We start from the raw sequence: 54,304 nt of genomic DNA, 5'->3' as shown, positions 1-54,304 counted from the left end.
TGAGGAAGTGGTTGAATAAAGCCTATCCGAAATGTTCTCATATGTGTTGAATGTAGCAGCAGGTGGATGTGAAGGTTTTAAGTTCTGGGACAAAGAGTCTGTCCCACACATGTTAGGTCTAGCCACTGACGAAGAAGGTCTTCTTTTACGTTTTTAAATAATAATGTTCTGAATTTATGCTGTGTACTATTTGTCTTTCCTTATGTGAAGGTTTGAAGTTCCTGGGTGGCTGGTAGTCAACCGAGTACAAGTTAGGTGTAGCTGGAGGACTGAAGGTTTTTGTTATCGTTATTGCCTATTAATAAAAGTGTTTGTATTGTATTTTAGTGAGTGACACCCTAGTGGGTGTCAAAGGGGGAATCCTAAATTTCTCAAAATTTCTTGTACTGAAATGTTCACACCCAGAGGGTGTGAAAAGGGGATTGTTGGGTTATATTTTCTTAAACTAGTTGTGGTGCATAGCTTATGAATACTAATGCTAAACATAAGAGGTTTATATTGTATTAACATAGATTGAGCAACATATAATAGAAATGACTAACTGGAGGGTTGCTGGCTAGTAGGAGTGTAGGCTGAGTAGACTCGTGACCCACACACACAATGCCTGGTTGTGGGGCCGCTCAAGGACAGGTGTACAGGGAGGGGCTGATAGAATGGAAGATAGCTGTAGCACAAAAGCAGAAACTGTCCTAACTGTAGCATAAAAACAGGCACTGTCCTTGGGTGTCTGACTCTCGGTACACACATGAAGATAAGCTAGAAGACAACTAGCTTGGCAACAAAGATGCGTCTAGAGGCTGGGACCAGCCTGCACGCCAGCGATAGGATGAGTAAGTTTAAACCACGCTCATCCTCCCTCTGACAGGCCAGCAGTGAGTGGAAACTATCTCTGTCAGAGTATTTAATGAAAAGCAAAGGATGTGTCACTCAGTTCTCTGTTTGCCCTGCGAGGTGTTACAGTGAACCCGTAATATACCGAAGATTGCATTACCATTTATTCTGCTTGACTAATTCTATTAATAAACAGCTGAAAATATATTCAGTAGCCTAGTGTTAAATTCTGTTCTGATACCAGATTCGGTTGACGCAACCTAACACTGCGCAGCATTCACAATTCTATGCCTACGAACAAAGACTTGGATGCATCGAATGAACCTAGCAGCCATTTAGAAACAACAAGAGTCCAAGAAAAGTGTTATTTCTTAATTTTAAAAAGAATGCTGGCTATTTAAATCAGCCACACCTTGAAAAAGAGAACATGGACATGCGTTTTGTTTAGGTTGTATACCTTTTTCTGAAAACACATATGTTTAACCATGATTAGAAAATGTTTAACCTCTATGGGCTAGGTGGAGCATCACGTTACACTTGCAGCCTGTGGCGCGATTTTCAAAACCTTAAAAATCCTATTACTTCAATTTCTCAAACATATGACTATTTTACAGCTATTTAAAGACAAGACTCTCGTTAATCTAACCACACTGTCCGATTTCAAAAAGGCTTTACAACGAAAGCAAAACATTAGATTATGTCAGCAGAGTACCAAGCCAGAAATAATCAGACACCCATTTTTCAAGCCAGCATATAATGTCACCAAAACCCAGAAGACAGCTAAATGCAGCACTCACCTTTGATGATCTTCATCAGATGACAACCCTAGGACATTATGTTATACAATACATGCATGTTTTGTTCAATCAAGTTCATATTTATATCAAAAACCAGCTTTTACATTAGCATGTGGCGTTCAGAACTAGCATACCCCAAGAAACTTCCGGGAAATCGCTAACATTTTACTAAATTACTCACGATAAATGTTCACAAAAAGCATAACAATTATTTTAAGAATTATAGATACAGACCTCTCTATGCACTCGATATGTCCGATTTTAAAATAGCTTTTTGGTGAAAGCACATTTTGCAATATTCTAAGTACATAGCCCAGGCATCACGGGCTCGCTATTTAGACACCCGGCAAGTTTAGCACTCACCATAATCATATTTACTATTATAAAAAGTTTGATTACCTTTGTTGTCTTCGTCAGAATGCAACCCAGGACTGCTACTTCAATAACAAATGTTGGTTTGGTCCAAAATAATCCATCGTTATATCCGAATAGCGGCGTTTTGTTATATCGTTCCAGACACTATCCGAAATGGTAAAGAAGTATCGCGCATGGCGCAATTCGTGACAATAAAATTCTAAATATTCCATTACCGTACTTCGAAGCATGTCAACCGCTGTTTAAAATCGAATTTTTATGCCATTTTTCTCGTAGAAAGCGATAATATTCCGACATACCATGAGTATTTACTCTGTGATTGATACCTGGTATATACCATGAAAGTATTTACTCTGTGCGATAAGTATACCTGGTATATACCGAGGTATTTACTCTGTAATTGAAGAAATATCTGCCAGGTGCAGCAATTGTGCACATGTTAGGTCTTCATGGACAGACTACACATAAATGCCTCTGTGAATCTATACCTGGTGTACCGTGTACCACTCTGTAACAAATGCTAGAAAAGTCTTCGTCTTCGCGTCATCGAAAGGTCCATAGACCCCGTCTCTCTTCCTGACAGAGGGCGCTGGGTGAGTCTGGTCTCTCCTGATGGACCTGGGCTTCTTTAACAAAAACAAGCCTTCAGTCTCTAGTCTAATCTGAGACTAAAGATGATGATGTCGTGTCCACTGATAGCAGGTCAGAGAGCAACATATAGTTAATAAAACATGCCAAGAGATTTGTGTCTGTCCCCACAGTTCTCCCCGGTGTCCCCACAGTGCGTTGTTGAAAAATCCTAAATACTTTAGTTCCGTGGTTTCCAAGCGCACTCAATTTATTATATCTTTTAATTTAAAATACAACACTAGCAACTGCTGGCAAGTTAGTGATAAAAATATTATAAAGCAGCAATTGAAGGGTTTCATTCCAAGCTTCCTCACCTGTCATAATAGTGTGTGCGTGGGTGGCAGAAGAAGTCAGTGAGCAAGAGAAACCAGAATTGGTTAGTCTGGAAGTATTTTAATAAAAGAAAAAAACCTCCAAGCAATGCGTACATACTGGGTAACATAATCTTACCACGTCTGTATACATACGCATGTAGCAGCTAACATAACAAAACAATCTCCCGACAAGGACATGAGGGAAAACAGAGGGTTAAAGCCACATGTAAGTAATGGGATTGAAACAGGTGTGTGAGGAAGGCAAGACAAGACCAATGGGAAAATGATAAATCAATGCTTGAAGGGGTGGCGATCACGACACCCCCGAAAGAGGGGAAGAGCTTGGATGAAGTGCGTGACAATATATCAATTTTTCAGAAATGTTTGTAAATTAACCTTTATTGTTTAAAAAATTTTTAAAAGGTATGAATGGGTTTGGTGTTCTGTCACTCTCTCTCTCTCTCTCTCTCTCTCTCCCTCTACCCTCTTTCTCTCTCCCTCCTCTCTCCCTCTTTCTCTCCCTCTCTCCTCTCTCAACCACACACCTGCTGTCTCGATCCTCCCCAATTCTGGCTACTGAAAAAAACCAACTGACATTTGGGGTCTAGAGTGCTGACCTGATGACCCTCTATAACCACATTGATTATTATTTGACCCTGCCCTTACCCAACAATGTGGTTGTAAAAGGAAGAACAATTATAGCTAAATTAAAATAAGTAAAAAAGTAACACAATAAAATAACAATAATGAGGCAACGGACCAGTACTTTGGAGTCAATTGCGGGGGTGCCAGGTAGTTGTGGTAATAATGAGATTTATAAGGAGTACAGTATTACTGAGTCAATGTTGCTTTCGGGTGGTTGCAGTTGGGTGAGGGGTGTGTCGCAGTGTGGTAGGGGTAAAAGTGACTGGGCAACCAGGTTTGAGATTACATGTCCTCATCCAGGGAGTGACCCCACACACACACACACACACACACACACACACACACACACACACACACACACACACACACACACACACACACACACACACACATTCCCACACACACAGGAAGGGAATGTTGTGTTTTGTTATATTGTTTTAGGACTACCAAGTGGACAAAAAGGATTAGCCTATAGATTATGAAAAACAAGCAATAAATGGTAAAATGTGAAGAGAAGTATTTACTAAGACAGTGTTTGTTTAACTCACTGACCATGACCTATAGGTTCTTCTTACCTTTGATCAGTAAGAAAAGTCTCCCTCTCTAAGGAGTAACAGGTATACCCATAGACTGGTCTGCACTCCTTCATGGACACACAGCTGGGGAACCCAGAGAGGGAGGCTGGTCTCTCTGCTTGATTGGTCTTCCCAACACAACTGAGAGACAAACATTACATCTCTCTCATCTACTCTGAGCTCAGATGAAACATGAAAGAGTTTTCACATTCCAACAACGCTGTATATCACTTTTCAGAAACGTTTAAATGATGGTTTTATTTCAGAGAGATAAAGTATCATGTTTTTTCAAAATGCTATATATCCAGTAATAATATATATCTGCCTCACTCTCAAAAATCAGTATTAGTACTGCTAGGTTTTCACAGTAATAATATATATCTGTCTCATCTCAGAAAATCAGTAGTACTGCTACTGGGTTTTATACAGTAACTAATATATCTCACTTTCCTCAAAATCGGTGGTACTTTGCTGGGTTTTTATACAGTAATAAATATATCTACCTCACTCTCAGAGAAATCAGTAGCAGTACTGCTGGGTTTTATACGGTAATAATATATATCTACACTTGCTCTCAGAGAAATCGAGTAGTGCTGCTTTGGGTTTTTATACAGTAATAATCATATATCTGCCTCACTCTCTCCAAGAAATCAGTAGTACTGCTAGGTTTTCACAGTAATAATATATATCTGTCTCGCTCTCAGAGAAATCAGTAGTACTGCTAGGGTTTATACGGTAATAAATATATCATCTCACTCTCCAGAGAAATCAGTAGTGCTGCTTTGAGGTTTTAGTAATAATATCTCACTCTCCAGAGAAATCTGTGGTACTGCTAGGTTTTATACAGTAATAATATATATCTGTCTCACTCCTCAAGAAATCAGAGTACTGCTAGGTTTTATACTCTGGTAATAATATATCGCCTCACTCTCAAAAATCAGTAGTACTGCTAGGTTTTATACAGTAACCAATATACATCTGCCTCACTCTCAGAGAAAGTCGGTAGTACTAGCTTGGGGTTTACACAAATAATATATATCCTGTCTCACTCCAAGAAATCAGCATTAGTGCTGCTAGGTTTTACCAGTAAATAATATATATCTCTGTCTCATCTCAGAAGAAATCAGTACTACTGGGTAGCTGAGAAATAAAGTCTTCATTTTTTTCTTGTTAATTCCTTAGATCAGTCTCTGTGCTCCCCACCATCCACGCTTCCAATTTCTGGATTTCACATAGTCGCTGGGGTCACCCAGTTCAAACCACATTTTAAAAATATAAAACTAATGTGGCTTGTTTGTCAAGTGTTCTGCCTTGCAATAATATATATAACAAAATAACAAAACCAAAGAAAGCAGAAATGCCAAGACGGGTTTTGATTGTCCAGATATAATCAAAAAATGTATTTTGGTACACATATTTGTATTTACTAACCAGCAATATTATTACCTAAAATATGGTTTCTAAGCGTATTCTAGCTACAACCTAGGGTTAAGGGTTGGGGTTAAGGACAAAAATAGGTTGTGCGATGGGGTTAGAGTTTCTGTATAGCACTTTGTAGGCATCTGCTGATGCTAAAAGAGCTTTATAAATACATTTGATGGATTTAGGGTTTTTCGGGCTAAAAAACTGTGGGTTTATAAGCTCTCTTGCTCACTGCCTGGCCTTGTGATTGGGTACCACATAAATCGTGCAGTGACACATGCTGGGCTCTTCCCACTGAGCTGTAACTGCATCGAATCTACAAATCAATGAGCTAGACCTATTCAGTTTGGTTTGCAACAATGCGCAGCATTCGCTCAATCAATCCTACTGAAACAAAGATTTCGATGCTATCTAAGTACCCAGCAGACATTCAGAAACAATAGGTCACCAAAAAAAGTGTTTTTCTTAGTTAAGAAAATAATGTTTTCTGTCTGTTTTAAGAAATCAGTAAAATCTTGAAAAAAGAGGCAGGACATGTGTTTTGTTTGGGTTGTCACTATTTTTCTGAAAAACAAGTGTGGTTAAACATGACCAGAAAATGTTTAACATTTCATCAGTATGTGCCCAGCCATCACTAGCAACTGTGGGTCACCACACTGCTTTTACAGGTGAAGTGAGCACAAGTAGCTATAATAATGTAACTAATATAGTAATAACAAAGACAAATACTTGTTAATGCAGGCAGGTCTCATTGATAACAATAGAGAAGCTGACTCAATGATCTGGGAATAGAACATTCAGAAGGTGAGAGTTGGTGCCATGTGTCAATAGAACTAATAAGAGCTGGCAGGGTGGAAAAGTGCCCTAAAAATAAGGCCTGGTTTTTAGTTTACTTCATAACTCAGGGACATAAGGTAATATTATGAAACTGGGGCTCCATGGTGGATGCAATTATAACTAGTTTTTTTATCAGAAAGAAGCATTGTTTTAAAAATGGAGTATGTCCAGCCTACTTGAAGGCCTACCGTAAAATAATATTCAAGGGTGCGGTCCTTGGACACAGAGGGGTTAACACTAAAGCTACTGTCCATCTGTGAAGAGGGGAGAACCGGACAGAGGTAGCCAGCATCCTTCAACGAGAGGGAGAAGCCCTCTTCGGGGAATTAACAGGTGGAAGAAACAACCGGGGGAGCTCCGTGGTCCACAAGAAATACAGACAGCCAGTGGTGATGTAGTGGTATAGGATAACTAGGATGCTGCTGGGGGCAGTAGCTAGCTAGCCTTGCCTAGCTGTACCAGACTAGCTAGGATAACTAGGATGCTGCTGTGTAGAGTATGGCTACCTAGCTTACCTAGCTGTGCTGACTAGCTAGGATAACTGGGATGCTGCTTGGTGGGAGTAGCTGGCTAGCTTACCTAGCTGTGTGCCGACCTTAGCTGGGATAACTGGGGATGCTGCTGGTGAGTGTAGCTGGCTCAGCTCACCTGGCTGTGCCGGCCTCCAGCCAGGATAACTTCAGGATGCTGCTGGTGGAGTAGTAGCCTAGCTTACCTAGCTGTGCCCGCCAGCTGGGATAACTTGGGATGCTGCTGGTGAAGGGAGCTGGCTAGCTTCTAGGTGTTGCTGGCTAGCTTGCTAGCTAGCAGGGTTCATCTTTCCCCTCGTTCGAGGATGATGATGAATCCGGTGAACACAAATTGAAACAAGTATGGCTTGGGTGAAAAGGATCTGGCTACACTCATACTGCCCCTGACTATTAAGCAAAAGCAAATTGAACACTAAACTTCGGCGTCTCAACTCTATAGTGAACTCCATCATTTTTCCTGAAGATCACCTCAGCCCACTCTCGCGCTTAACCGGACAATATGCTTGGCGCCCACCATGCGGGGGACTCGGATGACGGGGAAGTTCCAGAACCCGGACTTGAGCAGTGCATCACAATAAACTAAGCCCAGTATTTACAGTGGGTTCATTAGTAATGGTAATTTTGTCATATATAGTTGCTTTTAACAGCGGTGAGAAATTTGGTAAAAAATATATGCGTACCAACATATAAGTCAATAATTAAGAGTCAGGCAAAGTGGTGGTGTCTATGTGAAAAATTCTATCTATGTCTTTCGTTGCAACGAGTAGTCAGGTCGTGCCACGGAACCCCTACGGTTACCTCAGTGGACCACGGATTGAGAGCTCGCTAATTTAGCAGGTGCTCTTATCCAGAGCGATTTACAAGAAGTGCATTCATTTTCTTGGGGCTAAGGGGCAGTATTCGGAAGTTTGGATGAATGGGGTGCCCAAAGTAAACATATGCATTACTCAGGCCCAGAAGCTAGGATATGCACGTAGGTGGTGGGTTTGCATAGAAAAACACTCTAAAGTTTCCAAAGCTGTTATAAAATAATGTGTCTGTGAGTATAACAGAACTCCCATATAGCTAGGTGAAAAACCTAAGAAAAATCCATCCAGGAAGTGGGATGTTTTGAAGTTTGTAATTTCTATTGAATGTCTGCCATACAGTATTCGATGGCTGTCGGGCTCAGATTGCACTTCCTATAGCTTCCACTAGATGTCAACAGTCTTTAGAAATTGTTTTTGAGGCTTGTGTATTCTGAAAAATGGGTGAGTAAGACCACTTTCAATCAGTGGTCTGTCTAATATCCTATACTTTGTTTGGTGCGCGCGACCAATGGCGTGCCGGTGTTTTTCCCTTTCTATTGAAAGCGGTATTGTCGGGTTTTAATTTGATTATTTGAGACTAAAAAAACAACCTGAGTTGATTATTAACATCGTTTTGACATGTTTCTACAAACTTTACTGATACTATTTGGATTTTTTTCTGTCTGCCTGTTGTGACCGCTGATTTGAGCCAATAGATTGCTGAACAAAATGCGCCCAACAAAACGGAGGTTTTTTGGACATAAAGAGGGACTTTATCGAAAAAAACAAACATTTACTATGTAACTCAGAGTCTTGTGAGTGCTTAAAGATCATCAAAGTATGCTTGATTAATTCTATAGCTATTTCTGATTTAGTGACTCCCTCTGCTTAAGCTTGAAAATGTTTTGTATGCTTATGTGTGCCCAATGTGCGCTGTCACTCAGATAATCGCATGGTATGCTTTTCCGTAAACGCCTTTTTGAAATCTGACAGAGCGGCTGGATTAACAAGAAGGTCATCTTTAAAGATGTTCATAACACTTGAATATTTTGTGAATGTTTATGATGAGTATTTTTTTGTATTTTTGAATTTGGCGCTCTTCAATTTCACCGGATGTTGTCGCGGATGGGGACGCTGGCGTCAATCCTACCCCTTACAAGTTTTTTTAAGAAAGCTAGGTGAAATGAGAGATGCCATCTTCAAAATAACTAGTGAGACAACCACATATCACAGTCAAATATACACATGATACCAACATTCCATTCCTGCTAATCAATATAGCGTTTTTGCTTAAAAAACACATTTCATCACATCTAAAAATCTAGAACAGTTGCACATATAATGTACCCATAAGCAAATCATTTCTGATAAAAAAACAAATGTGAAAAAAATAAACAACATTTTAGAAGTTAACTCTTTTTTAATTCCTTTAAAAATTATAATCTCACCTCTTAGCTTTGGTGTCATGCTCCCCAGAGAGACTCATTTCAGAGGCAAGGCCTCCTCCTCTCTCTCCCCCAGAGAGACTCATTTTTAGAGGCAGGGGCCTCCTCCTCTCTCTCCCAGAGAGACTCATTTTAGAGAACTGACCCCTAAACAGAGATCCAACATGTTGGTTGTGGTTAACACAGTAATTATTGAATGTCAATGTTATCATTTTATTAATTATTTCTTATAAAATATTTACTAACAGACATATCGAAACAGTCAGGTGATTTAATGCAATCACATTAACATGTAGTTGTGAAATGTCATCTCCATGGTAACTGTCAATAATAATAATAAGTCACTGTTTGTTAAGGTTGTTATAGATAGTACAGCAACAATAATAATAATAATAATAATAATAAGTCACTGTTTGATAAGGTAGTTTGACAGTACAACAACACAAGGGGGGGCCATGTCTCACACTTATTTGTATTAATTAAAAGTAGGCTATTTATTGTCTTTCAGTCTGTTGTTTTCTAAATGTCTCTGAGAATGTAGACAGAAGGGCTAAAACGGACATGAAAGATCTGAGGGGGAAATCATTGATCCATTCATAAAGTTTATTTGCAACAAGAGGTGTTATATTATGTAAAGTAGACTAGGTTATAATGTATAGTAGTGGGTTTTAGTGATATGTAGATGTTATATTATGTAAAGTAGACTAGGTTATAATGTATAGTAGTTGGTTATTAGTGATGTAGATGTTATATTATGTAAAGTAGACTAGTCTAAACCTGTTCAGATCAGTTCACATAATATTATAGTCCTACCAGTAGCAGGACAGAGAATGTACTGTATATAACCTACATATCATAGATGACCAGTCTAAACCTGTTCAGATCAACATAATGTTATAGTCCTACCAGTAGCAGGACAGAGAATGTACTGTATATAACCTACATATCATAGATGACCAGTCTAAACCTGTTCAGATCAACATAATGTTATAGTCCTACCAGTAGCAGGACAGAGAATGTACTGTATATAACCTACATAACATAGATGACCAGTCTAAACCTGTTCAGATCAGTTCACATAATGTTATAGTCCTACCAGTAGCAAGTCAGAGAATGTACTGTATATAACCTACATATCATAGATGACCAGTCTAAACCTGTTCAGATCAACATAATGTTATAGTCCTACCAGTAGCAGGACAGAGAATGTACTGTATATAACCTACATATCATAGATGACCAGTCTAAACCTGTTCAGATCAACATAATGTTATAGTCCTACCAGTAGCTGGACAGAGAATGTACTTTATTTAACCTACATATCATAGATGACCAGTCTAAACCTGTTCAGATCAACATAATGTTATAGTCCTACCAGTAGCAGGACAGAGAATGTACTTTATTTAACCCATATCATAGATGACCAGGTCTAAACCTGTTTCGATCAGTTCACAGAGACCATCAGGTTTGTCAGCATGATAAGTGATCATAAGCTCAAACCTACTTGACTATTGAATGTCTGACGTCAACCTAACCTTATAATAGTTTGTAGGTTGCCTAGACCTCCGAGAGTTTGTCCATCTTTCCTACGTATCAATGATGACCAGCGCTCTTTATATTCTTATGGATGAGGCCTGACTCTCGTGTGAAGCTAAATGAAGCTGGCTAGCTTTAGAAAACCAGTATATCTAGCTTGCATCATAATGTACCCCTCAGGCTATGTTCAGGTTTCAGCATCAGGCAGGTATAAACATGCCGAGTAGTAGCCTACAGCCTGGGTTGTATTCGTTAGTTTACTCCACAGCCAACCGTTTTAAAATGTTGCATAAAACATAAACAGTTCACTCTAAACGCTGTACAATGTGACCTAAACGATTTCTGTTGCTCAAACGTTTTGCTAGCAGTTGGCACTAATGAATACACACAACCTAAAATATCATGAACTATATGAATACACATAACAATATCATGAACTATATGAATACACATAACAATAACAACAACAAAACAATCCACTAGGTGGAGACATTGACCACAGTAGCCCTCACCCCTGAGGACCAACCTGTATAGTCTACCACACCCTCTCTCATTAGCACCACCAGCTGAAGGGAGACACTAGGCCCTCCATGGAATGACTTTGACACCCTTGCCCCTAAATGAACTTGTCCATTGCTTTTTTGTGATTATTCTGATGAAGGGCCGTTCTAGGCCAAAGCGTTAATCTTTTAACTCTGCTTAAATAAAACAAACATTTTGTGGTGTGAGAGCGTAGCGCCTTTTTCCATGATGATTTGTAGACCAACGTGCGCAATAATTGCATTTTCTGTTGGGTAAGCATTAGAATAAGCCTCCTCTATATTTGCAGCCGTAGGTGATCATTTTTCTCTAGTAGCTGATCCATCATCAGTATTGTGGAATAATTATAATGTTAAGGAAAGTTCTGAATGGAGAAAACTGATCTGAGAGCAGCGCTCCCTTTCTTTCCATCCTATCAGTATTGATACATGCTCCAACAACGTAACTGTTTTGGTAAACACATGTTACATCTTCGGACGTTGTAGGAAAGATGCATCTTAAAACACTCATAAGCTAAATTCCATCACGAAAAGGAAACCGTCCCCAGAGACACTTGCAGTACAGTTGCCATACCTTAATTTGAGCGTCCTGTGTTGCCGGAATTTTCCTGTCAGACTTGATTTGCCCTAATGAAAAATGTATCAACCCCTACAAAAATGTCAAATTAAGATATGGCATCTGTAAGTGCATCTTAAGGTAGCTAGGTGAGACAAACACATATCAGAGTCAAATAATCAGGATCCGAACGTTCCATTCCAGCTAAACAATTGATATATGGAAAGTATTCAGACCCCTTGACTATTTCCACATGTTGTTGTTACAGCCTTATTCTAAAATGGATTACATTGCTGTTGTTTTTCCTCATCAATCTAAACACAATACCACATAATGACATCACAATACCACATAATGACATCACAATACCACATAATGACAAAGCTGGGTAGAGACAACCACATAACACCGGAACCAGAGGGAGACCTGAGTTGAGAACGTTCTCTATCATGCAGATAAGGGACATGTGTGAGTGTGGTTTAATATTTCTGTACAGAAGGCTCGCCTTACTTACTAGTGTTTTGCTTTCCCCCCTCTCTGCTGCCACGCTGGACTGTGGGCTGGGCTCAACCAATGGATGACGACAACAGATTACTTCAATGTACCACGATGTACGACTGGCCCATGACTACCAACGCTGCCGTTTTAGAATATTCTTCGCAGCACAGACATTATCTGACTAACTGAAATGGTCCACACACACAGGCAGTGTGGTGAAGGAGGCGCAACACACCTCTTCAACCTCAGGAGGCTGAAAAAAATGGCTTGTCACCTAAAACCCCTGACAAACTTTTTAGGTGACGATTGAGAGCATCCTGTCGGGCTGTATCATCGCCTGGTAGCGGCAACTGCACCACCCACAACCGCAGGGCTCTCCAGAGGGTGGTGCGGTCTTACACATGCATCACGGGGCAAACTACCTGCCCTCCAGGACACCTACAACACCCGATGTCACGGGAAGGCCAGATCATCAAGGACAATAACCACCCGAGCCACTGCCTGTTCACCCCGCTATCATCCAGAAGGCAAGGTCAGTACAGGTGCATCAAAGCTGGGACCAAGAGACTGGAAAAACAGCTTCTATCTCAAGGCCATCAGACTGTTAAACAGCCATCACTAACATTGAGAGGTGGCTGCCTACATACTGACTTGAAATCATTGGCCACTTTAATAAATGGAACACTAGTCACTTTAATAATGCCACTTTAATAATGTTTACATGTCTTGCATTACTCATCTCATATGTATATATTGTATCCTACACTATCTATCGATCTTAGCCGCTCTGACATTGCTCATCCACATATTTATATATTCTTAATTCCATTCCTTTACTAGATTTGTGTGTATTAGGTATTGTTGTGGAATTGTTAGATATTACGTTTTAGATACAGCTGCACTGTCTAGAAGCACAAGAATTTCGCTTAACTCGCAATAACATCTACTAACCATGTGTATGTGACAAATAACATTTGATTTGATTTGATTTATATCTGGGACTAAGTTTGTTTATGTGTTGGTCTTATGCTATGTGTTCGTAACCTCTAGCTCAGATGATCGAGCTATAAACCCTTAAAGTAACTGTCAGTGGGTCCAGATTTATATGAAATATGACCTAAAAATGTCTTACAATATGAGTGAAGTAGTTTTCCTTCTAGAAAATGGTAATTAAGTATGTTGAATGGGAATGGTGTGGGCGTACCCCAACAACAGAATGCGGTGGGCATATACCAATCATTACAAATATTCTCATTAATAGACCGCTGATTGTCAGCTCTGCAAAGAGACAACATGACATGATGTTCTATGAGGAAATAGCAACGTTTTTAAACGGTCGAATTGAGATACAAGTTTGAGGTGGGGTTTTTGAAGTATTTTTCTCCATTTTATGCTATGGTCACAAATTACGAGTGAAGGACGTGTCAACAACATTATGTGGGTTGAGTTAAGAGAATATAAACTTTTAAAGGTTAGATTTTTAAAACCTTGTCTGTTTTGTGGCCTGGGATTTGTAGAACATGTGTTAACATTTTGAACACAAACACGCTATTTGTATCAATGCCAGGAGTATTTACTCTGTAATTAGGTACCTGGTATATACCAGGAGTATTTACTCTGTGATTAGGTACCTGGTATATACCATGAGTATTTACTCTGTAATTAGGTACCTGGTATATACCAGGAGTATTTACTCTGTGTTTAGATACCTGGTATATACTATGAGTATTTACTCTGTAATTAGGTACCTGGTATATACCAGGAGTGTTTACTCTGTCATTAGATACCTGGTATATACTATGAGTATTTACTCTGTGATTAGATAGCTGGTATATACCAGGAGTATTTACTCTGTGATTAGATACCTGGTATATACTATGAGTATTTACTCTGTGATTGAAGAAATGTCTCCCTTGGTGCATGTAATTGGCGGTATCATAGAGTGGAGTCTTCATGGACAGACTGCTGTCGCTCTGTGAATACATACCTGGTATGTACCATGAGTACTACTTACCCTGTAAATGCAAAAAATGTCTCTATCTTTGAAATCATCCTTGAGGTCCATAGACCCGTCACTCTTCATGGACAGAGAGCTGGGTGAGTCTGGTCTCTCCTGATGGACTGGGCTTCAACACAACAGAAACAGACCTTCAGTCTCTAGTCTAATCTAGACTAAAGATGATGATGTCGTGTCACTGATACCAGGTCAGAGACAACATATATAGTTAATAAAACATGCAAAGAGATTTATGTTTGTTCCCACAGTGCCCCACAGTGTCTACACAGTGCCCCCACAGTGTCCCACAGCGTCCACACAGTGCCCCCCACAGTGTCCACACAGCGCCCACACATTGTCCACACAGCGCACACACATTGTACCCACAGTGTCCACACAGCGCCCCCCAGTGTCCACACAGCGCCCCCACATTGTCCCCACATTGTCCCCAGAGTGCCCCACATTGTCCCCACAGGAGGCTGGTCTCTCCTGCTTGATTTGACTTCAACACAACAGAGACAAACATTACATCTCTCATCTACTCTGAGCTCGATGGGAAACATAAGAAGAGTTTCATTCTCAAAATGCTATATTTCACTTTTCTTAAATGTTGGTAAATTAGCTTTTATTGTTTAAAGAAATGATGAAAGAGATTGGTGTGTTTTTTCCTATCTAATCATGGCATGTGGTTGTTCAATAACAGACATGTATTTGTTTAAAGTCTATCACTTGATGGTTTCATTTCAGAGGGACAAATTACCATGTTTTTTGCTAAATGCTATACATCTGCCTCACTCTCAAATGTGACCGAACGCAAAAAAGTAAATAAAAACAATATGGGGATGAGGTAGGTTGATTGGAAGGGCTATTTACAAATGGGCTGTGTACAGCTGCAGCGATCGTCAGCTGCTCAGATAACTGATGCTTAAAGTTAGGTGAGGGAGATGTCTCCAACTTCAGCGATTTTGCAATTAGTTCCAGTCATTGGCAGCAGAGAACTGGAAGGAAAAGACGGCCAGTGAGCTGAGATAGTGGAGCCTAGCAAAGATTTATAGATGACGTGGAGCCAGTGAGTCTGGGCGACGAATATGTAGCGGGGCCAGCCACGGAGCATGCAGGTCGCAGTGGTGGGTGGTATATTGGGTGTGGTGACAAAACGGATTGCACTGTGATAGACTGCATCCACTTTGCTGAGTAGAGTGTTGGAGGCTATTTTGTAAATGACATCGCCGAAGTCGAGGATCGGTAGGACAGTCAGGTTTACGAGGGCATGTTTGGCAGCGTGAGTGACGGAGGCTTTGTTGTGAAATAGGAAGCCAATTCTAGATTTAATTTTGGATTGGAGATGCTTGAAATATGAGGTCTGGAAGGAGGTTTACAGTCTAGCCAGACACCTATTTGTAGTTGTCCACATATTCTAAGTCAGAACCATCCAGAGTAGTGATGCTAGCGGGCAGGCGGGTGCAGGCCGATCGGTTGAATGCATTTAGTTTAAGAGCATTCGGTGGCCACGGAAGGAGTGTTGTATGGCATTGAAGCTCGTTTGGAGGTTTGTTAACCTCTTAAATCTAGACGTTCCGCTAGCGAACACCTGCTCAATATCCAATGATAGGCGTGGCGCGAATTACAAATTCCTAAAAAATACAAAAACTTCAATTTTTTCAAACATATGACTATTTCACAGCATTTTAAAGACAAAGAGTCTCCTTTATCTAACCACAATGTCCGATTTCAAAAAAAGCTTTGCAGCGAAAGCAAAACATTAGATTATGTCAGCAGAGTACCAAGCCATACCCATTTTTCAAGCTAGCATATAATGTCACATAAACCCAAACACAGCTAAATGCAGCACTAACCTTTGATGATCTTCATCAGATGACACACCTAGGACATTATGTTTATACAATACATGCATGTTTTGTTCAATCAAGTTCATATTTATATCAAAAAAACAGCTTTTACATTAGCTGTGACGTTCAGAACTAGCATACCCCCCGCAAACTTCCGGGGAATTTGCTAACAATTTACTAAAATTACTACGATAAACGTTCACGCATAACAATTATTTTAAGAATTATAGATACAGAACCCTCTATGCACTCGATATATCCCGATTTTTAAAATAGCTTTTTGTGAAAGCACATTTTGCAATATTCTAAGTACATAGCCCAGCCATCACGGGCTAGCTATTTAGACACCGGCAAGTTTAGCACTCACCAATATCAGATTTACTATTATAAAAGTTTGATTACCTTTTGTTGTCTTCGTCAGAATGCACTCCCAGGACTGCTACTTCAATAACAAATGTTGGTTTGGTCCAAAATAATCCATCGTTATATCCGAATAGCGGCGTTTTGTTCGATGCGTCCCAGACACTATCCGAAATGGTAAATCAGGTCGTCGCATGGCGCAACGTGACAAAAAATTCTAAATATTCCATTACCGTACTTGAAGCATGTCAACCGCTGTTTAAAATCAATTTTTTTATGCAATTTATCTCGTAAAAGCGATAATATTCCGACCGGGAATCTCCTTTTCGGCAAACAGAGGAAAATCACAAAGACGGGGCGGAGGCACGCGCCTAAGCCCACAGTCTTGATCGGCCACTTGAGAAAGGCGATAATGTGTTTCAGCCTGGGGCTGGGATGACGACATTCAGGTTTTCCCGGGCTCTGACGCGCCCATGGAAGACGTAGGAAGTGTCCGTTAGCAGAGATCGCTTTGTAAAAGATAGAGATGGTAAAGAATTTCAAGAAATGGTCAGACAGGCCACTTCCTGTAAAGGAATCTCTCGGGTTTTGACCTGCCATTTGAGTTCTGTTTACTCACAGACACCATTCAAACAGTTTTAGAAACTTTGGAGTGTTTTCTATCCAAAGCCAATAATTATATGCATATTCTAGTTACTGGGCAGGAGTAGTAACCAGATTAAATCGGGTTGTTTTTTATCCAGCCGTGGAAAATACTCTGCCCCCTAGCCATAACAGGTTAACACAGTGTCCAGAGAAGGGCCAGATGTAAACAGAATGCTGTCGTCTGCGTAGAGGTGGATCAGGGAATCACCCGCAGCAAGAGCTACATCGTTGATATATACAGAGAAAAGAGTCGGCCCAAGAATTGAACCCTGTGGTACCCCCATAGAGACTGCCGAGGTCGGAAACAGGCCCTCCGATTTGATGCACTGTACTCTATCTGAGAAGTAGTTGGTGAACCAGGCGTAGGCAGTCATTTGAGGAACCAAGGCTGTTGAGTCTGCCGATAAGAATACGGTGATTGACAGAGACGAATGCCTTGGCCAGGTCGATGAAGACGGCTGCACAGTACTGTCTTTTATCGATGGCGGTTATGATATCATTTAGTACCTTGAGCGTGGCTGAGGTGCACCCGTGACCAGCTCAGAAACCGGATTGCATAGCAGAAGGTGCGGTGGGATTAAATGGTCGGTAATCTGTTTGTTGACTTGGCTTTGAAGACCTTAGAAAGGCAGGGCACAGCAGAGAAGGTACGGTGGTGTATATCATACACCACAGTTGAGAACAATGGGAAAGTCATTCTGCTTTGAATGCTGAAAACTTGTAACCCCACTTTTGAGAAAATGGCCATTAAATGCTTTGGTACCTACTGGAGAGCTCTTCTTTGTCTACAGGGTTGTTACTTTGGCAGTTAATGTCACCCATCTAAATAAATCGTTTTTATATATAATTAACCAAATATCCAATGGTGTAGAGTGACGTGAATTACAAATACCTCAAAAATGCAAAAACTTCAATTTTTCAAACATATTACTATTTTACACCATTTTAACCTTTTTAGGGCTAGGGGGCAGTATTTACCGGCCGGAAAAAAAACTACGATTTAATCTGGTTATTACTACTGCCCAGAAACTAGAATATGCATATAATTGTTGGCTTTTTGGATAGAAAACACCTAAAAAGTTTCTAAAACTGTTTGAATGGTGTCTGTGAGTATAACAGAACTCATATGGCAGGCAAAAAACCTGAGAAGATTCCAAACAGGAAGTACCCTCTCTGACCATTCCTTGGGCTTCTTGGCTCTGTTTAAAGAAAATTTAGGATCTTTGCTGTAACGTGACATTCTACGGCTCCATAGGTCTCGAACCCGGGAAAAGCTGAACGATGTAATTCCAGCCGCTGGCTGAAAAACTTTAGCGCGTTTGGTGGTGGTCGATCAGAGGGCCATCAGACTGAGGCTCGTGCACAAGGGGATCCCATGCTTACTTTCTCTCTTTGAACGTAAACACGCTGGTCAGAATATTATCACTTTTTTACGAAAATTGCATAAAAATTGATTTTTAAACAGCGGTTGACATGTGGGTACGGTAATGGAATATTTAGATTTTTTTGTCACGAACGCGTCGTCAGGCATTTCTTTACCATTCGGATAGTGTCTTGACGAACAAAACAGAGGATATTTGAACATAACTATGGATTATTGAACCAAACCAACATTTGTTATTGAAGTAGAAGTCCTGGGAGTGCATTCTGACGAAGAACAGCAAAGTAATAACATTTTCTTATAGTAAATCTGACTTTGGTGAGTGCTAAACTTGGTAGGTGTGTAAATAGCTAGCCCTGTGATGCCGGGCTATTACGTAGAATATTGCAAATGTGTTTTCACCGAAGCTATTTTAAAATCGGACATAGCGAGTGCATAGAGGAGTTCTGTATCTATAATTCTTAAAATAATTGTTATATTTTTTTGTGAACGTTTATCGTGAGTAATTTAGTAAATTCACCGGAAGTTTGCGGGGGTATGCTAGTTCTGAGCGTCACATGCTAATGTAAAAAGCTGTTTTTGATATAAATATGAACTTGATTGACAAAAACATGCATGTATTGTAATAACATAATGTCCTAGGTGTGTCATCTGATGAAGATCATCAAAGGTTAGTGCTGCATTTAGCTGTGGTTTGGGTTTATGTGACATTATATGATAGCTTGAATGGGTGTCTGATTATTTCTGGCTGGGTTCTGCTGACATAATCTAATGTTTTGCTTTCGTTGTAAAGCCTTTTGAAATCGGACAGTGTGGTTAGATTAACGAGAGTCTTGTCTTTAAAATGGTGTAAAATAGTCATATGTTTGAGAAATTGAAGTAATAGCATTTCTAAGGTATTTGAAAAACGCTACAGGATTCCACTGGCTGTTACGTAGGTGGGACGATTTCGTCCCACTAGGCCCTAGAGAAGTTAAAGACAAGACTCTCTTTTTATCTAACCACACGGTCCCATTTCAAAAAGGCCTTATAACGAAAGCAAAACATTAGATTATGTCAGGAGAGTACCCAGCCAGAAATAATCACACACCCATTTTCAAGCTAGCATATAATGTCACAAAAACCAAAACCACAGCTAAATGCAGCACTAACCTTTGATGATCTTCATCAGATGACACTCTAGGACATTATGTTATACAATACATGCATGTTTTGTTCAATCAAGTTCATATTTATATCAAAAACAGCTTTTACATTAGCATGTGACGTTCAGAACTAGCATACCCACGAAAACTTCCGGTGTTTACTAAATTACTCACGATAAACGTTGGACAAAAAACACAGACAATTATTTAAAGAATTATAGATACAGAACTCCTTTATGCAATCGCGGTGTCAGATTTTAAATAGCTTTTCGGTGAAAGCACATTTTGCAATATTCTGAGTAGATAGCCTGAGCCATCATGGCTAGCTATTTTGACACCCACCAAGTTTGGCACTCACCAAACTCAGATTTACTATAATAAAATTGGATTACCTTTGCTGTTCTTCGTCAGAATGCACTCCCAGGACTTCTACTTCAACAACCAATGTTGATTTGGTTCAAAAATAATCCATAGTTATATCCAAATAGCTCAGTTTTGTTCGATGCGTTCAAGTCACTATCCGAAGGGTGGTGTGTTTCGTGACAAAAAAATTCAAAATATTCCATTACCGTGCTTCGAACATGTCAAAGCGCTGTTTAAAATCAATTTTATGCGATTTTTCTCGTAAATAGCGATAATATTCCAAACCGGAGACATTTTATCCGTTCAAACACTGAAAGTAAAACATGGAGTCGTCACATGCACGCCGCACACCAGTGCCATTGTCCTCAGAAGGACCACTCACCAAAACCCCTGCTGTTTTCGCCCAGAGACTGCAGAGCTATCATTCAACGTTCTGGCGCCTTCCTAGAGCCAATGGAAGCCTTAGAAAATCTCAACGTTACAGCAGAGATCCTGTATTTTCGATAAAGAGGCTATAGAAGGACAAGAAATGGTCAGACAGGGCACTTCCCATATTGAATCTTCTCAGGTTTTGGCCTGCCATATGAGTTCTGTTATACTCACAGACACCATTCAAACAGTTTTAGAAACTTTAGGGTGTTTTCTATCCAAATCTACTAATGATATGCATATTCTAGTTTCTGGGAAAGAGTAATAACCAGATTAAATCGGGTACGTTTTTATCCGGCCGTGAAAATACTGCCCCCTTTCCCTAAAATGAACTAGAAAATGTTATATCTTGCAATTCTGAGTTATTACTACTTTAGTAAGGAATTAAAATTATTTAGTAGTACTGCAGTTGCTACATAATTCCAATAGATGGCAGCATAAGACCACAAATGATATTTCAGAAGATTAGTTTAGTTTTCTCCCTGGATACACCACCACTCCCCCTCACAGGAAAACTCCTGTGTGGCTTCTTTCTGTCCCTTTTCACACTGCTAACGCAAGAGAAAGGACTGAAAAAGCATTTAACAGATTACTGTGAAGTAAAATAATGATGATTCATGTTTATTATTACCTGTTTTTATGCTCATGTTTTGAGGGAAAAAGGAAACCGCACACTGCTCTTGATAGTATCACTGATCTTTATCCGTTCACATCGAAAGGGGTTGGAAGAAAACATATAAGTGCTACCAAATATAACAATATGTATTTCATAAATAGTCAAATAAAGTGTATAAATAAGAGATATTAAATACGTCTGTAAAATCACAATGAGGACATAACTTGCTCGGTAGGTCTATCATTAATCATTGGGTACATCTACAAAGAAACATCAGAGTAATCTTAAATAGGGGCATGTTTTGAAATTGTACTTCATCACTATTTCGATTACCAATAAGCCTGAACATTAATTCAGTCACCTCTGGTTGAGAAAAACTTATTTTCCCAGCACATTCATTGTCAAATTCATCAACCAGCATCGACCCACTCTGCCTTCTCACACAAGTAGTCAACTCAGCCCCCACTAAAAGCTGGTGTCGTCACTCTGCCTTCTCCAGGGGGCATGTTGAGGTAAATTAACTAACCAGGAGGGTTGCATGCTGTAATTTATTGGCGGGCTGGAAGACGCACTCTTGTCTTTTCTATATCGTGGCCGTTTAGTCCCAATATGAGATATGAATTTTATTGAATTTTATTTAACCTTTATTTAACAAGGAAGGGGCTCATTGAGATTTATAATCTCCTTTTTCAAGAGCGTCCTGGCCAAGATATCCAGCACCAAGTCATTACAAAAATTACAGACAAACAACATGAAAAACTACAAGTAATCTAGTAAAAACCATAGAATTCACAAGAGTATAACAAAATCAAAACAGCATATTAAAAACATTGACAGGTCAGGGAATCAGTCTCAAGATCATTCATCAGTGATTTAAAAAATACCAATCGGGACAAGTTACAGTTTAAAAGTATTTTGTAAGGCGTTCCAAGACGATGGCGCAGAGAACATAAAAGCCCTTTTACCAAATTCAGTTTGGAATTAAGAAAATGTTTTATAATGCATGTATACTAAAGTTGAGGTAGTGACTATTGATAATTTACCAGGGTTCAATACCTGCTATAGTCACTATTTATGTTGCTCTCCCAAAAACAACACAGGCCTAATACGAGATATATAGCTAACTAAAGTAATGACTGACCATTTTAGAAAATCATGGGACATATAGTCTGTGGTTGCATGCTATGTTATGTCAATCATATTGCTGCTTGTAGCCTATAACTGATGCTTTGTGGTCTTATGCTGCCATCTATTGGAAATATTTAGCAATTAAAAGTTATTAATTCACTGACAGACATTTGTGAGGCAGCTGAGAAATAAAGTGTATTTTTCTCATTAATTCGTTAGATCAGTCTCAAACCTGCCCCACCTATCCTACACCAATTCCTGGACTTTCACATAGAGGTTACTAGGTCACCCAGTTCAAACCACATTTGGAAAATAAAACTAATGTGTCTTGTTTATCTAGTGTTCTGCCTTGAAACAATAAATATAATAAAATAACAAAACAAAAAAGCAAAATGTTTAGACAGGTTTTGATTAACAAAATAATCAACATGCTATTTAGTGCTATAATGGTATTCACTAACATAATATTATTACTAAAATAGTTTCTAAAAGGGTTCTAGGCCCTACCCTGGAATTAGGGGTTAAGGATTAGGCTAAAACAGGTCATATGTAGGGTTAGGGGTTAAGGCAAAAATAGGTCATATGTAGGGTTAGGGGTTAAGGCTAAAATAGGTTCTACCTAGGACTAGGGTTAAGGATAAAATCAGTTATACGTAGGGTTAGAGTTTCTGTATAGCACTTTGTGACATCTGCTGATGTAAAAGGGCTTTATAAATACATTTGAGTGAATGTTAGGTTCAGGGTTTTTTAAGGTAAAAATCAGTGTGGGTTTATATCTCTCTTACTCCTCCCTGTGGCCTTCTGTGGGTTCTACATAACTCATTCACGACAGCTGCTATACTCATAATCTGAGGTAGCAAACTGCGTCAGATCTACAAATCAATGAGCTAGACCTGTCCATTTGGTTTGCAAATCAGTGAACCTGCGCTTCATTCGCTCAAACTGATGCCTACGAACGAAGATTTCGATCAAATTACCCAGCAGCCATTTAGGGACAACGAGTCGTCAAAAGAAAGTGTTATTTCTTAATTAGAAAATGTCTTCTGTCTGTTTAAATCAGCTACATCTTGAAAAAAGAGGACAGGGACGTGTTTGTTTAAGTTCTAAACCTTTTCTGAAAACACATATGGTTAACCATGACCAGAAAATGTTTAACATTTAGTACTGTCGGTCACCAAAACATAAACCCAGACGAATAGTGACATCGCTCAAAAAAGTAGCTGTAATACTGTTAATAAGTTACCTGAGGTCATCGTTCAATTTAATGCCGAGAAGTCTCATTGATAACAATAGAAAAGCAGAACAGAAGGTGAGTTGGTGCCACGGTGCTCAATAGAACTAATAGGAGCTGGCAGGGTGAAAATTCACCTGAAATAAGGCCTGTTCTTTAGCAATTACCTCAAAACTAGAGACATAAGGTAATGTTACGAAACTGGTCTCCATGGCGGATGCAATTAAGTACTTTTTATCAACAACAAAAAACATTGTTAAAAATGTAATGTGTCCAGCCTACTGAGGAGCCCCGAAAATAATATTCAAAAGTGTGGTCCTTGGACACAGAGGGTTTAAACACTAAAGTTACCGTCCATCTAGTGAGGAGAGGAGAACCGGACAGAGGTAGCCAGCATCCGTCAACAAGAGAGGGAGAAGCCCTCCACGGATTTAAGAGTTAACAGCAGGTGTCTTGATAATACTATAGAATAATGCAGTGAGTCAGTGGTTGCTGCTCCACATGTAAATGCTTTGTAGTAGTTAAAAATAATGTTTTGATATTTCATATGATAAATCCATAAATAATATATGTCTTGTGCTTTTGGCAATGATTTATGTATAATACTTATGTATAACAAGTGATAACATGTATGTCTCCAAAGCGTTTTGTCTTCATTTTGGCAGGTTCATTTATGCTAATTTCTCAAGATTAACTCAGGTTTTCGTCCAGCGGCTAAGGAGTTGGAGCTGTGGCAGGAGTTGGACCTGTGGTCGAAAGGTGGCTGGTTTATACCCCGGGCCGGGCGCTGGAAAAAACGGGAGGAATTGATCTGACCACTGGAGGGCTGCTGGGTTCACATCCTCAAAACATTCACCTTTCGTTGATCAGAACTCTAGAGGTTCTTCGCCCAAAAATATATATCACTTTTAGTGATTCCATATATTAACCTGTTAGGGCTAGGGGGCAGTATTGACACAGCCGGATATAAACCGTACCCAATTTAATCTGGTTACTACTCCTGCCCAGTAACTAGAATATGCATATAATTATTGGCTTTGGATAGAAAACACCCTAAAGTTTCTAAAACTGTTTGAATGGTGTCTGTGAGTATAACAGAACTCATATGGCAGGCCAAAACCTGAAAAGATTTCATGCAGGAAGTGGCCTGTCTGAGAAGTAGTGTTTCATCTTGGCTCTTTTATTGAAGACTGAGGATCTGTGCAATAACGTGACACTTCCTACGGCTCCCATAGGCTCTCAGAGCCCGGGAAAAGCTGAACGATATCGAGGCAGGCTCTAGCTGAAACATCGTTATCGCTTTTGGCAAGTGGCCACCAGAGTACTATGGCTTAGGCGCGTGCCCGAGTCAACGGAATGCTTTCTTTTCTTTTGTCTGTTTACCTAAACGCAGATTCCCGGTCGGAATATTATTGCTTTTTTATGAGAAAAATGGCATAAAATTGGATTTTAAACAGCGGTTGACATGCTTCGAAGTACGGTAATGGAATATTTCAAAAAAAATTGTCCGAATTGCGCCATGCTCGCCACCCTTATTTACCCTTTCGGATAGTGTCTTGAACGCATACGAACAAAACGCCGCTGTTTGGATATAACGATGGATTATTTTGGACCAAACCAACATTTGTTATTGAAGTAGAAGTCCTGGGAGTGCATTCTGACGAAGACAGCAAAGGTAATAACATTTTCTTATAGTAAATCTGACTTTGATGAGTGCTAAACTTGCTGGGTGTCTAAATAGCTAGCCCTGTGATGCCGGGCTATCTACTGAGAATATTGCAAAATGTGCTTTCACCGAAAAGCTATTTTAAAATCGGACATATCGAGTGCATAGAGGAGTTCTGTATCTATAATTCTTAAAATAATTGTTATGCTTTTTTGTGAACGTTTATCGTGAGTAATTTAGTAAATTCACCGGCAGTGTTCGGTGGGAATGCATGTATAAACCCAAACATGCATGTATTGTATAACATAATGTCCTAGGGTTGTCATCTGATGAAGATCATCAAAGGTTAGTGCTACATTTAGCTGTGGTTTGGGTTTATGTGACATTATATGCTAGCTTGAAAAATGGGTGCCTGATTATTTCTGGCTGGGTACTCTGCTGACATAATCTAATGTTTTGCTTTCGTTGTAAAGCCTTTTTGAAATCGGACAGTGTGGTTAGATTAACGAGAGTCTTATCTTTAAAATGGTGTAAAATAGTCATATTTTGGAAAAATTTAAGGTTTTGCATTTCTAAGGTATTTGAATAACGCGCCACGGGATTACACTGGCTGTTGAGTAGGTGGGACGCAAGCGTCCCACCTAGCCCATAGAGGTTAAGGAAGTGATAGAAGCCTTTTCGCTTCTACAAGGAACCTTCTTTTCTAAGAGCGTAAAACAAACACATTTTTTCTTTTGATTATTTAATTATCTACATCATGTTATTTCAAGTTCTCCCTTTGGAGCACAACATCACGTTGTTAAAAAACAATCCTAAATTGGGCGTGGCTATAAATTAGGCAAATTGAAGGCATCTAGGGCGTAATATGTGTTCGATGAAAACGTTGTAGAAAACATTATTGGCAAGGGACTTGATGCCTACTATGCCAAAAGCTATTTAGAGTTGTTAAACAGGTGTGAAGTGTGTTGATATAACGGTAAATTGTCAAAATTCTGCTTGTGACAACAATCAGAATTGTTTAAAAAATATGCATGCCATTATATTAGGCGATAATTAAGAGTAGACAAAGTGGTCGTGTCATGTGAAAATTCTATCAAATGTCTTACATTGCAACGAGTACAGTCAGGAACCCCTGCAGTACCTCCACAGACCCCGGATTGAGAACCCCTGATTTAGCAGATGCTCTTATCCAAGGAGATTTACAGTAAGTGCATTTATCTTAAGATAGCTATTTATTTTGGAAATAAACGTAATAAATTATTCATAAAATTGTTATCTCACCTCTTAGCTTTGGTGTCATGTCCCCCAGAGAGAAGCATTTTAAAGGAAGGGCCCCCCTCCTCTCTCTCCCCAGAGAGACTCATTTTAGAGGCAGGGTCCTCCTCTTCTCTCTCCCCAGAGAGACTCATTTTAGAGCACTGACCCCTAAACAGAGATCCAGGATGTTGGTTGTGGTTAACACAGTAACAACTATTTATTGAAGGTCAATTGTTCTATTAATTATCTCTTAGAAATAAAACATTAACTAACAGACACATCCAAACAGTCAGGTGATTTAATGCATCACATGAATATGTAGTTGTGATTGCTATTTTTCACATTTTCTCCATGTAGTGGAGATGTTATGTTGATGTTACATAATGTTATATTATGTAAAGTAGGCTAGGTTATAATGTATAGTAGTGGGTTGTTAGTGATATGTAGATGTTATATTATATTAGTGATATGTAGGTGTTATATTATGTAAAGTAGACTAGGTTATAATGTATAGTAGTGGGTTGTTAGTGATATGTAGATGTTATATTATGTAAAGTAGACTAGGTTATAATGTATAGTAGTGGGTTGTTAGTGATATGTAGATGTTATATTATGTAAAGTAGACTAGGTTATAATGTATAGTAGTGGGTTGTTAGTGATATGTAGATGTTATATTATGTAAAGTAGACTAGGTTATAATGTATAATAGAGGTGTGTTAGTGATATGTAGATGTTATATTATGTAAAGTAGACTAGGTTATAATGTATAGTAGTGGGTTGTTAGTGATATGTAGATGTTATATTATGTAAAGTAGGCTAGGTTATAATGTATAGTAGTGGGTTGTTAGTGATATGTAGATGTTATATTATGTAAAGTAGACTAGGTTATAATGTATAGTAGTGGGTTGTTAGTGATATGTAGATGTTATATTATGTAAAGTAGACTAGGTTATAATGTATAGTAGTGGGTTGTTAGTGATATGTAGATGGTATATTATGTAAAGTAGACTAGGTTATAATGTATAGTAGTGGGTTGTTAGTGATATGTAGATGTTATATTATGTAAAGTAGACTAGGTTATAATGTATAGTAGTGGGTTGTTAGTGATATGTAGATGTTATATAACATAAAGTAGACTAGGTTATAATGTATAGTGATCTAAATGTTTAGAGGTCTAAACCTCGACTCTGGCTCCCGAGTGGCACAGTGGTCTAAGACACTGCATCTCAGTGCAAGAGATGTCACTGTAGTCCCTGGATTGAATCCAGGCAGCATTACATCTGACTGTGGTTGGGAGTCCCATAGGGCAGCTCACAATTGGAACAGCGTCGTCCAGGTTTGGTTGGGCTAGGCGGTCTTTGTGAATAAGAATTTGTTCTTAACTGACTTGCCCAGTCAAATATATCAGAGATGACCAGTCTAAACCGGTTCAGATCAGTTCAACATAATGTTATAGTCCTACCAGTAGCAGGACAGAGAATGTACTGTATATAACCTACATATCATAGATGACCAGTCTAAACCTTTTCAGATCAACATAATGTTATAGTCCTACCAGTAGCAGGACAGAGAATGTACTGTATATAACCTACATATCATAGATGACCAGTCTAAACCTGTTCAGATCAACATAATGTTATAGTCCTACCAGTAGCAGGACAGAGAATGTACTGTATATAACCTACATATCATAGATGACCAGTCTAAACCTGTTCAGATCAACATAATGTTATAGTCCTACCAGTAGCAGGACAGAGAATGTACTGTATATAACCTTCATATCATAGATGACCAGTCTAAACCTGTTCAGATCAACATAATGTTATAGTCCTACCAGTAGCAGGACAGAGAATGTACTGTATATAACCTACATATCATAGATGACCAGTCTAAACCTGTTCACATCAACATAATGTTATAGTCCTACCAGTAGCAGGACAGAGAATGTACTGTATATAACCTACATATCATAGATGACCAGCCTAAACCTGTTCAGATCAACATAATGTTATAGTCCTACCAGTAGCAGGACAGAGAATGTACTGTATATAACCTTCATATCATAGATGACCAGTCTAAACCTGTTCAGATCAACATAATGTTATAGTCCTACCAGTAGCAGGACAGAGAATGTACTGTATATAACCTACATATCATAGATGACCAGTCTAAACCTGTTCAGATCAACATAATGTTATAGTCCTACCAGTAGCAGGACAGAGAATGTACTGTATATAACCTACATATCATAGATGACCAGAAAGTTACTTTCGTTTGCTCTACTCATTTACATATCAGGTTCTTCCTGTTCTCTCTCCCTCCCTCTCTCTTAACAGCTCCTTCAAGTGTCTGGAACTTTTGGAGGGATGTGAAACCATTCTTCCACGAGAAATTCCATAATTTGCTGTTTTGTTGATGGTAAGTTTTCAATTGTGTTGAGACTCTGACCTGTCCAATGAGCCACACTGATTAAAGAATCCTACAGTACCAAAACACCCTCTCACTCTCTCTCTCACACACACACAGACACACACACACACACACACACACACACGCGCAGTGCAGTAATTATAATCCCAGTCTACTGTACACTCCCATCCTCTGCCTCTCTCCATCACTTTCTCTGTCACTTTCTCCATCACTTTCTCCATCACTTTCTCTGTGTTGTCTGTTGCTGTCTCTGTTGGTGAGGGCTAGGCCTACTACAATGCAATATCCAAAACATGACAACACAACTACATAACACCATTAAATACAGTTGATTACTACAATACAACATTCACAACATGACAACACAACTACATAACACCATTAAATACAGTTGAGGATTACTACAATACAACATTCACAACACAACTACATAACACCATTAAATACAGTTGGTTACTACAATACAACATTCACATGACAACACAACTACATACACCATTAAATACAGTTGAACTACAATACAATGCCACGTCATTGCTTTGGAGAAGTTAAAAATAATGTTTTATATTTCTATATGATCAATCCATTAATAATATATGTCTTGTGCTTTTGGCAATGATTTATGTATAATACTTATATGTAACAAGTGATACCATGTATGTCTCTAAAACATTTTGTCTTCATTTTGGCAGATTAACTCATGCTTATTTCAGAAAATTAACTCAGGTTTTCACCCAGCGGCTAAGGAGTTGGAGCTGTGGCAGGAGTTGGACCTGTGGTTGAAAGGTGGCTGGTTTATATCCCGGGCCGGGCGCTGGAAAAACGGGAGGAATTGATCTGACCCCTGGAGGGCTGCTGGGTTCACGTCCTCAAAACATTAACCTTTCGTTGATCAGAACTCTAGAGGTTCTTCTTCACTGAACCCAAAAATATATATCACTTTTAGTGGTTCCATATATTAAGGAAGTGATAGAAGCCTTTTTGGTTCAATAAGGAACCTTCTTTTCTAAGAGTGTATAATAAACACGTTTTTCTTTTGATTATTTAATTATCTACATCATGTTATTTCAAGTTCTCCCTTTGGAGCGCAACATCACGTTGTTAAAAAATAATCCTAAATTGGACATGGCTATAAATTAGGCAATTGAAGGCATTAAGGGCATAATATGTGTTTGATGAAAATGAACATTGTATGCAACGTTGTAGGCAACATTATTGGCAAGGGACTTGATGCCTACTATGCCAAAGATATTTAGAGTTGTTAAACGGGTGTGAAGAGTGTGTTGATATAACGGTAATATTGTCAGAATTCTGCTTGTGAAAAAGATCACAATTGGTTAAAAAAATATGCATTCCATTATATTAGTCAATAATTAAGAGTAGACAAAGTGGTCGTGTCATGTGGAAATTCTATCAAATGTCTTACATTGCAACGAGTACAGTCAGGGTGCCGTGGAACCCCTGCAGTACCTCCACAGACCCCGGATTGAGAACCCCTGATTTAGCAGATGCTCTTATCCAGAGAGAATTACAGTAACTGCATTCATCTTAAGATAGCTATTTATTTTGGAAATAAACATAATAAATTCTTCATAAAATTGTCATCTTACCTCTTAGCTTTGGTGTCATGTCCCTCAGAGAGACGCTTTTAGAGGCAGGGCCCCCCCTCCTCTCTCTCCTCAGAGAGATTCATTTTACAGCACTGACCCCTAAACAGAGATCCAGCATGTTGGTTGTGGTTAACACAAGGTGACAACTAAACAGAGATCCAACATGTTGGTTGTGGTTAACACAGTGACAACTAAACAGAGATCCAACATGTTGGTTGTGGTTAACACAGTGACAACTAAACAGAGATCCAGCATGTTGGTTGTGGTTAACACAGTGACAACTAAACAGAGATCCAATTGTGCATGTTGGTTGTGGTTAACACAGTGACAACTAAACAGAGATCCAACATGTTGGTTGTGGTTAACACAGTAACAACTAAACAGAGATCCAGCATGTTGGTTGTGGTTAACACAGTAACAACTAATTATTTAATGTCAATTGTTATCATTTATTCATTATCTCTTTGCGAAATAAAACATTTACTAACAGACATAGAAACAGTCAGGTGATTTAATGCATCACATGAACATGTAGTTGTGACATTTCATCTCCATGGTAACTGTCAATAATAATAATAAGTCACTGTTTGTTAAGGTAGTTATAGACAGTACAGCAACAATAATAATAATAATAATAATAAGTCACTGTTTGTTAAGGTAGTTATAGACAGTACAGCAACAACAATAATAAAAATAATAATAATAATAAGTTACTGTTTGTTAAGGTAGTTATAGACAGTACAGCAACAATAATAATAATAATAATTAAGTTAATAATAATAATAATAATAATAATAAGTTACTCTTTGTTAAGGTAGTTATAGACAGTACAGCAATAACAATAATAACAATAATAATAATAATAATAATAATAAGTCACTGTTAAGGTAGTTATAGACAGTACAGCAACAATAATATTACTATTAATAATAATAATAAGTCACTGTTTGTTAAGGTAGTTATAGACAGTACAGCAACAATAATATTACTATTAATAATAATAATAAGTCACTGTTTGTTAAGGTAGTTATAGACAGTACAACAACACAAGGCCAAATCTCAAAATTATTTTTTATTCATTAAAAGTAGGCTATTTATTGTCTTTCAATCTGTTATTTTCTAAATGTACCTGAGAATATAGACTGAAGGCCGAAAATGTATGACCAGTCTAAACCTGTTCAGATCAGTTCACATAACGTTATAGTCCTACCAGTAGCAGGACAGAAAATGTACTGTATATAACCTTGGCTCTGTCATATCCTCACATGGTCTCTCCTATCATTGCTATGCAGACGACACACAATTAATCTTCTCCTTTCCCCCTTCTGATAACCAGGCGGCGAATCGCATCTCTGCATGTCTGTCAGACATATCAGTGTGGATGACGGATCACCACCTCAAGCTGAACCTCGGCAAGACGGAGCTGCTCTTCCTCCCGGGGAAAGGACTGCCCGTTCCATGATCTCGCCATCACGGTTGACAACTCCCTTGTGTCCTCCTCCCAGAGTGCTAAGAACCTTGGCGTGATCCTGGACAACACCCTGTCGTTCTCCACCAACATCAAGGCGGTGACCCGATCCTGTAGGTTCATGCTCTACAACATTCGCAGAGTACGACCCTGCCTCACACAGGAAGCGGCGCAGGTCCTAATCCAGGCACTTGTCATCTCCCGTCTGGATTACTGCAACTCGCTGTTGGCTGGGCTCCCTGCCTGTGCCATTAAACCCCTACAACTCATCCAGAACGCCGCAGCCCGTCTGGTGTTCAACCTTCCCAAGTTCTCTCACGTCACCCCGCTCCTCCGCTCTCTCCACTGGCTTCCAGTTGAAGCTCGCATCCGCTACAAGACCATGGTGATTGCCTACGGAGCTGTGAAGGGAACGGCACCTCCATACCTTCAGGCTCTGATCAGGCCCTACACCCAAACAAGGGCACTGCGTTCATCCACCTCTGGCCTGCTGGCCCCCCTACCTCTGAGGAAGCAGTGAGAATGTACTGTATATAACCTACATATCATAGATGACCAGTCTAAACCTGTTCAGATCAACATAATGTTATAGTCCTACCAGTAGCAGGACAGAGAATGTACTGTATATAACCTACATATCATAGATGACCAGTCTAAACCTGTTCAGATCAACATAATGTTATAGTCCTACCAGTAGCAGGACAGAGAATGTACTGTATATAACCTACATATCATAGATGACCAGTCTAAACCTGTTCAGATCAATATAATGTTATAGTCCTACCAGTAGCAGGACAGAGAATGTACTGTATATAACCTACATATCATAGATGACCAGACTAAACCTGTTCAGATCAGTTCACATAATGTTATAGTCCTACCAGTAGCAGGACAGAGAATGTACTGTATATAACCTACCTATCATAGATGACCAGCCTAAACCTGTTCAGATCAACATAACGTTATAGTCCTACCAGTAGCAGGACAGAGAATGTACTGTATATAACCTTCATATCATAGATGACCAGTCTAAACCTGTTCAGATCAACATAATGTTATAGTCCTACCAGTAGCAGGACAGAGAATGTACTGTATATAACCTACATATCATAGATGACCAGTCTAAACCTGTTCAGATCAACATAATGTTATAGTCCTACCAGTAGCAGGACAGAGAATGTACTGTATATAACCTACATATCATAGATGACCAGTTTAAACCTGTTCAGATCAACATAATGTTATAGTCCTACCAGTAGCTGGACAGAGAATGTACTGTATATAACCTACAAATCATAGATGACCAGCCTAAATCTGTTCAGATCAGTTCACATAATGTTATAGTCCTACCATTAGCAAGTCAGAGAATGTACTGTATATAACCTACATATCATAGATGACCTGTCTAAACCTGTTCCGATCAGTTCACAGAGACCATCAGGTTTGTCAGCATGATAAGTGATCATATCTCAAACCTACTCTGACTATTTAATGTCTGACGTCGCCCTAACCTTATAATAGTTTGTAGGTAGCCTAGACCTACAGTACGGAGTCTGCCAGTCTTTCCTACATACCAACACATTTATTTAATGTTACCGAGAAATATGTGCCACAGTTTCAACAGCCGTTTTGTAACTGCGTAGGTTACAAACCTACTTTTAATTTCATATGAGGAAATCACATAACTTACAGTCACTGGTGCAGCTGCCTGTTTTCTTGCAGATGAAGTAGCTTTCATAGGCAACTCATTCAACCAGCCTAAACAACAGTAAATAAAATATGTTAAATGGTCAAAAGCCAATCCTGATATAGTCATATACATTAGAGAGAGGTATATATATCCTGATATAACCATATACATTAGAGAGAGGTATATATATCCTGATATAGTCATATACATTAGAGAGAGGTATATATATCCTGATAGAGCCATATACATTAGAGAGAGGTATATATATCCTGATATACTCATATACATTAGAGAGAGGTATATATATCCTGATATAGTCATATACATTAGAGAGAGGTATATATATCCTGATATAACCATATACATTAGAGAGAGGTATATATATCCTGATATAGTCATATACATTAGAGAGAGGTATATATATATCCTATATATAACCATATCCAATAGAGAGAGGTATAAATATCCTGATATAACCATATCCATTAGAGAGAGGTATATATATCCTGATATAGTCATATACATTAGAGAGAGGTATATATATCCTTATATAACCATATCCAATAGAGAGAGGTATATATATCCTGATATAGCCATATACATTAGAGGTATATATATCCTGATATAGCCATATACATTAGAGGTATATTGCTACAGGTGTTGGATCTTAATTTGAGCCAGTTTGCTACAGCAGGAAAATAATCCTGCAGAAACAGGACATTTGAATTATTATGTGGATTATAATTAATGAACAGTTTTGTGGAATTTATCATCTTCAGAAACCGTTTTTAAAGTTTAATTACACTCAAATACACTACAAGTTTATTTTTTTCTGCAACAGGGTGATCAAATTAAAATCCTACATTTGTACAGAGATTATGGCTTTACATTTACATCATTTAGCAGACACTCTTATCCAGAGCGACTTACAGTAGTGAATGCATACATTTCATACATTTTATTTTTTCTGTGCTGGCCCCCCGTGGGAATTGAACCCACAACCCTGGCGTTGCAAACACCATGCTCTACCAACTGAGCTACAGGGAAGGCTACTCTTCATCTGAAAAGGGCAGTTTGACTTATTAGCAATAACATTGAAACTGTCAGCTGCTGTAAACCTCTGTGATTGGATGTTATAGACCCCCATACATATCCCCATGTACAATTATGTGTACAGATGTAGGATCTTCATTTGATCACCCCCCACTGCAGAAGAACTTTCCAGCAATGCAGGACATCTAAAACTTGTTGTGTATTCCTTGTGGCTCCGTTGGTAGAGCATGGTGTTTGCAACGCCAGCATGGTGTGTGCAATGCCAGGGTTGTGGGTTCGATTCCGCCGGGGGCCAGTACATAATAAAAAAATAATAAAAAAATGCATGAAATGTATTCTCTGGATAAGAGTGTCTGCTAAATGACTCAAATGTAAAAGGTTTACAAAAGGCTTCTGAAGTTTGTAATTTCCACTTAGATCTTTTCCTTACGAAAAATGTAGTAACTCCTACAGAAATGTCAATTAAGTATAATTCACATAATAATTCACGTTTCCTGTTCCTGCAGGAATATTTTAATAAACTGGCTCAAATTAAGATCCTACATATGTACGTGCAAATGTACTTGGTGAATAAAGGTGATTGTGATTCTACAAAGGTTGAGTCTCTAGATTCCCTTGCTGCTCTGGAGAAATAATGAAATGGTTGTCATGGTGATTTAACCTGTTGGGGATAGGGGCAGTATTTGCACGGCCGGATAAGAAACGTACCCAATTTAATCTGGTTACTACTCCTGCCCAGTAACTAGAATATGCATATCATTGTTTGATTTGGATAGAAAACACCCTAAAGTTTCTAAAACTGTTTGAATGGTGGCTGTGAGTATAACAGAACTCATTTGGCAGGCCAAAACCTGAGAAGATTCCAAACAGAAAGTGCCCTCTCTGACCATTTCATGGCCTTCTTGATCATCTCTAACCAAAACAGGGGATCTCTGTTATAACGTGACATTTTCTAACGCTCCCATAGGCTCTCAGAAGGCGCCAGAACGATGAATGGTGGCTTTGCAGGCCATGGCTGAAAAACATTAGTGCATTTGGTAAGTGGTCGACCTGAGGACAATGAGACTGGAAGCGGTGCACGAGCCGACACCATGTTTACTTTCTCTCTCTTTGAACGAAAACAACGACTCCCGGTCGGAATATTATCGCTTTTTTTACGTGAAAAATAGCATAAAAATTTATTTTAAACAGCGGTTGACATGCTTGCAAGTACGGTAATGGAATATTTTGAATTTTTTTGTCACGAAACGCGTCGGGCGCGTCACCCTTCTTTACCCTTCGGATAGTGTCTTGAACGCACGAACAAAACGCCTCTATTTGGATATAACTATGGATTATTTGGATCCAAACCAACATTTGTTATTGAAGTAGAAGTCCTGGGAGTGCATTCTGACAATGCACCAATAGGCTTAACCCACATGGTGGGAATTGTTACCTGGCTCACACTGTCCCAAATGCAATTTAAAAAAAAGCAAGTCTCAGACACTATTTCTGACACCAATGTAGCGAACAGCGGGGCAGGGAAGCCAACCCAGGTCGCACATGTAAAAGGCCAACAACCTACGCATCGTGCCATTGGCACCAATTCACTTGGGTCACTTGTTTGGAATTGTGAAGTGGCTCATATAGCGAGGATCACTGCACTTTAGTGGAACTATGATACAATTACATTATCATATGAAATGTAGAGGATCACTACACTATAGTGGAACTATGATACAATTACATTATCATATGAAATGTAGAGGATCAGTACGCTATAGAGGAACTATGATACAAATACATTATCATATAAAATTTAGAGGATCACTACGCTATAGAGGAACTATGATACAATTACATTATCATATGAAATGTAGAGGATCACTACACTATAGTAGAACTATGATATGACAAGGTGTAGTACTGAAACTACCGAGGTTACCTAGCCAGCTACACGTTCAAAGTCAACAACGCAGCCACTGCTAGCTAGCCTACTCCACCAGCCAGCAGTACTGTATCATCTTAGTCAATAACATTTTTTGCAACGTAAGCTTAACTTCCTGAACATTCGAGACGTGTAGTCCACTTGTCACTCCAATCTCATTTGCATTAGCGTAGCCTCTTCTGTAGCTTGTCTACTATGTGCCTGCCTATCCCTGTTCTCTCTCCTCTGCACAGGCCATACAAACGCTCCACACCGCGTGGCACTCTAACCTGGTGGGCCCAGCGCGCACGACCCACGTGGAGTTCCAGGTCTCCGGCAGCCTCTGGAACTGCCGGTCTGCGGCCAACAAGGCTGAGTTCATCTCAGCCTATGCTACCCTCCAGTCCCTAGACTTCCTGGCGCTGACGGAAACATGGATCACCACAGATAACACTGCTACTCCTACTGCTCTCTCCTCGTCTGACTACGTGTTCTCGCATACCCCTAGAGCATCGAGCCAGCGGGGTGGTGGCACTGGAATCCTCATCTCTCCCAAGTGGACATTCTCTCTTTCTCCCCTGACCCATCTGTCTATCTCCTCATTTGAATTCCATGCTGTCACAGTTACCAGCCCTTTCAAGCTTAACATCCTTATCATTTATCGCCCTCCAGGTTCCCTTGGAGAGTTCATCAATGAGCTTGACGCCTTGATAAGTTCCTTTCCTGAGGATGGCTCACCTCTCACAGTTCTGGGTGACTTTAACCTCCCCACGTCTACCTTCGACTCATTCCTCTCTGCCTCCTTCTTTCCACTCCTCTCCTCTTTCGACCTCACCCTCTCACCTTCCCCCCCTACTCACAAGGCAGGCAATACGCTTGACCTCATCTTTACTAGATGCTGTTCTTCCACTAATCTCATTGCAACTCCCCTCCAAGTCTCCGACCACTACCTTGTATCCTTTTCCCTCTCGCTCTCATCCAACACTTCTCACTCTCCCCCTACTCGGATGGTATTGCGCCGTCCCAACCTTCGCTCTCTCTCTCCCGCTACTCTCTCCTCTTCCATCCTATCATCTCTTCCCTCTGCTCAAACCTTCTCCAACCTATCTCCTGATTCTGCCTCCTCAACCCTCCTCTCCTCCCTCTCTGCATCCTTTGATCTCCTCTGTCCCCCTATCCTCCAGGCCGGCTCGGTCCTCCCCTCCTGCTCCGTGGCTCGACGACTCACTGCGAGCTCACAGAACAGGGGCTCCGGGCAGCCGAGCGGAAATGGAGGAAAACTTCGCCTCCCTGCGGACCTGGCATCCTTTCACTCCCTCCTCTCTACATTTTCCTCTTCTGTCTCTGCTGCTAAAGCCACTTTCTACCACTCTAAACTCCAAGCATCTGCCTCTAACCCTAGGAAGCTCTTTGCTACCTTCTCCTCCCTCCTGAATCCTCCTCCCCCTCCCCCCCTCCTCCCTCTCTGCGGATGACTTCGTCAACCATTTTGAAAAGAAGGTTGACGACATCCGATCCTCGTTGCTAAGTCAAACGACACTGCTGGTCCTGCTCACACTGCCCTACCCTGTGCTTTGACCTCTTTCTCCCCTCTCTCTCCAGATGAAATCTCGCGTCTTGTGACGGCCGGCCGCCCAACAACCTGCCCACTTGACCCTATCCCCTCCTCTCTTCTCCAGACCATTTCCGGAGACCTTCTCCCCTACCTCACCTCGCTCATCAACGCATCCTTGACCGCTGGCTACGTCCCTTCCGTCTTCAAGAGAGCGAGAGTTGCACCCCTTCTGAAAAAACCTACACTCGACCCCTCCGATGTCAACAACTACAGGCCAGTATCCCTTCTTTCCCTTTCTCTCCAAAACTCTTGAACGCGCCGTGCTTGGCCAGCTCTCTTGCTATCTCTCTCAGAATGACCTTCTTGATCCTAATCAGTCAGGTTTCAAGACTGGGCATTCAACTGAGACTGCTCTTCTCTGTGTCACGGAGGCTCTCCGCACTGCTAAAGCTAACTCTCTCTCCTCTGCTCTCATCCTTCTAGACCTATCTGCTGCCTTTGATACCGTGAACCATCAGATCCTCCTCTCCACCCTCTCCGAGCTGGGCATCTCTGGCACCGCGCACGCTTGGATTGCGTCCTACCTGACAGGTCGCTCCTACCAGGTGGCGTGGCGAGAATCTGTCTCCGCACCACGTGCTCTCACCACTGGTGTCCCCAGGGCTCTGTTCTTGGCCCACTCCTATTCTCGCTATACACCAAGTCACTTGGCTCTGTCATATCCTCACATGGTCTCTCATATCATTGCTATGCAGATGACACACAATTAATCTTCTCCTTTCCCCCTTCTGACAACCAGGTGGCGAATCGCATCTCTGCATGTCTGGCAGACATATCAGTGTGGATGACGGATCACCACCTCAAGCTGAACCTCGGCAAGACGGAGCTGCTCTTCCTCCCGGGGAAGGACTGCCCGTTCCATGATCTCGCCATCACGGTTGACAACTCCCTTGTGTCCTCCTCCCAGAGTGCTAAGAGCCTTGGCGTGACCCTGGACAACACCCTGTCGTTCTCCACCAACATCAAGGCGGTGACCCGATCCTGTAGGTTCATGCTCTACAACATTCGCAGAGTACGACCCTGCCTCACACAGGAAGCGGCGCAGGTCCTAATCCAGGCACTTGTCATCTCCCGTCTGGATTACTGCAACTCGCTGTTGGCTGGGCTCCCTGCCTGTGCCATTAAACCCCTACAACTCATCCAGAACGCCGCAGCCCGTCTGGTGTTCAACCTTCCCAAGTTCTCTCACGTCACCCCGCTCCTCCGCTCTCTCCACTGGCTTCCAGTCGAAGCTCGCATCCGCTACAAGACCATGGTGCTTGCCTACGGAGCTGTTAGGGGAACGGCACCTCCGTACCTTCAGGCTCTGATCAGGCCCTACACCCAAACAAGGGCACTCCGTTCATCCACCTCTGGCCTGCTCGCCTCCCTACCTCTGAGGAAGCACAGTTCCCGCTCAGCCCAGTCAAAACTGTTCGCTGCTCTGGCACCCCAATGGTGGAACAAGCTCCCTCACGACGCCAGGACAGCGGAGTCAATCACCACCTTCCGGAGACACCTGAAACCCCACCTCTTCAAGGAATACCTGGGTTAGGATAAGGTAATCCTTCTAACCCCCCCCTAAAAAGATTTAGATGCACTATTGTAAAGTGGTTGTTCCACTGGATATTATAGGTGAATGCACCAATTTGTAAGTCGCTCTGGATAAGAGCGTCTGCTAAATGACTAAAATGTAAATGTAAATGATACAATTACATTATCATATGAAATGTAGAGGTTCACTACACTATAGTAGAACTATGATACAAATACATTATCATATGAAATGTAGAGGATCACTACGCTATAGAGGAACTATGATACAATTATATTGAAATGTTAAATGTAGAACTATAATATCTGAATATTGATATATTGAATTTGACTTGACCACGTCCAGTCAGCTCCATTTGTCTGATTAAACTGACACCAACCTGTCTCAGTAGTAGTAGACTGTTAGGAGTGTTTTACTGTCATTCACTATACTAACATTACACCAACCTGTCTCAGTAGTAGTAGACTGTTAGGAGTGTTTTACTGTCATTCACTATACTAACATTACACCAACCTGTCTCAGTAGTAGTAGACTGTTAGGAGTGTTTTACTGTCATTCACTATACTAACATTACACCAACCTGTCTCAGTAGTAGTAGACTGTTAGGAGTGTTTTACTGTCATTCACTATACTAACATCACACCAACCTGTCTCAGTAGTAGTAGACTGTTAGGAGTGTTTTACTGTCATTCACTATACTAACATTACACCAACCTGTCTTAGTAGTAGTAGACTGTTAGGAGTGTTTTACTGTCATTCACTATACTAACATTACACCAACCTGTCTCAGTAGTAGTAGACTGTTAGGAGTGTTTTACTGTCATTCACTATACTAACATTACACCAACCTGTCTCAGTAGTAGTAGACTGTTAGGAGTGTTTTACTGTCATTCACTATACTAACATTACACCAACCTGTCTCAGTAGTAGTAGACTGTTAGGAGTGTTTTACTGTCATTCACTATACTAACATTACACCAAACTGTCTCAGTAGTAGTAGACTGTTAGGAGTGTTTTACTGTCATTCACTATACTAACATTACACCAACCTGTCTCAGTAGTAGTAGACTGTTAGGAGTGTTTTACTGTCATTCACTATACTAACATTACACCAACCTGTCTCAGTAGTAGTAGACTGTTAGGAGTGTTTTACTGTCATTCACTATACTAACATTACACCAACCTGTCTCAGTTGTGGTAGACTGTTAGGAGTGTTTTACTGTCATTCACTATACTAACATTACACCATACATTTAATTTATCTACACACTTTACAATAATCCCTGACAGGATTGTCACCTTGTAGCCTGAATTCACAACCAGAACATGTCAAGTCATTGAGATATTTTCTGTTCTGCTGAGAGAGCAGCTTTCTGATGACTAGCACTCTGTATATTCTGATGGATGAGGCCTGAGATGGAATGTGAAGATAACTGAAGCTGGCTAGCTTTAGAAAACCAGAATATCTAGCTTGCATATTAGTGTACCACCAGGCTATGTTCAGGTTTCAGCATCAGGTATAAACAGCCGAGTTGTTGGCTACAAACTGGGTTGTATTCATTAGTTTACTCCACAGCCAACAGTTCTAAAATGATGCATAAACAGTTTACTCCAAACACTGTACAATGTGACCTAAACGGTTTCTGTTGCCAAATGTTTTGCTACGGTCGGCACTAATGAATACACACAACCTGTTTTGAGGAAGTGTAAGTTATTGTTTGGCTTTCCACAAAATGTTTTAAAAAATGTTTTGAGAAGACTTGTCTATAGACCTATGATCCAGTACACTCTTAGAATAAAGGGTTCCAAACAGGTCCTCCGTCTGTCCCCATAGGAGATTATTTGGGGTTCCAGGTAGAACCCTTCTGGCTTCAATGTAAAACCCTCTGTGGAAAGGGTTCTTCATGGAACCCAAAAGGGTTCTACCTAGTACCAAAATATGTTCTACAAAGGGTTCTCCTATGGGGACAGCCAAAGAACCCTTTTAGATTCTAGATAGTGTAGGAGCGATCACCCTGGGGCACACAGATGGGCACAGAAACGAATTCACCCCACACATCTAATTTACATCAAAAACATTTTAAGGAGAGTAGGACTATTATAACACTGTCCACCAAAAATAGAATCAACTATATGAATACACATAACAATATCATCAACTATATGAATACACATAACAATATCATCAACTATATGAATACACATAACAATATCATCAACTATATGAATACACATAACAATATCATCAACTATATGAATACACATAACAATATCATCAACTATATTAATACTACAATATCATCAAATATATGAATACACATAACAAAATCATCAACTATATGAATACACAACAATATCATCAACTATATTAATACACATAACAATATCATCAACTATATGAATACACATAACAATATCATCAACTATATGAATACACAATAATCATCTTACCTTTTATCTCTCTCTCAATAGAAACAGTCTGGAATGATCATTCGGTCTTCGAAAGTTACTTTCGTTTGCTCTGCTCATTTACATATCAGGTTCTGCCTGTTCTCTCTCCACTCCCCTCTCTCTTTACAGCTCTTACAATGTGCAGCTCCTCTCTCTCCCCAGGGGTAGCAGCTCCTCTCTCCCCAGGGGTAGCAGCTCCTCTCTCCCCAGGGGTAGTAGCTCCTCTCTCCCCAGAAGTAGCAGCTCCTCTCTCCCCAGGGGTAGCAGCTCCTCTCTCCCCAGGGGTAGCAGCTCCTCTCTCCCCAGGGGTAGCAGCTCCTCTCTCCCCAGGGGTAGCAGCTCCTCTCTCCCTAGGGGTAGCAGCTCCTCTCTCCCCAGGGGTAGCAGCTCCCCAGGGGTAGCAGCTCCTCTCTCCCTAGGGGTAGCAGCTCCTCTCTCTCCAGGGGTAGCAGCTCCTCTCTCCCCAGGGGTAGCAGCTCTTCTCTCCCCAGGGGTAGCAGCTCCTCTCTCCCCAGGGGTAGCAGCTCCTCTCTCCCCCAGGGATTTGAAGACATTGGGAGCTACTTTTGAACACATACATCTACAGTGTATTGCCAACAACTTCAAACATTGACTCTGACCTGTCCAAAAAGCCAATCTGATTAAATTACCCCTCAATCCCTTCTTTCTTTTTTTCTCTCTCTAAAGTCACAGTTTTTGATAGTACTTTTAAAAGTGGCAATATTTCGAGATTAAAGTGGCAATATTTTGATAATATACTCAACATTATATTTTTAGAATGAAGTCTGTTATGAATGTAGGGGATGTGTTTAATAAGTGCATGTCTCCCTGACTACCTGTTGCTGTACCACTGTTGAAATGCCTCAGTTAGATGTCCTGGTGAAACTATAATAAAGTCTGTTATATTTCTAGATGAATGTAGGGGATGTGTTTAATAAGTGCATGTCTCCCTGACTACCTGTTACTGTACCACTGTTGAAATGACTCAGTTAGATGTCCTGGTGAAACTACCCTTTAGAATTGGCTTTACTAAGGTTTGTATCAATCACAACTAAAGTTGCCAAATAACTGTTTCAAATGACCACTTTTATACTCAACATAGACACTTCATATGAACACTCACTCTGGAATGAGAAAAGTATCCTTTCAATTTTATTCAGCTAAATTCAATTATATTTTTCTTACTAATAATCATGTAATATAAAATAATGGCACAGGACTTATAAGCATAGGCCCATCTAGTCTACTAAATGAACAAGCCTACAGTCTATATCATAGCCAGATAACATACAGTATCTAGTCTACTAAATGAACAAGCCTACAGTCTATATCATAGCCAGATAACATACAGTATCCTACTAAATGAACAAGCCACAGTCTATATCATAGCCAGATAACATACAGTATCTAGTCTACTAAATGAACAAGCCTACAGTCTATATCATAGCCAGATAACACACAGTATCTAGTCTACTAAATGAACAAGCCTACAGTCTACGACATGGATCCTAGCCAGATAACATACAGTATCTAGTCTACTAAATGAACAAGCCTACAGTCTATATCATAGCCAGATAACACACAGTATCTAGTCTACTAAATGAACAAGCCTACAGTCTACGACATGGATCATAGCCAGATAACATGCAGTATCTAGTCTACTAAATGAACAAGCCTACAGTCTATATCATAGCCAGATAACATACAGTATCTAGTCTACTAAATGAACAAGCCTACAGTCTATAACATGGAGCATAGCCAGATAACATACAGTATCTAGTCTACTAAATGAACAAGCCTACAGTCTATATCATAGCCAGATAACATACAGTATCTAGTCTACTAAATGAACAAGCCTACATGGCATTTTTTTGCATTTACCTCCCTTATCTCACATCATTTGCTCACATTGTATATAGTCTTATTTTTTTTCTTCTACTGCATCATTGATTGTATGTTGTTTTACTCCATGTGTAACTCTGTGTTTTTGTATGTTGTCGAACTGCTTTGTTTATCTTGGCCAGGTCGCAATTGTAAATGAGAACTTGTTCTCAACTTGCCTACCTGGTTAAATAAAGGTGAAATAAATAAAATAAAATAAATAAATAAACATCCTATGACATGGACCATAGCCAGATAACATACAGTAGGTCAACTCATATTCTGTTCTTCTGAAATACATGTTTCTTTAGATCTGCCTAAAATAAATTATTGATTCATTGTGTTGGTGAATAATACATTTAGACTTGTTAAATGTACATGCTCCAAAGGTGCTCATCAGTGGTTTGTATATGGCATGTATACAGCTGAAGCCTGAAGTTGATAAACGTGTTTATGTTAATTAACAGTAATTTACCTTGAGACCAGCAGTCTTTTGCATGACAATAAACGTCTGACAATAAATCATGACCTCCACAGCTCTCGGCCTGTGTCTGGGTCTCCCACATCATGACTCCACAGCTCTAGGTCTGTGTCTGGGTCTCCTACATCATGACTCCACAGCTCTAGGTCTGTGTCTGGGTCTCCTACATCATGACTCCACAGCTCTAGGACTGTATCTGGGTCTCCTACATCATGACTCCACAGCTCTAGGTCTGTGTCTGGGTCTACTACATCATGACTCCACAGCTCTAGGTCTGTGTCTGGGTCTCCTACATCATGACTACACAGCTCTAGGTCTGTGTCTGGGTCTCCTACATCATGACAGCTCTAGGCCTGTGTTTGGGTCTCCTACATCATGACTCCACAGCTCTAGGCCTGTGTCTGGGTCTCCACATCATGACCCCACAGCTCTAGGACTGTATCTGGGTCTCCTACATCATGACTCCACAGCTCTAGGTCTGTGTCTGGGTCTCCCACATCATGACTCCACAGCTCTAGGTCTGTGTCTGGGTCTCCTACATCATGACTCCACAGCTCTAGGACTGTATCTGGGTCTCCCACATCATGACTCCACAGCTCTAGGTCTGTGTCTGGGTCTCCTACATCATGACTCCACAGCTCTAGGTCTGTGTCTGCGTCTCCTACATCATGACTCCACAGCTCTAGGACTGTATCTGGGTCTCCTACATCATGACTCCACAGCTCTAGGCCTGTATCTGGGTCTCCTACATCATGACTCCACAGCTCTAGGCCTGTATCTGGGTCTCCTACATCATGACTCCACAGCTCTAGGCCTGTATCTGGGTCTCCTACATCATGACTCCACAGCTCTAGGTCTGTGTCTGTTTCTCCTACATCATGACTCCACAGCTCTAGGTCTGTGTCTGGGTCTCCTACATCATGACTCCACAGCTCTAGGACTGTATCTGGGTCTCCTACATCATGACTCCACAGCTCTAGGTCTGTGTCTGGGTCTCCTACATCGTGACTCCACAGCTCTAGGACTGTATCTGGGTCTCCTACATCATGACTCCACAGCTCTAGGTCTGTGTCTGGGTCTCCTACATCATGACTCCACAGCTCTAGGTCTGTGTCTGGGTCTCCTACATCATGACTCCACAGCTCTAGGTCTGTGTCCAGGTCTCCTACATCATGACTCCACAGCTCTAGGTCTGTGTCTGGGTCTCCTACATCATGACTCCATAGCTCTAGGACTGTATCTGGGTCTCCCTACATCATGACTCCACAGCTCTAGGACTGTATCTGGGTCTCCTACATCATGACTCCACAGCTCTAGGTCTGTGTCCAGGTCCCCTACATCATGACTCCACAGCTCTAGGTCTGTGTCCAGGTCTCCTACATCATGACTCCACAGCTCTAGGTCTGTGTCTGGGTCTCCTACATCATGACAGCTCTAGGGACTGTATCTGGGTCTCCTACATCATGACTCCACAGCTCTAGGACTGTATCTGGGTCTCCTACATCATGACTCCACAGCTCTAGGTCTGTGTCTGGGTCTCCTACATCATGACTCCACAGCTCTAGGACTGTGTCTGGGTTTCCTAAATCATCCTCTTCCCTCCATGTCCTCCTGGCTGCTGCTGTTCTAAGTGCTCCACTGACCTGCTGTTGTCGTCTGTCCTCCTTGGCTCATCTGAGATGTTTAGATTACATCATATTTGAGGACACATAATTTAAGGGCCTAGTATTTTTCATGTTTTATTCACCTACAATCTTTTCCCCTCCCTTTCTGGCTGCCCTGCCCCCTTCCCTACTCAGATCAAGTTTGTTTATTATATACACATGATATACACTGTGTGTACAAAACATTAGGAATACCTGTTTATTCCATGACATAGACTAACCAAGTGAATCCAGGTGAAAGCTATGATCCCTTATTGATGTCACCTAGGGCTGTGTCGGTCATGACATTTTGTTACCCTGATAACTGTCAGTCTCATGGTAATTTACCCTTAATTAACATCAAGAAACATTAACCATCTCCTGGATTCCACACACAGCCTACAAGCCACTGATGCAGACCTTTAGAACATCTACATTTTAAAAAAGTCTAATAAATCCATGTAATATAGCCTACACCTTCACAATAAATCCATTATTTATTTTAGACATGTCTAAAGAAACTGATGATATGATATGAAGAAAATCTATTTCAGAAGAACACACTAAGAATCCAGGCTGTATCCCAAGCGGCTGTAATTGGGAGTCCCATAGGCCGGCGCACAATTGGCCCAGTGTCATCCAGGTTTGGCTGGGGTAGTGTAACGGTCGTCGTGTGGAGTGGACCAAAAATGCAGCAGGGACGTGAATGCTCATTTTAAACTTTATTGAACACTACACAAAAACAAGAAAACGAACGAACGACAAACAGTCTTGCAGGCTAACCCTAGCAGTGCAAAACAACTTCCCACAAAACACAAGTGAAAAACAGGCTACCTAAGTATGACTCTCAATCAGCAACAACGATGTACAGCTGTTCCTGATTGAGAGCCATACCAGGCCAACAAAGAAATACACAACACAGAAAACCCATAGAAATACAAAACATAGAACATTACCCAAAACCCCGGAACACATAAATCAAACACCCCTCTTACATAATACATAGACTAACAAAAACCCGAACCACATAAAACAAACACCCCCTGCCACGTCCTGACCAAACTACAATAACAAATAACCCTTTACTGGTCAGGACGTGACAGTACCCCCCCCAAAGGATGCAGACCCCGAAGGCACCTCGCACAAAAAAACACAAAAAATAACCCCAAAAAACAAAAAAAGAATCCCAAACTAAAAGAGAGGGAAGGGAGGGTGGCCACCGTCACCGACGGTTCCTGTGCTACACCCCCCTCCCAACCCACCTACAATGGAGGTGGCTCAAGCTCCGGCCTTACTCCCCCACCTAACCTGTCCACCCCGCTAAATAATTCATTATTACCCTTCCCGAAGTATCTGGGCTATGGCGCATCGCTGAAGGCCTCAGGCTGATGCGCGTTGCTGGAGACCTCGGGCTGATGCACGTCGCTGGAGACCTTGGGCTGAAGGGCGACTTTGGCTGCGCCGGTTCCGGACTGTAGGCCGTCTCACTCGGTTCCGGACTGCACACTGTTGCCGGATACTCTGGACGGGGTACTGTTGCCGGGTACTCTGGACGGAGCACTGTTGCTGGACACTCTGGACTGGGCACTGTCGTCGGACACTCTGGACGGACACTCTGGACTGGGCACTGTCGTCGGAAGTTCGGGACTGGGCTGACGACTGAAGCCTGATGCGTGGTGCTGGTACTGGATGTGCCAGACTGGAAACATACACCTCAGGGCTAGTGTGAGGAGCAGGAACAGGACGAGTTGGACTGGGCTGACGCACTGGAAGCCTGGTGCGTGGTGCTGGTACTGGATGTGCCAGACTGGAAACACGCACCTCAGGGCTAGTGCGAGGAGCAGGAACAGGACGAGTTGGACTGGGCTGACGCACTGGAAGCCTAGTGTGTGGGGCTGGTACTGGAGGTACCAGACTGGAGACATGCACCCCAAGGCTAGAGCAAGGAATGGAAACAGGACGTACTGGACTGGGATGACGCAATGGAAGCCTGGTGCGTAGTGCTGGCTTTGGAGGCACCAGACTGGAGACACGCACCTCAGGGCTAGTGCAAGGAGAGGGAACAGGGTGCACTGGGCCATGGGTAAGCACTGGAGGTCTGGAGCGCACCTCCTGCACAACCCATCCTGGCTGGATGGTAATAGCAGCCCTGTACAAGGAGAGTGCTGGCACAGGGGCGAACTGGGCTGTGCAGAGGCCTGATGGTTGCCGTGCGTAGAGCAGGCATAGGGTAGCCTGGACCTCTGGAGGCGCACCGGTGGCCAGATGTGCTGCGCAGGCATCCTCCTTCCAGGCTGGATGCCCACTCTAGCACGGCACTTGCGAGGGGCTGGGATCGCTCGCACCGGACTGTGCGTGCGCATGGGCGAGATTGTGCACACTTCCGCATATACCGACGCTCTCCACTCCATACGCTCCCCATAATAAGCAAGGGGAGTTGGCTTAGGTCTACCGCCTGACCTAGCCAAACTACCTGTGTGCCCCCCCAAAACATTTCTTGGGGCTGCCTCTCGACCTCCACCTGCTTCCCATATAGGCTATTACAATGGTCCAGTAGTTGCTCTCACGTCCAGTCTATCCTCGCCTCTAATACCTCCAGCGACCAGGATGACATCACCTCCCGAGCTCACTGCTTGCTCCACTCCAGCTCCTTATAGTCCACCTGCTGCTCCTTCCTTCGCTGCTTGGTCCTTTGGTGGTGGGAAGTTCTGTAACGGTCGTCGTGTGGAGTGGACCAAAATGCAGCAGGGACGTGAATGCTCATTTTAAACTTTATTGAACACTACACAAAAAAACAAGAAAACGAATCGAACGACAAACAGTCTTGCAGGCTAACCCTAGCAGTGCAAAACCAACTTCACACAAAACACAGGTGAAAAAACAGGCTACCTAAGTATGACTTCTCAATCAGCAACAACGATGTACAGCTGTTCTGATTGAGAGCCATACCAGGCCAACAAAGAAATACACAACACAGAAAACCCATAGAAATACAAAACATAGAACATTACCCCAAACCCCGGAACACAAAAAATCAAACACCCCTCTTACATAATACATAGACTATCAAAAACCCGAATCACATAAAACAAACACCCCCTGCCACGTCCTGACCAAACTACAATAACAAATAACCCCTTTACTGGTCAGGGACGTGATAGGTAGGCCATCATTGTTAATAAGAATGTGTTCTTAACTGGTTTGCCTAGTTAAATAAAGGTTAAATTTAAAAAGTTGAAACGTATAAAAGATTCTTACAAGAACCTTTTCATCTTTAGAGTTCCTCTGGGAACCTTTCCTAATCAATGGGTTCATAATTTAACCTTTCCTAATCATTGGGTTCATAATTTAACCTTTCCTAATCAATGGATTCATATTAGGTTCCAGGAGGAACCTTTCAATATGCTGATGCCCTCTTATTATCAATAGCTTCCGCATGACTACTACCACCCACATCGACATTCCCTTCTAGGACAGACTGGTAGCTACACAACAACACTTCATATGCTGGCCCTCTTATTATCAATAGCTTCTGTTTAAAAATAAAGAAGTGGAGTGTCCAAGCTTTTGACTGGTATTGTATGTGTGGAATTATTTTTATTTAGAATGGTCCACAACAAAACCATGTCATCCATAGCCTGCACTGGAATAGTGAATGGAGGTTAGGGGCCCTACGTTTTATTAAGCAAGCATAGGCAGCATGTCCATAAGGTTTGGGAAGCGAAGCTTTCCCCTACAGTAAATTTGATAAAATTGCCAAAATTATATAGCCTAATAATTAGCCTACTCCTGTGTATGTCTGTCGTCGGAAGAAGACCAAGGTGCAGCGGAGTTAGTGTTCATAATTTAATTCAGAAAGAACACTATATAACTACAAAACAAGAAACAACCGACAGCTAAACAGTACTGACAGCTAACACACTGAACAGAAACAATTACCCACAAACCCCAACGGAAAAAACATGCACTTATGTGCGACTCCCAATCAAAAGCAACGAACTTCAGCTGTGCCTGATTTGGGAGCCACACACGGCCCAAAACAAAGAAATACAAACACATAGAAACAAAACATAGAATTCCACCCAATGTAACACCCTGGCCTAACCAAAATAAAGAACAAAACACCCTCTCTATAGCCAGGGCATTACATCCTGTCTGTTCAGAAAGAAAGAAAATAATTTAAAATATGTTACACATTTTTTGGGGGGAGCCACAGAGGGTCATTTGCTTCTTTAAAAGAAAATACGTTGTGGATTGTTGTTTCAAATGTCATTGCCTCTTTAAGAAGAAAAGGTTATTCAAGGAACATTTTTGAGTTGACACTGTGGGGAACCTTCCTGAAATGTATTGTTCCTTGAGCATCCTTTTGAGTTGCCACTGTCGGGAACCTTCCTGAAATGTAGGAATTACCTGAGGAACCTTTTTTGGAGGTATGGGTTCATTTTTTAACCCTTTTATTACTAATAATATGAAGCAATAATAATAATAATATAAATAATGTTAGTAATAATCCATATAATAACACAAAACATTCATTTAAGAAGATTTATTTGGGCTAAAGTGAACAAAAATATAAACTCCATGTTTCTTGAGAGGAAATAAAAGGTCCCAGAAATTGTTTATACGCACAAAAACGTATTTCTCTTAAATTTGTTATACAAATTTGTTTACATTTCTTTTAGTGACCATTTATCATTTGCGAAGATAATCTAGCCACCTGACAAGTGTTGCATATCAAGAAGCTGATTAAACAGCATGATCATTACACAGGTGTACCTTGTGCTGGGGACAATTAAAGGCCAACCCTAAAAGTGCAGTTTCATCATGCAACACAATGCCACAGATGTCTAATGTTTTGAGGGAGCATGCAATTGGCTTGCTGATTGTAGGAATGTCCACCAGAGACCACGTGTAACCATACCAGCCCAGGACCTCCAGATCCGGCTTCTTCACCTGCGGGATGATCTGAGACCAGTCATCCAGACAGCTGATGAAGCTGTGGGTTTGAACAGCCTAACAATGTCTGCTTCTGAATAGAGTTCCCCATGGTGGCAGTGGGGTTATGGTATGGGCAGACATAAGCTACGGACAATGATCACAATTGCATTTTATCGATGGCAATTTCAATGTACAGAAATACCGTGATGAGATCCCATTGTCGTGCCATTTATCCGCTGCCATCACCTCATGTTTCTGCATGATAATGAACGGCTCGATGTCGCAAGGATCTGAACACAATTCCTGGAAGCTGAAAATGTCCAAGTTCTTTCATTGCCTGCATACTTGTCACCCATTGGGCATGTTGGAATGCTCGGGATTGACGTGTACGACAGCGGGTTCCAGTTCCCGCCAATATCCAGCAAGTTCACACTGGCATTGAAGAGGAGTGGGACAACATTCCACAGGCCACAATCAACAGCCTGACAAACTCTGGTGATCACACCAGATACTGACTGGTTCTCTGATCCATGTCCCTACTTTTTTTTAAAGGTATCTGTGACCAACAGATGCATATCTGTATTCCCAGTCATTTGAAATCTGTAGATTACGGCCTAATGAATTTATTTAAATTATATATAATATATTACATATAATATATATATTGCATATAGCATATTTTAGTAGGCTATATGTAAAGACCTAATTAATCAAGAATAGTCTGGCAGGTGAGAATTTTATCAAGTGATTGTCAAATTGTGAATGAGAGACTGATGATGTGTGTGTAGCCTTTGCAAGTAAAATATCAGAGCTCATGCATTTAATGCCACAATAAATTGAGTTGGGATAAATTGCAAACAAATAAAATGAAATAAATGTTTTTGGGTGGTCAAAATCTGTGAAAAAAATCCTTTATTATTCCTGTATGAGTGGAGAAAAGTACCACTTGGCACTAATGTTGAGGGCCTTTTGACTGCAGCAACCTCCCAGTCGATGGATTATTGGGCAGCATTCTGCACTCTAAGAAGAAAAGGTTCCCTTGAGGAACCTTTTTGAAAAATGTTGGGGTTCCTCGAGAAACCTTATTGAAAACATTATTTGAAAAAGCTTTTTCAGTTATAGGTATTGTTTTAACCTCTAGGGGACCCCTTCCCGTTCTTATCCACAGCCAGTGGAAAATCAGAGCGCCAAATTCAAAACAGCTAAAATCTCATAATTCCATTTTCTCAAACAATCAACTATTTTACAACTAATACACCATTTTAAAGATAAACTTCTCGGAAATCCAACCACATTGTCCGATTTCAAAAAGGCTTTAAGGCGAAAGCAAAACATTAGATTATGTTAGGAGAGTACATAGACACAAATAATCACACAGCCATTTTCCAAGCAAATAGATGCATCACAAAAACCCAAAACACAGCTAAATGAAGCACTAACCTTTGATGATCTTCATCAGATGACACTCATAGGACTTGATGTTACACAATAAATGTATGTTTTGCTCAATAAAGTTCATATTTATATCCAAAACAGCATTTTATATTGGCGCGTAATGTTGAGAAATGTTTTCCCTCCAAACCTTCCAGTGAATCAGCACAATGAGCACACATATTACAGAAATACTCATCAAAATGTTTGATCAATATAGAAGTGTTATGCACAGAATTATAGATACACTTCTCCTAAATGTAATCGCATTGTCAGATTTCAAAAAAGGTTCACGGTGAAAGCACAATTTGCAATAATCTGAGTACAGCCCAGATGACACTAACAACTAGCAAACAGAAACCCGCCATTTTGGAGTCAATAAAACTAAGAAATGACATTATAAATATTCACTTACCTTTGATTATCTTCATCAGAAGGCACTCCCAGGTACCCCAGCTCCACAATAAATGTTCGATAAAGTTCATATTTATGTCCAAATAATCCATTTTGTTTTGCTGCGTTAGGTTCACTATCCAAATCCACAACGCGCATGCTTACTTAGTCCAGACGAAAAGTCAAAAAGTTATACTAAAGTTTGTAGAAACATGTCAAACGATGTATAGAATCAATCTTTAGGTTGCTTTTATCATATATCTTGAATAAAATTCAACCGGACCTATACGTTCTCTTTAGCAGTGAATATGAACTCAGCTCGCTCCCAAGTCATTGCGGCGTGACTGAGCCCATGCCTTATAATGGGACACCTGCTTCCTAGGGCTGTTATTTCCATCAAATTCACCACAGAATCCTCAAACATCATTCTAAAGACTGCTGACATCTAGTGGAAGATTTAGGAAGTGCAAAATGAACCCTAACTCACTGTATATGGTCAAGGCAATCACTTGAAAAAAACTACAACCACAGACTTTCCACTTCCTGCTTGGAATTGTCTCAGGTTTTTCGCCTGCCATATGAGTTCTGTTATACTCACAGACACCATTCAAACAGTTTTAGAAACGTCAGAGTGTTTTCTATCCAAACTAATAATATGCATATTCTAGTTTCTGGGCCAGAGTAGTAACCTGTTCAAATTGGGTACATTTTTCATCCGGCCGTGAAAATACTGCCCACAAAACCAACATTTGTTATTGAAGTAGCAGTCCTGGGAGTGCATTCTGACGAAGACAACAAAAGGTAATCAAACTTTTATAATAGTAAACCTGATATTGGTGAGTGCTAAACTTGCCGGGTGTCTAAATAGCTAGCCCGTGATGCCTGGGCTATGTACTTAGAATATTGCAAAATGTGCTTTCACCAAAAAGCTATTTTAAAATCGGATATATCGAGTGCATAGAGGAGGTCTGTATCTATAATTCTTAAAATAATTGTTGTGCTTTTTGTGAACGTTTATCGTGAGTAATTTAGTAAAATGTTAGCGAATTCCCCGGAAGCTCTGTTTACATATGAATCTTAATGTTAATATATTATAACATTAATGAAAATGACATATATGGATGTTGCCCAAAAAATATTGGTAAATGTTGAATTAATATGGAAATGACTAAAAGTAATTCCACTACATGTAACTGTTATGCTAGTTCTGAACGTCACATGCTAATGTAAAAGCTGTTTTTTGATATAAATATGAACTTGATTGAACAAAACATGCATGTATTGTATAACATAATGACCTAGGGTTGTCATCTGATGAAGATCATCAAAGGTGAGTGCTGCATTTAGCTGTCTTCTGGGTTTTGGTGACATTATATGCTAGCTTGAAAAAATGGG

At 40.6% G+C, this 54,304-nt stretch overlaps 2 long non-coding RNA genes across 2 annotated transcripts; one reads left to right on the top strand and one right to left on the bottom strand.

Annotated features, from left to right (window-relative positions):
- Positions 1-12,808: 12,808 nt before the first annotated feature.
- On the top strand, positions 12,809-31,798 carry LOC123743356 (uncharacterized). Its single transcript, XR_006770090.1, has 3 exons — positions 12,809-12,850; positions 28,722-28,803; positions 31,762-31,798. It is a non-coding gene; the product is annotated as an uncharacterized lncRNA (long non-coding RNA).
- Positions 30,478-42,201, bottom strand: LOC123743355 (uncharacterized). Its single transcript, XR_006770089.1, has 3 exons — positions 42,143-42,201; positions 33,584-33,651; positions 30,478-30,524 (listed from the first exon to the last, which is right to left on the bottom strand). It is a non-coding gene; the product is annotated as an uncharacterized lncRNA (long non-coding RNA).
- Positions 42,202-54,304: the final 12,103 nt, after the last annotated feature.

The sequence above is a fragment of the Salmo salar genome, chromosome ssa06 (genome assembly GCF_905237065.1).
Source record: "Salmo salar chromosome ssa06, Ssal_v3.1, whole genome shotgun sequence".
NCBI lineage: Eukaryota > Metazoa > Chordata > Actinopteri > Salmoniformes > Salmonidae > Salmo > Salmo salar.
This window is presented reverse-complemented; position numbering and strand designations above follow the sequence as displayed.